Here is a 72,089-nt window from a genome sequence, read left to right on the forward strand (position 1 = left end):
TTGAAAAATACATGTAAAAGGACTTATATATCAAAGGACAGAAGACACACAAAAATACATGTATTGGAACAAAGCTGAAATATGCATTACAGAGAGTTCTTGACTGACAACCGTTCATTTAGCAACTGTTTGCAGTTACAACAGCACTGAAAAAAGTGACTTACAACCAGTTCTCGCACTTACAATTGCAGCATCTCCACAATCATGTAGTCAAAATTTGGGCGCTTGGCAACAGGCATGTATTTATGATGGTAGCAGCATCCTGGGGCCATGTGATTGCCATTTGCAATGTTCCTAGTGAGCTTCCAACAGTATAGTCAATGGGGGGAAGCTGGATCCGCTTAACAATAGTGTGACTTAACTAGGGCAGTGATTTGTTTAAGAACAAAGGCAAAAAAGATGGCAAAACTGGGCATGACTTACTCAACAACCATCTTGCTTGACAATGGAAATTCTGGTCCCAGTTGAGGTCATAAGTTGGGGACTATCTATATTGTAAGAGATTGTGAGAAGGCTGGGAAAGAAATGTAAAGGAGACCAGACATAATCAATCAAGGTAAAGTGGATGAGTACATTAACTGCTTATCTCATACCTAGCAGCTTAACTCAGGTGAGAGGAAATATGGGAAGAAACATATCCAATTTGCCAGATAGGTACCTCCTTGCTATAAATGAGATTTGAAAATACCTATTATGAATTCCAAAGTTCTGTATTATCCCTGACTGAAATCTCTATAATTTTTGCTTCCTTGATGTTGGCAGCCTACATTGGGTTTGACAATTATATTGGGGAAATATACTTATAGGAATATGTATACATTCCTGTACAAATATCTATTATGTGTCATAGGAGAAATAAGCATAAACATGACTGCTGATTTCCATTCAGACTTTTGGGGGTGGTAACCTAGCATCGCAGATGTAGTTAATATAAAGGGATACAAATCTAAACTTTTAAGAGCTTAGTATTTTCCATCTAGATGGAGGAATTCATCTGTTTTTTATACTTCTGGTGCTTATTTGTTTCCAATGTCTATGGAGACTCTCAGTCAACCAGGTCATGGTTGTCTCAAAGGTGCTTTTTTTCTAAATGGCAACTGGACTATGTTTTTTCTTTTGAGGAAGAAATGTTTTTTCCTTGAAGAAGATGACATTTCACTTCTCATCCAAGAAGCTTCATCAGTTCTGGCAGGCTGGTGAGGGGTTTGGACAGGCTGGTGAGGAGTTTGGATAGGATAGGGAGATTTGTTTTCAAAGTTCTTCCTGTTTTGTTTATACTAACATGTTGATAAGTTTCTATAAAAGAACCAAACTATTAAAATGCTTGCCCCTTCCCACTTCTGGACTAAGAATTCCAGCCTTGCTGTATGGCAAGACAGATCATTTCAAAAGAAGATTTACTTGTGTAATGCTGCAGTATAGCCAGCCAGCTGTGCACTTAGCTCAATAAAAAATCTTAAATGGCATCTCTTTGAACCCAGTGATTAGCAATCTCTCTCTCTCTCTCTCTCTCTCTCTCTCTCTCTCTCTCTCTCTCTCTCTCTCTCTCTGTGTGTGTGTTTGTGTGTGTGTGTGTGTGTTTGTATGTATCTGTGTGTGTGAGAGAGAGTGAGTGAGTGTGTATGTCTGTCTCTGTCTCTGCCTTTCTAAATGAGCAACCAAGAAGCAATGCAAATTAGGACTACGGCATGGAACTTTTCTGGTAGCTCCATAGAAATTGAGAAGCTTTGGGTCACAAAATTCTATTGGGGACCAGTAGATGCTGATTTTGATTAGCTGAGCTCCTCAAACTTTTGCTGCAATCTGCAGAAAGAGTTGACTACAACTTGCCTGTAGCTTGATTCTATCCACACCCATTTCTGACAGCTTCTCAATCTACTTAAGTCTCTGTTGAGAAACAGAGCTGACCTGAGTGCTAATACCGTATATGCTTTGACAATTACTTTCTGCTGGAAAAAGGCCAGCTAGGAAGGGAGGAGATTCAAGTGGAGGATTAGCCTTGAGTCATTGTGCAGCCATAAGAGATCCAGGACTGATCCCCCCACCCCCTTAAGCTCCATGGAACCTTATTTATCTGTTCCCAAGGAAAGGCAAGCAATCTGGCTGCTCTGTAATATATTCCAGAATCTTCCAGTAACAATGTTGAACAATGGCAGCTTAATCTGTTAAGAAGACTTAGTTCTCCTGAAGTCAAGTAGCATGCCCTTATTTCTCAGACGATTTAGACCGTCAGCTACAAAAATAGACCTTTCTCAGCAGAACCAAAAATGTTTTTGAAGGGGGCATATTTAAAACATCATACCGCTTCACTCCATTGACACATGATGTCTCTATGGCATCCATGTTCATGCTATCATCTACAAATATTTATTCATGCCCTAAGAACTGTTTAGCCTACTTTTATTTCAGGTATAGAATAAACCCTGAAGGGCATCTTCAAATGCATAAAAGCTTTACTATATAAAGAAGAGAGCGCCCTTATTCAAACCAGAACCAATGACTTGAAACTACTGTACAGAGAAGAAGGTTGGGGAAAGATAGTACAAGGAATTGCCTGATGGTAAGGATAAGCTGCCTCATGAATTGGCACTGTTCCCTTCATTGAAGGTCTTCAAAGAGAGGCTGGATAGGCATCTGTTGAAAATGTTTTTAGGAAATCCTGAACTGGGCAGGAGTTGGTCTAGACCAGGGGGTCTTCAAACTTGGCCCTTTTATGACTTGTGGACTTCAACTCCCAGAATTCCTCAGCCAGGCACACTGGCTGAGGAATTCTGGGAGTTGAAGTCCACAAGTCATAAAAGGGCCAAGTTTGAAGACCCCTGGTCTAGATGACTATGAGGTCCCTTCAAATCCTAGGTCTATGAACAGTTGAATGTGTAGCCCCACCAGAGACATCCCCAGCATCTCAGTGATCAATATCTACATGCAATCTCCTAAGCAAGTATAGTATTTTTCACCAGCTAAAACCCCCAGCAATCCCAAGGAATTGAAGAAATCTAGCAAGGGGGAAAAAAGATCTGGTAAACACAGGTGATGCTAGCCATGTCTGGGCCTCATCTAAAATTCACACACTCTCTCCAAATAATGTGGTCATACCACCACTGGTCATAAACAAGAGCGGAAACCAGACCTTGGTTGTACTAAGAGATGCTGTCTGCCATAAAGTACAAGGAGGAGAATGTTTGTGTGCAATAAGAAGAGAGTGACAGCAAATGGTGCACTGCAGTAACCAGTTTGCCCAGGTTTCAAAAATGCAGGGCTAGAAATCTCCCTCCCCTCTCCTTCCCTTTTCTATTGATTATATTAGGCTTTTGAGACAAAAAGGAACAAGGTAGCCAAGCAATTGTACATGTGTTATCAAAAAAAAAAAAAAGTCAGCTGGAAGATGTTTGCTGTCCCTCGCCTTCTCCTCTGACTGCTTGTTCGGCATAAAGAGGCTTGTTTCTGGCTCATTAGAATGCGTGCAAAGGAGCCAAGAAAGCAGGAGGAGAATTGACAATTTGTTCTGTGTCCTGGAGTGAGAGGGGAGGGAGGGAAAGGAAGAGAGAAATTTGGAGAAATAGGAAAACCTGGATGCGGAAGGCAAAAGCTCTCTCAGGTCTACTAGGCTGAACTGTAGCATTATTCCTTGTTGATAGGGAAAAAGGCAGTTTCTCCAAAATGGGGCAGAGCAACAGAAGAGTCCATGAGCTTTCTTGCAGGTGGCTACACTCTCCATGCATTACAAGGAGTCCTCAACTTACGACCATAACTGACCCCAAAAATTCAGTTGCTAAAATCACATTTGTTAAGTGATTTTGCCCCATTTGACAACCTTTCTGGCTAAAATCACATTTGTTAAGTGATTTTGCCCCATTTGACGACCTTTCTTGCTAAAATCACATTTGTTAAGTGATTTTGCCCCATTTGACGACCTTTCTTGCTACGGTTGTTAAGTGAATCACTGTACTTGTTAAATTAGTAACCCGGTTGTTAAGTGAACCTGGATTCCCCATTGACTTTGCTTGTCAGAAGGTTGCAAAAGGGGATCACATGACCCTGGGACCAGTGATGGGATTCAAATACCTGAACATCCAGTTCTCTGCATGGATACAGGCCTGGGTCTCTGAGGCCTAGAACAGACTTCCGGAAGTGACATCAATGCACTTCCAATGGGCTGTTCTAGGCCTGGGAGACCTCCTCCAGGCCTCCAAGGCCTAGAACAGACTTCCAGAAGCAGCATGGGTTCAGCCGGTTCTCCAAACTCAACAAAATTTAGTTACCTGTTCTACCGAACCAGTGCGAACCGGCTGAATCCCACTACTGCCCGGGACACTGCAACCGTCATAAATATGAGTCAGTGGCCAAGCGTCTGAATTTTGCTCACATGACCATGGGGATACTGTAATGGTTGGAAGTGTGAAGAATGGTCATAAGTCGCTTTTTTTCAGTGATGTTGTGACTTTGAACGGTCATTATACGAACAGTTGTAAGTTGTATTATGCTGCAGAAATTTGCTGTCTCCATGTTGCTTGGATTCCAGCACCTAAAGTTTGCCCTTTGCCATGACATAGAATGCATGAAGGGAGCCTTGGAAGAAGAAAGGGTCTTCCTCTCCCTTCCACTAATGAATTCATGAAAAATAGGATTGCAGAGTGGAACTCTTTGGTAAAGTTTTGGGTCACTAAACAGGGGAATTCATGCATTTTTTAAAATGTACAATGTTGTGTTGTTTTGTTCTGTTTGTTGTTTTCTTTCCCACTGAAAGTTGCTAGGAAAAGAAAAGGACATTTTTGTCACCGGGGTGAACTGATCACTTGCAAAAAAACACTTGCAATTAGGCCAAGGGCCATGGGTGGTTTGAGGCCTGTAGGTTGCCTACTGTCATCTGGGATCTCCAAACACTAAAGCACATTTCACCAAGTTCTTGACCCATCTCTTCACCTGATACTTCCATCCTTTAGACTCTTTTAGTTGAAATGTAATTCAAATACTTTGCTGGAGGGGAAAAGAGAAGCTCTGTTTACAGAGAAGAGTGAGAAATGGAGAGAGAAGAGATGCTTAAAATCGTGGAGTTAAGTCTCCACAAGAGTAAAATTTTAAACTAACCTGGCTTATTTGATGAATTAGTTACCGATAACATTTTTACTGCTCTTTGTTTCAAATCCCCAAAGTCCTTGCATGATATCCAGTAAAATGTATCCGTCTTTATAATTTATTTATAAAATGCATCCTTTGCAGAATACTTGTCCAAATATATGTTAGTAAAAATCTGATGAAATGAAACCAAGCAAGATCACAGAGAAAAAAAATACATGCTGGTACTGACAAACATGAAATTATGAAACATAAGGATAATACTGGTCAATAATGGGATTCAGCAGGGCAACAGATGCTGTTATAAAGAATCTACTTGCCCGGCTGATAATAAATTCTGCCCAACAATTCTGTTAAAATGGCTAGGTAATTCCGGGACTGTTGAAGCCCTACTCTCACCCTTTACATGATTCTCCCCTTTGTTTTATTTTTTTTTCTTAAATTTGTCAAGATCCAGTATCTGTATGCAGGTTGATACAAATGTGGCTATCATGAAACAGAAATAAATTTTCCCATATGATAAAAATTAAATCAATAGTTAAAAACAATAATTAAAATAATTAGGTGCAGAATTAAGCTCATTAATACAAAAACAAACTTCATCCTAATAATCATCATCTAATCAATTTACTTTAATGACAGAACACTGTCGTTAAAAAGATATGTCAGTGTGGCATAATATTAGACTGGGAGTGGGAAAACTCAGGTTTTAATCCTTCCTTGGGAATGGAAACTGGATTAACATTGAGTGAATTATTCTCCCTCATCCCTGGACAGGGAAATCAAAAATCTATCTATCTATCTATCTATCTGTCTGTCTGTCTGTCTGTCTGTCTGTCTGTCTGTCTGTCTATCCATCCATCCATCCATCCATCATCTATTAAATTTATATGCCACCCATACCACTCTGAGCAGCTTACAATGTAATCTATTCATGAGCCTGTATTGCATCATTATGATAGATTATAGTCCATAATGTTCAATGAGAAGGCAGTCACTCAGCAATCTACTGATTAAAACTTTCATATTGTTTGCAAGTTGCATCATAATGCTTTGATTCTTGGGATCATATTCCTGCAGTTCTAAGATTCCTCTTATCATCTCTTCCAAGGCTATAAATGAGACTCTGGACTTGAAGAGATGTGATCTCTGTAGCTGCCTGGGTGTTAATAAAGCAATCCAAAGAGGTGCTGCAAGATGACCATTGTTTGAGCCAAAGGAAGGTTCTGCCACTCCTGTTGCACTGGTTTCCTTTGCATATTTCCACCTATATACCTGTTTGCCAGTAGTAGTAGTGCCTGATGACAAGATAGCTAGCAGGCCAGCTGTTCAAAATGCTTCATTCTGCCTGAAGAGCCACTTGGGACAACACATTCCTACTCCTGTCCAGACAGCTGGTTTAAATGGCTCCTTGACTCTGTGTAATGGTAGGACCAGTCCTCCCTTTGGTGTACTTATTAAGGCCTCAAAAGGACTGTGCCAGAAGCTGAGCAAGGGGAGAAAGGCTTTTAAAGACCCTCATCTCATTCAGCCCATTTCCATCCAGCTGGACTGCATGTGACAGGGTCTTCAAGGCCTTCTGAGATCTCTGCAGCAGAAGCACTTCTGCCTTAATTTAGGGTTTGTCCCTTAGGCTAGAAAAAGAAGACTGAGAAATGGCCTTTACTTATCATGGGAAATAAGGGGAAGTGATCCTTATTTGAAATACTTTGAAAAAAATAAGCGTTATAAATAAATAAAGATCCTTTCTTTTTATTTCCCACGATAAGCAAAGACCATTTCCCTCTTTTCATTTTCTAGCCTTGAACAAAACGTGGCAATTTGATCATCTTCTCATCTCTTCCATGAAGAAAATAGTGTGCTTGTTGACTCCACCGCCAACAGTTTCCCCTTCTATATCTATCCTTCTTGTTTGCTCAGATATTGGGGCTGGGAATGATTTCCCCCCATGGCCCTGTGCAAATGGGAGGGAGAGAATGTTTGATGTTTGACTTGTACATGTAGCCTTTACCAGTCTTGTGTACTCAGATGTGATTGGACTCGCATCACCATCCTTTCAAGCCATCTAGCCACTGTCCTGGATTTAGAGATATTGTACTCCAATTATACTGGAAGAGCCAAAGCTGTGGAAAGCTATTACTCTGGGATTTATTTGTATGAGCATGCCTGCAAATGTCTCTTGCTTTCTCATTTTCTGCATTTCAGTTGAGTCAATTCTTCAGAGGTATGCAACTCTTAAGAAGAACCGCATGACGATTAGATTCAAATCAATACACAATTCTTTGAAACCATTATGCATGGCTTCTTCATTTCACTCAGCACAAGCCAGATTCTATGCTGGTCTTCCTTCTAGAATCCCCCTTGCTCTGCTAATTTAGTAGAAATTGTTTTATAAATTTATTTATGATTATATCTAGGTCATTCTAAAACCTGGCCTGGGTCAAGGACTGAATATCAAAGACTTTAACCCATCCTCTCCTTTATGATTAGAAACGATGGTTTATCTCTGTTGACAGCAGCTATTTTGTAAAGGTGATGAATCTCCCACATTTATGTTTCCATTGTATTCATTTATATTTTCACTGTATTCATTCTTTTCTCCAACAGACCAATGCAGTAACAGTCAAACCAGACACTAGAAGTATTCCTTAACTTCTTTCATCTATCTATCTATCTATCTATCTATCTATCTATCTATCTATCTATCTATCTATCTAGATATCATTCTAGCTATCTAGATATCATTCTAGTTATCTAGCTAGCATCTAGCTATGTCTAATCTCACAAAAAAGTTCTGACCATTGATTTGAGTAGAAAAGGAGAATGGAGCCAAAGAAGCATCCATGGGTTCTCCTGTTCCTGGATCATAAGCAGTCTTTCTCAATAAGGCATCTTTCTGAGATTTTAAAATCCAGCTCTCATCAACCCCAGCAAGCAGACCTAATTATGTGCAAAGCTGGAGGTTGCAGTCCCAGACATCTTCCAGATTGTGAAAGGCCATCCCAGTGAAATTAGGTTTCCAGAAATTTATGTATCCTGAATGACCTTCAAATGAGCAATCAGTGCTTTATCATGCACTAACAATATTAAAACCACATATCTTTATGGCAGTTTGCTTTCAAAGTTAGCTGGAAGAAGTTTACCAGAAAACAGAGAATTGAAATGAAGCACCTTTATTATTAAAGATTTTGCTTAATAAAAGTGATTTAACTTGAATTCTTATTGGGCTGGTTAAAATTTTATTAAGTTTTACCTAAATTAATTATTCTCAACTTTTCTGCTTTAATCTTTTCATTCCCCTTTCACTCACCCTGTCCATATCATTTCTATCACATCCCCAGAGAACATATGTAGCAGTTTGTCACATACACATATGCATAAGTAGTTAGCAAACTACTTTTCTGCCAAAACATGGGTGAAAGGTGTTGTTTTGTCTTTTCCTTGAGGATTATTTTGGCTATGATGACATAGATATTCCGTGGTGCTTTAAAACCATAATTGGAGATGATATGTGTTGCTCAATGGGGCAGAGACCTATGAAAATTTCTATTGATCCATATTGACTGTGAGTCTTCATTCAGATAATGCCAAAAACAAGTAATGTCAATAGGTTGCAAGAAAGCAGACCTTGGAAACTGATCTGGGGCCACGAATGGAAATGGCTGCTCTGATTAATTTTGAGAGCCATGGTGAAGGGTGAAGGCAGGCAGTACTAATGTACAGTATAATATTCTTTTGCCTATGCTTTTCTAGGCAGCAGGAAGATTCTGTTGCTTATTTGTGATAGGGAGGGGAAGAATGGAAGTTTATTGGATCTGCTTAATCTTGTTACATGAGATTCACCAAGGACAGCCAGAAAAAACATGTTCAGCAGGGTGGAAAAGTATTAATAATTCAAGACAGGGTGACCCTGAGCCAGGCTCATTCCCAGCTCTCCTGAAAAATCCACTTCCTCCCACCTCCCCAATTCTTTTGCATCACATTGGAAGCATCTCTGCCTTATATAAAAGATATAGTATTAGAATTTTCTACTCTAGATTAAAGCAGAAGGCATCATAATGCATAGCAAGCTCTGGCCAATGATTTAGACAAATGTTTAAATAGTACATACATCTCCTTAGTAAATACCGTTGATAATAGTTGTCAATATCCAAGATACCTTAAGAGATATTCCCTATTTATAAGAATTTCTAATACTAGAAATTAAAAGAATCGCTAGAAGACAAAGTTATTAAACTGGAAGGCTAGAGGAGTTGATGGAATATGGCAAGAAACAGGAACAAAAATCTGTGAAGTTCTAACAAACTATGTCAGCAAATGGGAAGAATGTCACAATGGCCAATAGATTGGAAATGAAAATTGGACTTTGAAGGACTAGGATAGAAAGAATAACCATGTTTCTGAACTTTGGTGGACTATGAAGACTTGAAGGTAACAGTTTATTCTGGAAAAGTCTATGTATGTGGCCATTTCAAGTTAACGCTGACTTGATGGCACATAATGAATAAATCAAATTTCATTAATAAGTATCGGGCCAGTCTTGAATAATCTCAAAAAAAAAAAAAGCAAGATTGGGTCTCTTAGTATTAGATGGGAACCACTTGTTACTACCAAGGGTGTAGGCTAGACTGGGAATTAATAAAGCATCCAGGAAGGCAGCTATGGGAAATCCTTCCATAGTATTCAAATAGAAATTGTGCCTATGTAGTCCAACGTGACTTAAAGGGATTTTACTTTAAATCTCCTGAAAATTGACAGGAGTTACCTCTGAGTAAACATGCTTTGTTAAATTTGATCCCTGCTTTCCACCACATGGTGCTCAAAGTGGCTAATAATCATATAAACGCAATAAGTATAAACTACACAATGGGGTCTTATGGCATCTTAAATGCTAATGGCTCTATTATGGCATAACATTTTGTGGGCTGCGGCATCTGTTGCAATAGGTTGTTATCCCGGAAAGCACATCTATTTTGCTAGTCTTTAAAGACCTACAAGATTCTTTGTTGTTTCATTGCAACATGCACGACTACCTTAATAGAATGGGGAAATTTAAAACAAAATAAACAGCAGTGCAAAAACCACTTAAACATCATATGCCCAGCTTAATTTGATAAAACCTACCCGATATATGCTAGTGATAAAAACAAAAATACCATAGCAATTCACAATTGGTAAGTACTTTATTTGAGACCACCAAGAGGATGTCCCAGTTAGACTTAGCCTGGGAAGAACATGGTAGTTGTTTTATCACACCTTCTCTTATTTTAATGCTAAGCAGAAAATAAACAATCACTGTGGCTTACACTATTTTTTGTTAATGGAAACTTTTTGCCATTGAATTTCTTGTCTCAATATTTTGAATTATGGATTTGGGATATGCTTAGTCTTTAGGAAATATCATGCAAAGTACCCTCCAAGTACATATAATTCCCATCCTCCACTTTTGATGACTTTTCTGTCTACAAATACCACTATTTGTACTTGGAAAGTATCCAGGTTCTTAAAATATCCATGTCCATGTTCTCTATTTCATAACTACTCTCCAAAATAATATGGGAATCATTTTGGAAACCTCACAAATAATAAATTAAAGATTAGATCAGCACTTCCTTCTTATCCCATCATCAGTACAGACTAGCCATCATTTCCTCAGGGCAGGAATGGAAAACATTATCCCTCAATCATTCTCAGCCCACTGCAAATGCAACTCCTTTGCTTCAAAACTACTATTTTCTAGCCTGGCTCAAGTCATCTTAAGTCTAACTATACTTTATTTTACTTTACAGACATTCCCAAATCCAATTTGCTACAGAACCTGCCATGTCCTCTCCCCTCGTATGGGGGCCAATCCTTTATATCTGGTCACTGTCCTATATGGTCATTTTATTTTGGATTGCTAAGTTGCTATGTACTCAACTGATCAGCAGCTTCCTGATTTGTTTTCTTCCAGTTGTTACTATGATGGGTCATAAAGGCCATGGAATTCAGTAGTCCCCTTGTCACCATGTTTTTCCCATCTCTTCTACCAATGTACTTGATCCCATCCTTACATCTCCCAATAGACACCCTTCTGGGTTTTGCCCAGACTGGCTGAAGCATACTGTACTTTCCTTTTGGCTGTCCAGAGGGGCATTAAACCTGTTGGATGGCTTGGGGGCATTCTATATTGGAGGTGGCTGGATTAATAGGGAAGGTGCCACCTTTGTGCTATGGAACAACCTACCTCCAGAAGCGGTGAATTCTCCAACACTGGAAGTTTTTAAGAAGAGACTGGACAGCCATTTATCTGAAATGGTATAGGGTTTCCTGCCTGAGCAGGGGGTTGGACTAGAGGACCTCCAAAGTCCCTTCCAACTTTATTATTATTATCGATCATCGCACAGTCAGCCAGATGTTCAGACTGGATTTGGCATTTTGTCTACCTATCGAGTCCTTACCCAGGACCTGGGATAGGCAGATGTGGATGTTTGATGGTATTACAGATATCGTCGCAGGATGGAAGCAGTTCCTAATAAGGCCGCCTTTTGCAATTGACTAATAGCGAATTTGTCAATGCCAGTGGTGTTCAAGTGGTGCTCCAGTTGTTTTGGGATTGCACCCAAGGAGCCTATGACTATTGGTACTACCTTTGCTTGCTTTTGCCAAAGTCTTTCTATTTCTATTTGTAGGTCTTTATATTTTGTTATCTTCTCCAGTTCTTTCTCTTCTCTTCTATTCTGCTATTATTATTATTATTATTATTATTATTATTATTATTATTATTATTGTTGTTATTGTTGTTGTTGTTGTTGTCGTCCTTGGCCTTGCTTCAGTTTTTTAGTTTTGTATTAATTGTTGTTAATACTTTAATATTTGTGATTTTAACTAATCTGCCCAGACTTGCTTTGTAAGTGAGATGGGAGGCATATAAATTTAATAAATAAAATAAACTCTCAGTATGACATACAACTTCCTTTGCAATTAGTTTCCAATTCTGCCATGAAATAAAAAGAGTTATGTACATTTTTGCCATTTTAACAGAATTGACACATAACAAAAAATCCCCACAGCTTTCAGAAATATAATAGATCTCATCGTCTCATGGAAAGGTTGCTTATTCCTGCAAACCTCATCCCGTTCTACAAAATGAGCAAACAAGCAAGAAGGTTGAAGTCATTTGTGGATTTTCTGAGACAGTAGGAAGCACGAGTATTTGCGCCTCTCACAAAATCAGTTGGCCTCTGAACTGATCATGGCATCTTAGGTCCTTTTCTGAGTCTGCAAGAACTGAACCAAATCTTGCAGTTGGTTCAAAAGTTAGTCTGACATACAGAATACATTCTGCAGAGCATCATAAAAGCAGAGCGGGCATGAATGGGGAGAATGGGAGCACTGGATTGTTAACCAAATTCTTAAGAGCTAATGAAAAGTAAGGCTGATTAACTTCATTAATTCCACTTGAGCCCCCTCAGTGCTTGACTAGAGTCATTTTGAATTTTGAATATTGGAAATGCTATTTCTAGAGTAATGTCATTCCTTTGGGAAATGAAATATAGTGATCATCTTGGCTGATCTACCAGTCACTTTTCCTTCCTTTTTTCTAAATAGTGAAGCACTTTGCTTTGGGGACTGGCATTTTGCCCTGCATTCTCCAACAGAGCCACTGCAGAGCCATTGACGACTACTGATGCCTTTGGATAATTTACTGTGGCTCATAAGGTGAGATGAACAGAATTACGATTCACTGGGGCATGAAGCCAGATAGCAGATGAGCATGCTGCAAGAACTGCCAAAATACAGTTGTATCTGTCAGACCTCCTCCACTCTTCTTTAATTAGATATATAGGAATTGCTATTGATATCAAGGCATTCCATTCTGGAGTAATTGCATACTCCATTTGTCACAGTTCTGTGTGGGAGCCTTGCATCTAAATAGTAATCAAGAATATGGGGTCCCTGGGGAAAATCATGAAGGGCACAGTGCCACACACTCATTTGCTTGGAAGTGCTCCTCAAATGCTTGCCAGAGCAGAAAGTTGGCTGGGGTAGAACGCAAATTAATAAACAAACAACAATCCCAATAAATTTAGTATCTTACTCCCAAAGTAAGAATGTGCAAAACAACACACAATACCACCCATATATTGAAGAGAATACAAGGATAACAAAAGAATGAACTAAAGTTGGGCTGTCTTCTGCTGAGAAGAGTACATTTGTTCCAGTGAGCACTTGGAAAGAACCAGTAGAAAAATCAGAATTCCACCTGGGATTGATAAGAAAGATGGTAGGGGAAACTGCTTTACCTTGCATAAGTTCAGATTAGATGAAGACCATCATAGAATATTGATGGGCTGGCCAAGTCACTATCTATAACCAAGAGAATGGATTATATGATAGATGGAAGGCAAATATCCTAAAATAAGAAAAAGGTGGACCTAGGAAACTGTAGTCCAATCAGTTTGACATGAATAACCAGTAATACTTTAGAGGAGATTAATCTGTAACCTTGGGAGCAATACAGTAATTGTTCAAAATCAGCATTGATTTCTCAGGAAAAAGTCTTGCTAGACTATTCTTATATTTTATTTTGTAAATTTTTCAGTGGATTGTAAAAATGCTGTGAATAGAATATATCTTGATTTCAGTAAAGCCCCTGAGAAATTAGCCCTATCATGTTCTTATTAATATGCTAATCTGGTTGACACATCTCTTATGTGAAAATCTTACTCAGAGCATCCTCATGTATTTTCATCAAACTAGAGGTGATATCAAATAAAGTCCCATAGGGTTGGGTTATGAGCCCAGATCTCATCAACATTTTCATTAATGACATGGATAAAAAGTGGAGGAAATGCTTATCAAATTTGCAGATTATATAATATAGGACAGAATCGTTAATAGTCTAGAAGATGGGAACAAAATTCAAAATTATTTCAAGCAGAGAAATTGGACAAAATGGGATAAAAATAAAGTAACGAAAAGGCAATAATATTTTAAGAGACAAATTGTATATAGGACTTTCACCTAGAACAGACATGTCAAACTCGCAACTTTACATGACAGTAGCAGGACTGTTTTGCCATTGCCGGCAATGGGGTGGGCGCGGCTTCCATGTGACGCATCCGGCCCACGGGCCGGCAGTTTGACACCCCTGACCTAGAATAAATAGGTTTTTAAAAAATCAAATAAAGGAAGGGGCTCACATAGAAGATAAAACAATACCATCTAAGTGTACAGGACATTGACTTATGCTCTTAAGTTATAGGAAAGCAAATTCGGAAAACCTTCCTAATAGTAAGAGAACTTTGACAGTGGAACCAATTACTGAGGATGTTGGTGAGCTCTCTTTTGCCATAAGTCTTCATCATTTGTCAAGGGTGCTTTTATTGGTCTTTTCTGCAGTAAACGTTAGGATTCAACAATTCTATGAAACATTGCTTAGCACAACAACACTTTCCAAATCTGACACATTTGGTTAGGATAGTTTCCTATCTCAAGGACACAAGCTCTGAAAGATATGCCTGCCAGATCTTTGTCCTGAATCTAATATCAGTTTGTAGTGAATACCGAGGTTTGCAGGATAGAAATCTGGAGGTCGCAAACTTTTTCCTCCAGTAGCAGGCAAGGTCTTCACACCTCTGTTCTACCTCTTGAATTGGGGTTAATTTTCTAATGCCACTTCCAATCTTCTGGATTCTGTTCCCCTAGCTCAGTGGTAGGCAACCTTGGCTCTTTTATAACTTGTGGACTTCAACGCCCAGAATTCCTGAGCCAGCCATGCTGAGGGGAAAGGGAGAGGTTTCCAAGATGAGACATGCTGGCTCAGGAATTCTGGGAGCTGAAGTCCACGAGTTATAAAAGAGCCAAGGTTGCCTATCTCTGCCCTAGCTATAAGAGAGTCCTGGCTTAATGTCTGTGGAGATTCTCAGTTATCCAGAACATAGCTGTCCAAAAGGTGATTTTTTTCTTCAAAAGGCAACTGGACTGTTTTTTTTTTTCCCTAAGGAAGAAGAAGAAAATGTTTCACTTCTCATGAGAAGCAAAATGTTTTCTTCTTCTTCTGCAAGAAAAAAAAAAAACACAAAACAGTCCAGTTGCCTTTTGAAGAAAAAAAAAAAACCCTTTGAGAGTCCTGACTTTCATTCCCTGTAGAGAGAAAGGAAGAAGACCTCAAGAGAGATACAGAGAAGCTGTTGCCTAGGCAAAGGAGATTAAAGCATTTTTTAAGGTAACATTTGGAAGTGGCTCAGATAGAAACCTGTCTAATTTACTAATTTGTAAGGAAAAGGAAGGAGGAGGCACAACATAATCAGACTTGCAAGATTCTGTTATTATAGCCAATTTCAATAAAACTAATTTTAGCCTTCCTTTGGAGTTGATTTCCTAATCTGCTCTACCTAGTGGGGCTGATACACCTTGTGCTGCTTTCTATTGACTCAAAAGTCAAATTGAAAACTAGAAATGCAGACAATGAAAACTCTTCCTCTGTTTTTAGAGAGGAAGGAAATTTTATTGGACCCAACACCTTTCATTTAATAGGTTTTAATGTATGACAGCCTACTACTGTTTGACTTCAAGTTTGTATAAATCAGGGTGGCCAGTTCTTTGATTTTGAAAAGAAAGCAAGCAATCCAAAATATTCAGGAAAAAAAAACAACACATGTTGAACATGAAACCTGTTTTAAGTATTTTAAGACTTGTGGATTTCAACTGCTAGAATTTTACAGGCAAACTGGCTGCCTGGGGCATTCTGGGAGATGAGGTCCACAGATTTTAAAGATGCTAAGGTTGGACACTTCTTTTTTTTCAAAACACTTTTTATTAGTTTTCCATTTTACACCAACACAGCTTAAGAACCCATGTGAATACGTGGTGATCCATTTTTTAAAAAACAAACAATAATATAGTAAATATATACCCATTATTTCTTAAACATTTCCCTCTCTATCTATATAGAATATTATAATCAGATTAGTACATTTTCATTGAGTTCATTCATTACTATGTCTAACCATCATCTACATTAAACAAAAAAAATCTTTAATCTATAAAAACCTATATTTCTTCTCACATTTAACTTAGGCTTAGTGAACTCCATTTATTTAAAGACATTATAATCAAGTCAATATCTAAAATCAATTCATTCACTAATATAACATTTCATCCAAATCATATAATTTAAAATAGACTAACATTTTCTATCTATTTATATTATTATAGACTCATTAACACCTTTCTAAAACAAATTTTCATTGAACATATCACTCTATATAAATTTCATTAATCAATAAAAGTTTACAAATTCATTATCCATCCCAAAGATCCTGTATCATGCTTTCTTAATTTTACAAATATTTAATCTTAAATTAACATATTCATTTACTATTCAGGTGCCCCAAGTGTTTTTTTTTTTATTTAAGCATTATGAACTCCAAAAGTAAATTCTTCTCTTTCTCACCAATCTTCTATTGTTTTTCATTATTTCTCCAAATCTCCAATAATTAATTCCATCATTTCCCATATTTCAGTTCTTTTCTCATTATACCATTTCTAGTATCAAAAACATATAAAGCCCTTTTAACAAAGTCCAAGTCCAAATCAATCCAGATCACTATAAGGCCATTACCACATTACTATAATCAGATTTAATATTTATATCTTATTCTGGGTTTCTTTCTAATCCAAACAGGTTTCCATAACTGGGCCTCTGCCTGCCACACTATACACTCCAAAAAGAAGTTCCCATTGTGCATTTTGTTAAGTTAATATAAAAGTTATAGTTAGTCTGAATGGCTTGTGGCAGAACATCATTTCCCCTTTCTTTTAACATTGAGTGAATTTCACTTAAAGTCCCTTCTTTTATGTCATCCTTTTGATCACATGTTTCTCTTCTTCCCATAATTTTTCCTCTATCTCATTCAAATGGCGTCTGAAGATCAACTTGTCTTTCTGAAGTGAAATCAACTAGTTCCTTATCGTAAGTCCTTTGTCCATTAATGTCAAATCTTTTTTCCAAAATCAATTGATTGTCCAACTGTGAGTCTACTTCTTCCACTTCGGTAAGCAAGGTACAAGCCACTTGTGTATAAACCGATGTTTCACTTAGTCCTTGTCTTTTTCCTTGTTGATACCAAGAAATCTCTTTGAACAAGCAATTATCTCATCCGTATTTTCCAAAATTTTAGCCAGAATATACTTGTAAAAGTCTATACCGGTTTCCTCCATCTTTATTATCTTTCAAGTCTTTATCCTTTTAGAGGAAACTATATTTAAAGAGCGATCACAATATCCATCTCCTCCCAGTTTCCTCACCTTTTTCCTTTGTACAAAATGAAAGCCTTTCCAGCGAAGAAAAGATAGCAAGTACAATGAATACCTTTATCAAAAGGTGTCCCCCAGAAATTAATCAGATGTTCAATCCTTCCAGGCACCATAAAGGTACAAGTAAATAATATTCTCCAAATATTATAAAAAACTTTCTTGAGGCTCCCAATATCCAAAAATAAAATCAGTCATCAAAACAAAAATAAGTTTAATCCTTTGTGCTTCTCTTCCCCCATTTAACAAGCTGCTTCATCAAAAAAGGGAGTAATTCCCAAAAAAAAAAAAATTTTTTTCACAGGCATAAAGAAAGTAGAGGTTAAAGGAAAGTCTCACTGAGTTCTCTATGGTGGGTCCGTTTGCTTAGCTGATCTTGTGGCTTGCGGTTGGCGCAGCTAAATGATCAGGCATTTTACTGGCCGATCTTTACCCTGTTGGCCCAAAGGAGATACTTGGTGCACAGAGGACACCGCTGCTCCTCTGCAACTACTGAGAAGCCTCCTCAACAGTAGACACTCTGGAGGAATGTCTTTTCAACCCTCTAAGGGGTCTACCGGCAGGGGAAACTCTATTGGCAAAGGGATGACCCCCTTTGCTTGACTGCACCACCGCGAACCGGAACTGGAAGCCCTAAGGTTGGACACTTCTGACCTGAGATGCCCTCATCTCTGAAATCAATACAGTTGAAGTATTAAACTTGCTTGTTCTGTGTGAGCTATTACTTTCAGTAGAGTGGACAGCTCCTTACCAAAGAAAATAATTGAAAACCTTATTGATGTCATGAAATCCAAATTTTGAAGAATCAATGAAAAAATCGAATTGCAAGCTTACTTCTATGATTTTAGAACCAATAGGAGCATCAAATAATCCAGAATTGTTAAAATGTGCTCAATTAAGGGAGCCTAACTTAAGCTCGTAAGGGGTGCACCTAAAAGCAGAACAAGAAGCAATGGATGGAAACTAATCAAGGAAAGAACTAAGGAGAAATTTCCTGACAGTGAGAACAATCAGTGGAATGGTTTGCCTCCTGAAGTTGTGTGTGCTCCGTCACTGGAGGTTTTTAAGAAAAGATTGGATAGCCATTTGTCTGAAATAGCAATAGCACTTAGACTTATATAAAGCTTCACAGTGCTTTTCAGCCCTCTCTAAGCCGTTTACAAAGTCAGCATATTGCCTCCAACAATCTGGGTCCTCATTTTACTGACCTCAGAAGGATGGAAGGCTGAGTCAACCTTGAGCCTCTCAGAATCAAGCTCCTGGGAGTGGAATGCAATTGAAATGGTATAGCATTTCTGTTTGAGCAGGGGGTTGAACTAGAAGACCTCCAAGATCACTTCCAATTCTGTTATTCTATTATAGCAATAAGTTGAAATAATTTGGATACTGACATCTCCTGGATATGTAATGAAAACATGTAGATGATTCAACTCCTCTCCTTGGGAAATAATGTTACAAGTGATTCACAAAATCAAAGAATATTTTAGGAAAATAAAATGCTTAAAATATTTCTAATGGTGAAATACATATTTTCAATATGGAAGGAGACAGAGGGCTACATAAATCACAGTAATACAAAAACTTTCAAGTTAGTTAAAAATATCCAAAGTAAAAAGTAAAATATAAAATTCCATTGTGTATATAATTTTTATTAGGAATTGGATTATACTGGTAAAATCTAATGCAAACAACTTAAAAAAAGAAAAGAGAATAGAAAGATGAATTCAAAGGTGCGAGGAAAAAAGAAAAGTAGAAAAAAGAATATAATAAAGAGAAAATAAATATATAAACAAGCAACCTCCAACTTTCATCACAACAAATTTAGTGACTCTTCACCCCTTCTAAAGTTAAAACACGATCTCTTAATTCCATATCTCATTACTTATCTATAAACTAGTCCATAAAACATCATCTTTTCAGTCCCCCTTTCAGCAGAAAATCCATAAAGGGTGGCCAGAGGTAACCACATATCTTGTTTTAACTTTGATCAAATAAATCAACTTTCTATTCCTGCCTTATATGTCTCACAATCATCTCCTATCTTATCTTATCTTATCTTATCTTATCTTATCTTATCTTATCTATCTATCTATCTATCTATATCTATCTATCTATCTATCTACCACCCTGTCTTTATTATTATTATAAGAAACTCAAGGCAGCAAACACATCTATCGTAACTTTCCTCTTCTATTTTCCCATAACAACAGCCCTGTGAGATGGGTTGGGTTGAGACAGAGAGTGACTGGACCAAAGCTGGCTTTCACAGCTGAACTCACAGTGATTTGCTTGGCTCTCTACTTTTAATTCCCTGAAATTTTTGTCATAGGATTTGATTTTTTTAATTTCTTTTTTGTCCTCTTCCACAGAGTTCTTCAAAGCTTTAACAAGTCTTTTTCGTAAATCCAATAGGAAAAAAATATCCAGGTCGCTCTCTTGGTTTGTCATTTGTATTTCTCGTTTTAAATTTTAAAACTTTGACCAGGTTCTTTTATACATCCTGTGATAAAATTTGTTCCCCATCTGTCATTTCTTTAATAATCCTTTTGAATATTCATAGAAGTAGATTTCGTTACTGACATTGTTGATATTGTGGCTACCGATTCTGTTCTTCAAAAGCGTCACATAGTATTTTTATGTGACGCTTTTAAAGTTTTGAACCATTCTATAGGTTGTTTATCTTTTCTCTACCTAAAATCTTTACTCCCCTCTAGTGTCCAGTTTTTGAAATCATAAAATTGCTTATCTTTGTTATGTCTTGTAAAAACCTAAACAAGATGTATTTCCCATGAAATATTGTTTGTTCTTCATAATTAATCCCAAAATTGTAGTGTAAAAGAAATTAAAAAAACCACCCTAAAGCAGATTACCTCTGCTTCATTTGCCAGGATTATTCTAGATACTTAGATATTTTCAGTGTTAATGAGAGGCTGTTTGGGATGATGGATGCCCCATCTTTTCCCAGTCTTGTTCCCTCACTGCATCACTCCTCTCACACAATCAAAAACTTTTCTTTAACCAACAGAAGGAATCGTTTGTACTGAATTGGTTCAATAATTGCCATTTCTCACGTGTGGATATGAATTGTGAATTTCCATCTGCAGTGTGGGATATAAGCTACAATCATCACAGAGCCTTGCTAATGTCACATCTTGATAATGACAGAGGTTATAGCACCAGGTCATAGCTTATGTTGTCTCAAACCATAACATTTTTAAAAAAAAAAAACCACACGCACTTTTTTTTCATTGTTCAAAAGAATGCCAAAATAATCTTTTCATGATTTCTCCATGGGTTCACCTAAATTAATTATGCTACATTTTATCATGACAGCTTAGCTCTTCTGCTTGAAGGCAGTATATTTTATTATTGCTTGATGGCTCTGTGTATGTGATTTTAATGTTAGAAGTGGTCTTGAGTTTATGAACGTAATTTGAAACAGTTTATTTTTAAAGGAAGTCAATTAAAGTAGCTCAGTCTCCTTCTACCATTTGTTACGGAGAAAAAATTCCTTAACTGGATTGCTAGATGTGGTAATGAAAGACTTACACTCAGGACTGCCATCAGTTTATAATTTTTATGGGCATTTAATATTGTAGCAAGTAGTGAACCATCTGCTAAAAACACAGTTTATTGCTACTTCAGCATCACTGAGAAAGGAGGCTTCTCCTTTTCTTGATAGAAAACAAGAGACAGTGGTGGAAGTATGGCATTTTTCTCTGCTGATTGGTTGAACAGGTAGCTAACCAATTAATTAACTAGTTAAGTCAACAAACGCATACATACGTACATACATACCTACATGGCTTTAAAAACTATCATTAGAAAAGGCAGGACCTTCTCTCTTCCTTAACACTACTGCTCTATAATGTTAGCCAGTACTTCTTACTGTAGTATAATTTCACCAGCAAATCACTCAAACTCTGTTGAACATGCCACCACTAGAATAAAAAGGAATGACGATGATTGTGTAGTGTGATGCTACCACTGTATTACAAGACCAAGCAGATACTGTATGCAATAATACCTTTTGTCCTCAGTAGAGTACAGAGAGGCAGGATTTGCCTTCTCTCTGTTTTTTGTTTCATTGGGTATTGGGGGGGGGAGGGTCAGGGTCGGGGTGAGGAGGAGGTAAATTTTTAAGATGAATTAAGCCTGTTCAAGTCTTAGAGAAGCAGAATTTTTCAACAGTTTGCTATCAAATTCTGGTGATGAAATCTTCAGGCCTCTGGCAGCTCCAAAAAGAGATTTGGGGATTTCATATGGCTGACAGCCCATAGATTTCCCAGTCCAGCTCTATAGCAAGATTGCATAATAAAGTTTTTCTCCTTGATTATTTAATAATGGGAATGTTCTGATTAGGCACTTAAGATAATACCATCCATAATGTGCCAAATTAAATGATGGCAAAGCTTTGATCACTTATAAACATATTCCTGGATTAGGCCATTTGAGACTGCAGATGGCTAGGATGAATCACAGGGTTGAACACTTCTTAAAAAAATAAACAAGGCTCAAAATCTTCCTCTCTAACTGCAGATTTAAGTGATCAGTCAAGATACAGTCTTCAAAGCAGATGAAAGGACTAAACAGCATGACAGCTTACAGCACTCCTTGGTCTAACATAGCTCTTGGCTTATTTTGAATCCCCTACTACAGGGGATCAGTTCATCTATAAAAAAATCTCTGTCCCTTCCTTGTGGGTTGTTGTTTGGAAAAGAAAGAAAGAAAGAAAGAAAGAAAGGAAGGAAGGAAGGAAGGAAGGAAGGAAGGAAGGAAGGAAGGAAAAAGGAAAGAAGGAAAGAAAGAAAGAAAGAAAGAAAGAAAGAAAGAAAGAAAGAAAGGAAGGAAGGAAGGAAGGAAGGAAGGAATGAAGGAAGGAAGGACGAAAGAAAGAGTTCTAGAATGAGTACTTCCCATTCGTTTGCCTTTGGCTCCCCTATGGCTTACATCATCCCTGTTCATGCACCATCAGTAGATGTCTTCTGCAGGAATAATGTTTTAATTTAGAAATGTTTTTCAAATTGAATTAAACTCTTTCTCAGATATGAATTTATTTAGGACATTGAAATACACCCAATACCTCATTAGCTACTGTATTCATCCGTGGAGGGGATCAAATATCCTTTCCAATATAAAGCAATGAATATCCTTGGAGCAGTTATTGTATTTAGGTGTAATGGTGTATGGCAGGGGTGTCAAACTCAATTTCATTGAGGGCTGCATCAACATTGTGGTTGCCCTTGGGGGGCTGGGTAGGTGTGGCCAGGGTGGGTGCAGCCTATTGGGTGGGCATGGATGGAGTGGGTGTGGCCTACTGGGTGGGCATGGCCATCTCTACATCGTTCCTGTCAAGGGTGCCTGTGGGGGTCTGGGCAGGAGTGGGACAGATCTAAGGGTCTCTGGCAAAAGGGGGTAGGACCAGGGCAAGTGCCAAGGCATAGTCCACTGGAGGAGCCTCACTGTTCCTCTCAGGCCATGCAGGGGGGGGGGGCTGGATGGTGGTGCGGGTTGCCCAGAGCCCTTTGCAGCAGAGATCAAATGGCAGCCTGGCCCTCGAGCACCTGTGGCACCAAGCACAACCCCACTTATCCAAGGGGGTGCCCAGCTGCACTTACCTCCTCAAAGCTGCTGCTGCTGTGATTGCTCTCCTTAGCCAGTTGCTCATGATAGGTACAAGGGCAAAGTCAGAGGGAGGCCCATTCCCTCTCCATAGGATGAGATCCTGCTTTGTATCCAAAGCTTCCTTAGCAATAGGATGGGAGACCCCCAGGATAGGCCAGGAGGAGGGGGCAAGGGGATGGTGAAAGGGCAGCAGGGCAGGACTAAGGCAGGAGTTCCCTCAGACCCCCCCTCTCCTTCCTTCCTTCCTTCCTTCCTTCCTTCCTTCCTTCCTTCCTTCCTTCCTTCCTTCCTTCCTAAGTATAGAGTGGTGGGAAAATATTTGAGATGAGGGAGGGAGAAAAACAGGCAAGAAACGCAGCTGGGGAGGTGTCACCCTTCGTGAAGAATGAAGAAATGCACCATCGTCTGGAAGTGGCCAGCTCATGACCCTCACCTACTTCACATATCTGGCTTGGTGGGCTCTGGGAGAGGGGATGCCATGAGCAGTGTGAGAGTCAACATTACCTGCTGCAATGCTGCCCAGTTTTGGCAGGCAGCAGGGCACTCTCCTCACAGAGAGAGGTTGAGCCAGGCGGTGTGAAGCTCGTCAGCTTTGTACCTTGCTGCCTGCTGAAACTGGGCAGACTGGGGCCTAGGCAGCATTGCACTTCTCATCAGATTCTTGCCACCCGGCTCAGCTCTTGGTGCTGTGAGGAGAGCGCCCCGCTGCCTGCTGAAACCAGGCAGGCTGGGAGCTGGGTGGCCTCGTGCTTCTTTTTGGATTCACACCGCCCAGCTCAGCTTCTCGGTGCTGTGAGGAAAGTGCCCCACTTCCTGCCAAAACCCCTCCCCCATGCCCATCAAGCCAGATAGCTGAAGTAGGCAAGGGCCATTTGCTGGCCACTTCCAGGTGATGGTGCATTTCTTTATTCCTCACAAAGAGTGACACCTCCCAAGTATGCACCCAGGAGGTGGGGCCAACGCGGCAGGGGCTGGTTCCTCACTGTTTCCAGACAGCCTCGTTGAGCTAAGACTGAATGTGTTTCAGCATAGATGGCACCACGAAATTGTACATTGGCTCCTGGCCGGCCTGGGCCAGGGCCAAGGCAGAGGGGGCCGTTCCCTCACTGTTTCCAGGATGGCTTTGCGGGCCACATGAAACCACTTCGCGGGCCGCATCTGGCCCCCAGGCCTTGTGTTTGACATGTGTGGTGTATGGGAATGTCCTTGGGAGATCCCTGGAGATAGGAGTGAGTGCCATGGGCAAATACTTTGAGTCTTGCAAGATTGATCTTAGCCCTTTGAGGTAGTCCAGACAAGAAGAACAACCATGCATGTTAACTCCATCTTTGTTTAACAGAATCTTGCAAGACTGAAACCATTTCTCGTGTCCTTTCCTTTTATTCCCTGGAAAACTAGGGAGGGTCCCTTCTGATATGCTTTCCACAACTTTTGTGGAGTGAAATATCTTTTACATGCTTGGATGTCCAGTCTGTGGCTCTTCCTCTTGTCTCCTAAGTTCAGTCCCATATACCAATTTTGCTTTCACTTGATCATTATATTTCAATTTTTTAAAAAATGAACTATCCATTTTAGTGGAGTAATATAACAAATATAAAATATCTCATACCAGCTGTTTCTGAGTATTACTTTATTCCTTATCACTCACTAACCTAGTATTATAATGTTGAGCATATATTTTTAAGACAGCCAACTTAGTATAATAGTTAAGGTGTTGTACCAGAGATAGGGAGACTCAGGTTTTAGTCCAGCCTTAGATACAGAATACTTTGCAACAGCATTTTCTCTTGGAATCAGACTGTAAAGTAAAACAAAAAAAGCTTTAACTACAAACCTACATTAGACTAGCAAGATAGATTATGATCCATAACCTTCAATGAAGAGGCCTTCATCCTGCAGTGAACTGATATGGGCTAATATTACACACACAGAGAGAGAGAGAGAGAGAGAGAGAGAGAGAGAGAGAGAGAGAGAGAGAGAGAGAGAGAGAGAGAGAGAGAGAGAGAGAGAGAGAGAGAGAGAGAGAGAGAGAGAGAGAGAGAGAGAGAGAGAGAGAGGCGCTTCTGATCCCTATGGCTGATTTCTCTCTGTTTGGGGATCCTAAATGGAGCTACCCCAGAGAGGTGGCAAGGAAGGAGGGAAGCTCTGACAATCTTGGGGAGATGGTGGTCGATCTGGACATCTGGGGAAAGCTCTCCAAAAAGGCGACATCCTCTATTATGATCAGCAATCCAAATAAGTTTAGGGCAGTTTTCTTTATTCTACACTTTGAACATAACAATTACGTGACATAATTGTTATAGCTCATAGTGGGCTTCTTGAATAAGACTCCAAGCAATGTGATCTTACCTACTATAGTTCTTTTCACCATGATCTCACATTGTTGTGACTTAGCCTGTGCTGACTGTATTGAATCTAACTGTACAATCTAACACTACAATTGTAGTCTGTCTGGCTAGACTTTATTTAGCAAGATTCTCCCGAATAGGATTTTCTCGACATATATTCATGTGTGCACCTTATGAGTCTTGGACTATGTCAAAACAGGAAAAGCAAGCAAGCAGGAAGCTAGGTGGGGTTTTTGGAGGTGTTTTTTTTTTTTTTTTTTTTTGTCTATATCTCACATCTGAATTCCTCACTCAACTCACACAGAGCTAAGTCCAGGATAGCTAGTGACTGAACTACATCACAGGGTATTCAGTGCTTTCTGGTAATAATGAAAATTTTTGCAATGAGCCTTGCAATGAAAAAGGACATACATCCAATTTTGCAGCTATTAAGATTGTTGGCTGAGCAGATACAAAGGTAGCCAGGGAAATGATTGAAGCCTGGGAAATGGGTCTCTTGTCAGTCAACGGGAGTGCTGATTTGCCCCCAGCTTATCAGGTACTTAGAGCAGCACAAGGAAACAACAGCCAATAGCTAGTCATCAACGTGCCAATCAACCAATAGGAAGCCACACCCAACCAGGCATTATATAAATATGATGCATAGAGCAGCCCAACGTACACATTCCGGTAGAGAGAAGTTCCCTGAGGATGGGCTCCAGCATGAGTCCAAAAGCTCAGAAGACTTAAACCACTGGTCCCAGTGACCGACCCAGATTGGATCCAGCAAAATTTTGTCCCTCTGTTTTGCACATGCTGTCACTTCATTGCTGTACTATGGTTTTACAGAGAAGAAGAGAAAGCATGTGTGTAGGCATGAGATGGAGTGTGTGTGTGTGTGTGTGTGTGTGTGTGTGTGTGTGTGAGAGAGAGAGAGAGAGAGAGAGAGTATAGATCTTTAGAACACATGGAATATCCCATCTCAGATTTCTACTGCCTCATTAAGACCTCAGTCTGAAATTTACATCAAGCTTTGAAGTGTTGAGTGGGCCCTAACAAAAAAGTTGTTATTTTGTTGTTAAAACTTATTCTACAATCCAATAAAATTACTCTACAATTCAAGATATAATGACTAGTTCAGCCAAGATATCCCAGGATAACCTAGCCTTGCCCCAGATCAGCAAAAGGACCCTGTTTCCAGCTTACAGACGTATTTAATATTAAAGCTGTAATGTTTCTTGATAAAACTACAGCAGGGAAACTCTGTATGTATTACAGTAGCTTTTGTCATGTAAAATAAAGACAAGGTCAACGTGGAAAAAAAGTAGGATCACCAGATAACTCTGAATAATTAGACATGTATGGGACGTACACAGTATCACAACCTCTGCTTCAAACTGAACATGAAGAAACTAAGAGGATCGACCAGTTCATTGCAAAAACAAGGAATTAGCAAAAGGACCAGTGGTGAATTTGACACAAGAATTGATATAAAAATCTATCATTGCAGAGGCCAACAGTTTCAATAGCTTAGTGGCAGTCTTGCCAAATAATGATTTTCTGTCCAAATGAATCCAGTCACCCAATGCAGAATTGTGTCCATCTAAGAAACAAGCTGTTTTGGGGGTAGAACTGGAGCAACAGTCTTTAGGGGCAAAAAGGCATGCTAAGTTGAAATCTAAACAAAGTCAATGGAAAAACATCTTAATGAAGCACAATTCAGGAGCCATAAGCATAGGGTGTACTCTGTAGAATATTTTGTATTCCCTATACTCCAGAAATTACAAGCTTATGATTTTTATACAGGCTAGATTCAAGTGACATAGCTGAGGTATTCATATAAAGAAAGCCTCTTTCTGTTGGATATGCTTTCAAAAACTAGAGTCCATTTCATGCAAGACTTTGATGAACAGATCAGATTTCTTGCATGAGACTATTTCAATATTCGCTCTGTGGAAAGGGCGTTAGAGTAGGGGTCCCCAAACCTCGGGTGGGAGCCTAGTACTGGGCCACCATCCATTTGGAACCAAGTAGCAGAAGCAATGGGCAAGCTTGCACGCAGCTCCACTTCTGCGAGCAGTGGGTGCGTTTACCCTCTGCTTGCACAAATGGAGCTGCATGTACTCATACGCTCAGCTGCTGCTTGTGCAGAACCATCCTGTCTCCTCCTCCTCATCAGTCTGCAAAACTGGAAAGGTTGGTGAACACTGTGTTAGAGTATTTTATTTTAGGAATGGACTGGGCAAGACTGCTCACTTCTTTGGTAGGATCTATACAACTTGTGCTGAGCATTAAATTCTTGCCTGGAAAGGGCTTAGATGTCTTATTCTGCCCCTTCTGTTGTTCACTTCATTCCTGCCATCCAGTTCAACTGTTGGGGCCAAAGTGAGCTTAAGCAATAGCAATAGCACTGAGTACTTAGACTTCACAGTGTTTTACAGCCCTCTCTAAGCAGTTTACAGAGTCGGCATATTGCCCCCAACAATCTGGGTCCTCATTTTATCGACCTTGGAAGGATGGAAGGCTGAGTCAACCTTGAACTGGTGAGAATCGAACTGCTGAACTGCTGGCAGTCGGCAGCCAACAGAAGTAGCTTGCGGTACTGCATTCTAACCACTGGACCATCACAGCTCATTAAGATACCAGAAATGTAACTGCTTCTTTCTTCATAATCCCATTGCTCCTCTACTTTTCCTTGTGACGTGTTTAAAATGAGAATTATGGGGAATATGTTATTTTAATACAACCTGTCTCTTCAGAAACATGAGAGAAGATGGAAGCAAATAAATCCCTCCCAAAATTTGGAGACCCTCACTGTATTTACTCTGATCTGATGTAGGCATCTTAGCCGGGGTCACATTTATAGTACCTATCATTTTCTATAACAATGGCCCACAGAAGCCCCAAATGCAATAATCTGAAAATTGACAAGCTTTAGCCGCTCAGAAGGAACACACTGCTTGCAGAGTTCTTCCAACTGTGCCAGGAAACAGTTATCAGTCTTTAGAAACAAATGAATATCTAAAGTTGCCTAACACAAGAATCCTGATAACCGTTTATCAGAAATGTGAGCCTCTCATAAGCTGTCACAATTCTTGGAAATTGCTTCCAATTCGGAATAACAGAAAGAAGTTATTGCCATTTCTTCGTCGCTACTGTTCGTCAGTGGGTGACACTTAAGATTCAGAGGCAGCCTGAGATGAACTGCAGGAAAAGGCGTCAGTCCAAGATAAAACGGGCTGCTCAAACCTTATCTCCTGATCTGTGCATGCTTGTGCTTTACAATGTCCTGGGTGATCTTATATATTCAGCTGAAATTACCTTGGAAGAAGTCATCAAGGAGAAAGATAGTGAGCAGCACATAAAATAAATCAAATGACTCGGGGAGGTAATTAAGGATTTAAAGGAAATGGAAAAATGTTTGAGATGTTTCCTTTTTGAAAATTAAAATGGGTAAGTGTTTAGTTCAGCTCCAGCAATAATAACCTATCAGGCAGCCAGTATCATCACAAATAGCCCAAGGGTTCAGCCTGGCAGGCAATTGGTCTCTGAAGCAGATTTGATCTCCTGGGACTTCCTTTTTAAAATTGCACTTTTATCCAATACTGTAAAAAGACCATAATGATTTTACTTTCAAAGCATGGATAAGAATAATTCAAATTCAGAAGCACCTGAGGTTATTGAAGCCTATATCAGGTTTATTAAGGTGTCGTAGCAAGATAAAACACATGGAAACATGAATTAAAAGAACAAAATGCATTTACTGCCAGCCTTGTTAATTTTAAAATCTACAGCAATAGGCTTGCACATTCCAACTCAAAAGTATGATGTCTCTTAGGCAGGGATTGGATTAAGGAACTCTCTGTTTCTGTCTAATGTACTTGTCTATTTTTGCAACTTGACACTATAGGTCAGTGGTGGTGAACCTATGGCACGGGTGCCAGAAGCGGCACTCAGAGCCCTCTCTGTGGGCACGCGCGCTGTCACCCCAGTCCTAGGCCTTCAGCTGGGTTTTATAAAACCTTTTTGCTTTAGGCCTCCGCTGCTGTGTACAAAAAAAAAAAAAAAAAAAGGTTCAATCAATCAGTCAATTTCAACTTGTCGCGGGAAAAAAAAGATTGGAATTGATTGATTGAACTTTTTAATCTCACCCAGTCTGCTGTTACCACTGCAGCCACGCCCACCCACTGGGCCACACCCACCCGGCACCCAATGATGCATAAATGGGTTTTGGGTTTCAGTTTGGGCACTCAGTCTCTAAAAAGTTCGCCATCACTGCTATAGATGGTGCCTCTAACACTATAACGGCTCAGTATTGAATACAGGTGGTCTTTTATTTTGACTATTTAACAACTGTTTGAAATTACGTCGCCACTAAAAAAAGAGACTTACATTTAAAACCATTGCAGCAACCCTGCAGTCACATGTTCAGAATTTGGACGCTTAGCAACTGGCAAGTATCCCATTATCGTGTGATTGCCATTCACAACCTTCCCAGACTTCTGACAAGTAAAGCCAATGGGGGGACCCCGATTTGCTTACCAACCATGTGATTTGTTTAATGACAACGCAAAAAATGTTGTAGAAATTGGGTGCACGTCATTTGACAACTGTATTGCTTAGCAATGGAAGCTCCAGTTCCAAATGTGGTTGTAAGTCAGAAATTACTTGTACAATCAAGCCACAATGTCATTTAATTTTGTTCAGCACTTTGTGTAATAATGATCCCAAACAACTGTGGTTTTTTCCAATAAGCTGTGGTCAAATAAACCTGGTTATGAACCCAGTCACTGATTTGCAGAAACATATGCTAGTCATTCCTGAAGATGTCATTAGCTGAATGTATGCAAAGCATGTGCCTAGCACCAAACTAACATTTTATCCTGAATTGGAGCTTTCTGAGCCAAGAGGAAAATTCAGGTCTGGGTCTGCATAACTATTCCCCATTTTTTCTCCAGAGATGAAAAAAAAGCTATCTCCATTTTGAGAATCCCAGTAAAGAGAAGATAGAAGAATATTTCTCTATGGAAAGCTTGGCAGGGGACTCAAATGGAAGTGAAGAACAAAACTGGAGAGACAATGTCAAACAATAGTTTTAACTAGGTTGGTTAAGTATCTGTCTTCACAAGCAAGCTCATTCCCATAAAGGAGTGAATCCTTCATATCAAGATTAGATTTCCCACAGTTCCATATTGGCTTCTTGGAACATGCTCATCTGAACTCATTTTAGACAGTATTTCTGCCAATGCAGATGATGCATTCTGAGTGTCAGAAAAATATGCTATTATGATCATGGGAACTGCTATTGCTCAACCGTAATGTCATCAATGGGTCCACACTGTGGTTTGATATGGAAGTGTCTGAGACAGTTGGAAGCCTTGTACATGACTCCTTATCATATGCTAACCAACCCACAAATATACATTTGTCTTTGAAGGTTTATAGAACTCCCCAAGAGAAAGCCAAACAAGACCTTAATGTTTCTTCTAGGGGTGGAGAATACAGCGGGAGAACATGCACAGAGTCCTGCAGATCCAAATGTTCCATACCATTTGGTGAACAAATCTAGTGAACAGCATTGAGCACTGAAGCATTGAACCCACATTCATGAACAGCACCAAGTTTTCAGTCTTGTTTATCTCTCCACTCTGTATTTATATAACTGTTGACCTCAATCTGCTAAAGTGATGGAGAGCTCAGATTGAATACCCCCATGGTATTAAGTGTGCATTGTAGCAGCCTACACTACATGGAATTTATTGCAATTTATAACAACATAATTTTACTGTATAATTTATTAGATATTATGTTGTTCTGTTATTTGTATTCTGTGTAGATTTTTTGGGTGACATTTGGGACCAAACATATTCAGGGTGTCATTAATCATGTATGAATGTAAAAAAAAAAAATACTTCATCACACTGGTAAATATCTTATTTACTAGATTTGATTTTATACTTTCTCCCTTTTTCTTCTTTCTTTTTACTTTCTTTATACCACATACACATATATTGTTTTTAAATGTTTGATTAAAAAAAAAAAAACTTCAACTTTCCATCATAGAATGGGCCTTTATTCCTGTACCAAAAGGCAAGCTTTGAATGATTCTACCTCAAATTTCTTCTTGCTGACGAAGTCCCTATAGAAGAGACAGATGAGAGATGAGGAAAGAGAGGGCACCAAAGCCAGCAATTAAAAGCTATTTATAGCAGTGAGAGACAGGAGCTAATGAGAGGTAGAGCAAAAGAGAGAAAATGGAGGAGAGAGAATGTAATAGGATAGAGATTCAATCAATACCTCAAATGAACTAGTATTGTGCTCCTTCGGCTGCCTGCTAAAGTCATGGCCTCATCAACAGCCACATAGATGTTCAACTGTTAGAAAACTGCCCTCTCATAATATAACTGAATGATGCCTGCTTGTTGAAGCTAGCTTGAATTAGATCTGGTCAGTGAGTATTTTGAAGTTACCATGAAGTTTGGTGGCATCTAAATCTAACGAAATAAATAAATATATACTTTCATAAAGCGTGCAACACTGGGTTCAGCATGAAAAGAAAGTGGGATATAAATGAAATCAGGGGTCATCAAGATCTGGTCAAGCATTTTTTTGGCCATGAAATTCTTCCTAGATTTTTTTTTCACATGTAAGGTCAGCACCAGCATATTTTATTTTATTATTTTATTTTATTTGAACACACATAATCCTCCTTCTACTTTCCCCACAATAATAACCCTGTTAGGTGGGTTGGGCTGAGAGCAATTGGCCCAAAATCACCCAGCTGGCTTTTATGACTAAGGCAGGATTAGAACTCCCAGTCTCCTAGCTTCTAGCTTGGCTTCTATGACCAAACAGGCGGGAAAAAATCTAGGAAGACAATATTGCACTCATTCTTAAATTAACATTTGGTCCTAAAACAGGGATTTTAAAAAATATATATAAAGGATTAAGATTAGAAGATTAAAAAGAAAATTACCTTACCTAACAGCAAATTTCTTATCAACCTAGCCTAGTATCATTGACTCCAGGAGCTGACTCTGAATCTCTCAGAAAAACTCCCAGTCTCTTAATGTACCAAACTATGTATACCAGGCCTGAACACCAACTTTCACCCACCCCAACAAACATGGTCAATGGTCATAGATAATGAAGACTGTAATTGAACAACAACTGGGGGCTATAGATTCTCTATATATTATACTAAAGCCCCATTACTGATAACCAGAGACAAAACAGCCTGATCCTATGCATGTTTACTCAGAAATATATCTCAGAAGTACAGATCAGCAAGTTTGCTGGTGCTTACATCCAATTAAGCCTAGTGAAGAATGGAACCTCAGCTTACTTATATCCAATAAACTTCCATTCCTTCTCCTAGCCTTCTTTTGTCTATGTTTCAGAGAACGTGTATCTTTTCAACGGCCCAGTGCCTTTCTTGCTGGTTGTTCAGCTAGTCTTCATGTCCTCTACTCATTCTTTCTTAAATGATCTCCTTTTAAAATTTTATACATCAGTGTCTTTCACTTACTTTTTCTTTGGATTCCTGCTTCTTCCCTTTCTGACTTTCCAGCCTGGTTCAGCTTTTCCCTTGTCTTTCCTAATCTCCTCAGGAGATTCTGTTTGTGATATGTTGCTTAGACAATGGCCCTCTGCTTTCATCTTCATTGTGACATCAGCACTGCTCAGCCAATGGGAATGAGAAGCATCCTGACAGCTAATAACTATACAGGATGTGATGATACATATCTTTGGATACTTTTGTCTGGCTCGTGTGGCAGTTATGTTCCTCCTCTCATAATTCCCAAAGTGAATGTACATACATTACCCCAGTCAGCTTTCACCAACACGATGCCTCTAAGTGTTTTGGACATAAACATCCATGATATCCAACCAGCATGGCCATTTGGGAGGGGAGTTTATTTAATGCAGTCTCCTGAAAGTGACATGGTAACTCTATTCTATTTGGATAGGTAGGCCACATGCCCTATTTTATACTGGACCCCCCCCCAAAAAAAAGTCTGGGATCTGATTTAAGAAAGGTAAACAATTTAAGAAAAGAAAGCAGAGATAGCTGCCAAAGACCAGAGCCTGGACAGTGAATGGAGTAGGTATACAGGTTAGTTGGATACATCTTTGTTTAAATTATAGCAATCCTTCCTGAAGTTTGCTTCTATAATCCCTACATTAAGATACTTCTCTTCAAATCTCAACATTCCTATTAACACATATAAAATCTTATTTTATTTAGACTTATATGTATTTGATTTACATTTCACCTTTGCTCCAGCAGCTAAAGATGGCTTCCATGGAGAACCCTCTCTCTCTCCCTCCCACCCCACCTCTCTCTTTTTCTCTTTCTCTTTTTCTTTCTCTTTCTTTGTCTCTGTTTTGTATCCACATTAATACCCCTGTGAAACAATCTGGGCTAAAGAGTAACTACTGTAGACAATTTTCATGGTTTAGAGTGGCTTCTAACCTAGGTTTCCCTAATTTTACTAAATTCCTTAGTTAATGGACAATTTTGTTATTTTTTATGTTTATTTTCTTTTAAAAATAACCCTTCTCCTTTCATTTTGGGGAGCACGTGACCACAAAGCATTTCCACACAGGGTATTAGTACCAAACTGAAAGCAGCTTTGAATCTCTATTTTCCCACAACATCAACAGTACAGAGTACGAAACTTTGGTGAAGCTAGTTTTTCTTTTGAGATGCTGTAGTGCTCTTCCTCTCATGGAAAACGAAAGGACTCTTACGAATTCCAGAGGGTTTTAGCAGAGAGATTTATTGCGCAGGTTCAGAAGCAATAGCAACAGCAATTCTGAACCCCGAGGGCGAGTTCAGACTTCAGTTTTATACTTTCTTTTTCTCAGGAACAAAGGAATACACATGGTAATACATTAGTTTCATTTCTCACAGGTATACAATGGAGAGTTTGCTACATACATTGTATCCAAGTGCAATGCACATTAGGTTAGTCACATACTACTAACACAGCACTATTCCAGTAATTATGCAGACACATCATTATTCTAGTGATTGTTCATCATTCCACATTACCTCCATTGTAGGGAACTCTACCCTATTCTTTCTCTTGGCATCTGAGTTTCAGTTCCAGTAGAGAAATTCTAGCAGTTCAAGTCATCCACACAAAGCAAACATGGGTGAAATTGATAGGAATTTTTAACAATTTTCCTTTTCTTTTTTAATAGTATAAAAGTTTACAAATATAAAGCTAAAAGCTGCAACATACTATAGAAAATATAAAAAGAAAGAAAAACAAAAAGATAGAAAAAAGAAAATTTAAAAATACTTCTTTTCCCCACCAGTGTAGGAGGCATTGGGATGCCCCTTCACTTTTTCTTCCTCCCCCTCCCTTTATCCTGTGTGAAAGTTAGGATGGGCCAGTATTTCTCAACCTTAGCAATTTTAAGATAAGTGGATACGTGACGGGCTGGGGAATTCTGAGAGTTGGAAGTCCAAAATTTTAAAATTGCCGAAGTTGAGAAACATTGGGATAAGCTCTCAGATCTGAGGCCACAAACATTTGAAAGACGACTAGAGGGCAGCAAATAGTTACCTTCTGGTATCTCTTTCCTGCCATCTAGTGGTTGTCCAGATTTTGCAGCCAGATATGGAAACCGTAGGTAAAGAAATTTTTGTTGCTATGGGTTCTGCAGAAGCTCCAAGGAGTGCAATGTTTTTCGCTCCTTGTCCTCAGCATTTCAAATCAGCAAAAATGAAGAAATCATAGGCTGCCTTCAAACTGCTTTTGAGAGCTTGAGGAATGAAAAACATGAAAGTCCCAAACATGCCTGCATCTAGAACATATACAACGGTGGGGCTTGAATTTAGAGAGGAGGGAGACTCCTGGAAAGTCACCTTGGAACAAATGTGCAGATCCGGAGAAGTTTATTTAACATTTGAAAAGCCTGGAATTAGGCAGTATCTGGTTAGAGAATTATTCTTTCATCCATTCCACGCTTTCCAGGCTTCATGAAAGGCTATTGCAGTTATTTGATCTGCTTATACAGTTCTGCAGTGGTATTACATCGAGGGACAGATTGCTGGTATATTTTAAAAGTGGGGAAGAAAAGCCATTTTCACTTTGTGTTGGAGCTTATAATGGTAGGTGTGGTGGGTTAATAAGTAAGAAAAAAAGATGCCAGCAGCTGAAAAGGGACTTAAGACCAAAAACAAAACAAAACAAAAAACCCAAAGGGAATGTAGCTGTTGCAGCCAGAATAGATTTGCTTTAATGAAGTGGGACACAGGATGCAGGATTTTACAGCAGAATCTGGATTCAAGGAGTTTGCAAGCTGGGTCATGATGTTACTAAAGGGAACCATGCAGGGCCAGATCTTTTGAATGTAGAGCAGGAGTGTCCAATTTTGGCTACTTTAAGACCTGTGGACTTCAACCCCCAGAATTCCCCAGTCAGCATGGCTGGCTGGGGAATTCTGGGAGCTGAAGTCCACAAGTCTTAAAATTGCCAAGGCTGGGCACCCCTGATGTAGAGGATGCTGAAGACAAAAGGATAGTGTAAAATATTACTGGTACCCACATTTTTAAACTATGGATTTCTACTCTAAATGTGTTTCAAGGCAGAAGTAAGCAGATACATTTTTAAAAAATAATGCCATGGTTATACTTATTGGTTTAATGATTCCAAGCACTTTAATATCATTTGAGGGTTAGAGCTTAATTACCCAACTTCCTTGCAAACATCTATTGAAAATAGTTACTCTAAGCCTTACATTTTATCTAGATTTATCATTGCTTTATCATTATTTACAAATGGCATCAGTAACAATCAAGGCCTCAGGTGCTTGCAAATGCATTTTTTTTCCAGCAGTTGTTTATCTTCTTGAAGTGTACAACCAAGCACAACCAAGCATGCCAGTTTAAAAAAAATCTCATTACTTGTGAAGATCACATATTTTGTTTTTCTGGTTACATACCTGTTGGGAAATTGTTTCTAGTTTCAGTGTTATGATCCGTATGCACTTCATTGCCCCCTGAAATATAGTTGTTCTACGTCTCCATATATATGGAGCTGTTTACTTTCCTCCCCTCATGCAAATATTTTGCCATGCATAGAAATAATAATGATTTCAAGGTGCCTAGTTTCAGAGCACCTGATGCTCTAGCAGCCTTGAAATTGAGTAAATGTTGCTCTTAAAGGAAAAGCTCTAGCCAATCCATGACTTGTTTTCCCTTCATTTCTCCTTTGTCAGTTCATGTTTGCTTAGGAGATCCCCTATTAATTTAAGAGTGTTGATCGGTGATTTTAAAGATACTGTAATTGTGGCCATTATCTTGATTTTTTTTTTCCAAATTCTGCAGACACTCTTGGGCTCGGATCTGGAAAATAGAAGCTCCAGGCAAAATGAAGTTCTAATGAAGCCTAAGGCATCAGGAACTTTATTTTCTAACTCCTGTAAGTAGGAGGTTAAAAATGGAATGCCCATGAAGAAATGGGAAGTCTCAGAAGGCTTGGGAATAGTAAGACTTAAAAACATGGGGAAATAAAGCTGGGTGTCTGTTAAGAGAAAAGTTAAAGAAAAAATGAGATGAATTATCCTATAGAAGGGCATGGCTTGTCAATAGGTTCTATGAGGCTGACTATTACTCTTATAGAATACAGAAGACAGAATAACGAAGAGTTGGAAGGGACCTTGGAGGACTTTTAGTCCAACCCCCTGCTCAAGTAGGAGACCCTATATCAGTGATGGCGAACCTTTTAGAGACCGAGTGCCCAAACTGCAACCCAAAACCCACTTATGTATCATTGGGTGCCGGGTGGGCGTGGCCCATTGGGTCGATGTGGCCTTTTGGGTGGGTGTGGTCTTTGAGTGAGCATGGCTTCGGTGGTAATGGCAGACTGGGCGGGACTAAAAAGTTCAATCAATTAATTCCAACTTTACGAGATCTATTTTTTCCCGTGAGAAGTTGAAATTGATTGATTGATTGAACTTTTTTTTTGTACATGGCGGCAGAAGCCTAAAGTGAAAAGGTTTTATAAAACCCAGCTGAAGGCCTAGGACTGGGGTGACAGTGCGCGTGCCCACAGAGAGGGCTCTGCATGCCACCTGTGGCACACGTGCCATAGGTTCACCACCACGGCCCTATATCTTTTCAGACAAATGGCTGTCCAATCTTTTCTTAAAAACCTCCAGTGTTGGAGCATCCACAAGTTCTGGAGGCAAGTCATTCCACTGATTAATTGTTCTAACTGCCAGGAAATTTCTCCTTAATTCTAAGTTGAATCTTTCTTTGTTAAGCTTTCAACCATTACTTCTTGTCTTGCCCACAGATACTTTGGAGAATAGGTGGATCCCCTCCTCTCGGTGACAACTCCTCAATACTCTTCCCATTATACAAATTTTTAAGACCCTATTTTACCCAGAATCTTGTCAATCTCCTTTTAGGATTTCATTTCATAGTCAATTTTACTTTAAGCAAGGAAAAGTGTCTTTCTTTTTCTTTTCTGAGCACGATATTCTGGAATACATCAAACTAAAGTAGAGGTTAACATAGATTCTATGTTACTTTAAAATAAAATACATTGTGGCTTTTTCTTCCTGAAAAATACAGCCATTTCCCACCTTTTCCTATACAGCAGCTAATCAAAACTCAATCTTCTGCACAGATGTGAAAGAAAACAAGCCTTCATATAAAAAAAAGTCCATTTCCAAAGAAGTAGGCAGAATGGATGCAAGAGAATAAGTCAAAAAGAGAAAAGGGCAGTGAAAAGTCATCCATGTTGTCATTGCCACCATTAATTTTATTTATACCTATGCTTTTGACAAAAAAAAGTTTATAAGGTTGGCTTATATAAAATCAATCAGATACAACATACTGTGAAAACCTGGACTAAAAGGAAAACCCCAGCAAGCAAAATCAGCAGTCATTTAAAATAAGCCATGGTTTAAAGTGACAGCAAAGTGCACAGTAAAATATGGTTCTCAAAAGACACATTGAAATAAATTGGTTAAAAATGCCTGTTCTGCATCCTGGGGGATAGAATTGAAAAGTGGGGGTACATTCAAGGCAGGACTTTGGGGTAGAAATTCTTGGTGTCAATTCTATGCAGTTCCTTCCCTATCACTTTGGCTCACTGTGGAAGTTGGGGGAGGAAATTCTCCAATGCTGCAAATAGTGGATTTTCATTAATAAATCCTTAATATTAATGATAATTATCCTGGTGTCTTGTCCTCTGTGTATCTTCTTTGGTTCCCAACCTGTGGATTGTAGATTAGTCAGCAACATCCTTGGTAAACCTCAGGAATGGAATAAAATTACTGGCAGCTTCATGTCTGCAGCTAAACTTTTTGAAGTATTTCTGGACCCAGCTTAGAGCTTAAAATGTCAAAGCTATCATCTGCTTGATTTCACCATTGTCCTGAATTTGGTCAGCATCCATCCATCCTCCTGGGACATATCCAGTGGGTTTCTAAATAGATTACATAAGTGGGAGATTATACCCCCCTTTTTTCTTATTGTTATAGAGGAAGCATAATATCAGACTTCTAAAGCAATGTGTAACCAAAGGGCACAATTCACAAGTCTCATAAATTAAATTTCATAGCAGGAAAAAAGGGTTAGTTTGTAGAATCTTGGAAATTACTTGCATATATTTTGGTCCACAGTCATTACTGAGTTATTAAGACAGAGTGTCTGATCCTCTTTGCCATAAGCTTCCTAATGGAGGGACTGATGCCTTACTTATGGCCAAAATGTCCATCTGTTTCTTCTCTGCCATGTTGCAAAAACTGTTTTCCTCAGATTCTAAGAATGCTGTTACAGTGAGATATGGCCAAGATCAAGGTCTATTTCTAGAGTTATACTGAAAGTATTTACAATTTGTTTATTTCACAGTGGACTAGACTATCCTCTTCTGGAATTGCCATGACCACATGTCCACCATGGTAACCACAAGAAATACCAAAATTTGATTGAGGTAAGTTATAATAACAGAAACTTGAAATTCTGGCACTGTTCCCTTCCTCATTTACCAGAGTCAAAATGGGGCAATATTTCATTTCTTTTTCACACTTCCTGAACATAGCTCATGTTTTAATAATGGTTGTCACCTTTCTTCCCCAAGATCATCTCTGGCTCCTTTACACACCATGCTGGCTAAAGATGATGGGAACTGTAAGCTATAAACTTACGGGTTAGGGTTGACAATGCTAGATTCCCTTTACTTCACTGAATCATTCACTTCATGTTCCTTTGATAGTCTTCCTTTATATACTTACATAATTCCTATTTGGATTCCCAGCTTCATCTGTCTGTTGTAGTGTGATGGATCCCCTTCTCTTCCTTTTAAAATCCATTTTGTTTTCACTTTCAAAATATATCTGTTCTTTGCTCCTCAATCAACAATCTCTGTCCCTTCCTTGCATGGGTTTTCTTTGCTTTTTCCCTTGGAAATGGCCTTTCCACAGCAACTTCTTTCCCCCATCCATAGCCATTGTTAAGAACTGTTTGGATGTTTTCACATTCTACCCTTGAAGCTTTTTTCATAGTTGGCTCAGCTCAGCTGACCCCAAGTCAGCTCACCTCATTCTCTATCTCTCCTTCCCCCCCCCCTTTTTAAAGCTTTTGCACCATTCTTTGGAGCAACCTCCCCAATTTGGCATGAACCTGCCATTAGAATTCAGCTTTCAAATGGAGGCAGCTTTTCAATCCTATTGAAGTGTCTGGTCCAGTCTAGGGGTCAAAACATGATCTATAACAAGATTGGATCTAAGCTTCATCCATAGACACCCTACAAATTTATTCTCTAGACCAGTGGTTCTCAACCTTCCTAATGCCACGACCCTTTAATACAGTTCCTCATATTGTGGTGACCCCCAACCCTAAGGGCTCTCCGAGCGTGCACCGACACTGCCCACTCACCCGCCTTGCCCGGGGCTCAGTGCGCCTTGCCTGTTCTCACCTCACTTCCAAAGGTCGCTAGCCTGCCCGGCTCCAGCTGGCTGGGGAGGGGGGGGTCAGGAAGGCCGCTCCGCTGGCTCGCCCAGCCTGGTTGGAGAAGCACCCAGGCGGGGAGAGGAAGAGAGCAAGCGAGAGACCCAAGAGGGCGACAGCACTGGCAGAGCTTAGTTCAGCCTCCTCCAGGGAAAGGGCCACGAAGCAGCGTAGCCTCCCTTAGGAGATACTCGACGGAACCGAATCCGGCACTGCAACGGCCCCCAGCTCGAAGCCGTGTGGAGACGGATGCGGAGCGGTGTCTTGGTTCCTAAGACCATCAGAAATAAGTGTTTTCCAATGGTCTTAGGCGACCCCTGTGAAAGGGTCGTTCGACCCCCAAAGGGGTCGTGACCTACAGGTTGAGAACCGCTGCTCTAGACCCTATTGTAGACATGACTATCCGATGCCTCACATGTATCTATAATTGTGAACATGACTACCTAATGCCCCACATATAGCTATCAGTCTTTTGGGAATAGGTAATTTTGATAAACATATTATTTTAAAAGTGATTTAATTTGCAAACAATTTAAGCGAGCTGTATAAAGAATGTCGGGGGGATTTTAATCACATTGCCAACATTTTAACTGACTTTGATGGAAGCAGAAAAACTTGCCAGAGTCATTAAGACTTTTATTACCACCATCCCCAGCTAAAAAAAATTAGTCAAGGAGAAGATTAAGAGGCTGTGTCAAGAAAGAATCACTCAAGGGTTGCAATCTATCAGGCTTGGGCATATAAGCCAAAGCAGTTCCATCCCAAACAGTAAAAGTAAGGGTAGGTTCCTAATAACATAGAAGGCTACTGATTCATCTCCACTGCACATGAGCTGAGAAGATCGTATGGTCAAAGTAGAGCCATCCATTCAGCTTAGGTGGATTTTGAGCTGGTGCTCAATAATAATAGCACTTTACAACTGGCTTTAGTTGTTCTTGGATAGCTAGACGTGCATAGTAAAGTTAGTGGCATATACAAAAAAAAATCCCTGGGATAGTGCTAATATTTTCCTCCAAGAATAAGGGGGGAGGGGGGGAGAGAGAGAGAGAGGGAGAGAGTTTATTATTTTCTTGCTAGATTTTAATGTTGTGATCTCACAGGACTCTTCTAGGAGGACAAAATTTGGGTTTTAGGTAGTACCAGGCTCTGGCTACTCATCACTATTTTAAACAGTACTATTGCAGATCCTATTGTTACCTTGAGACATTTCCATGAGTAGATGAGGATGAGGAAAGCTGGGGAAGCTTGTGGCAGAATGGGAGATCTCACTGCAACGAAGTAGCTGTTGCCAATTGGCCACAGCCAATGCACCACGGCCAACTCAATTTGTGTTTGTATAAGACAGCTTGGTTTTGGTAAGAGCTTGGAAATCTCATCTCAAACAGTCCTGTTGGGTCCCCAAACACTCATTCACTCCTGAATAGGGACTCAAAGGTCACACTCACCTGTCTCTGTCACTGCAAACCACCTATTTTGGCTCCAGATCTTTCCACTTCTGCTGCTAGCTGTGCTTCTTTTGTATGCACCCATTGGAGAAAAATGCTTTCCTGCTCTAGAAATAACTGAATATCTCATCCATAAATGTAAAGGTGGGGGAGAAATTCATTCATTCATTCATTCATTCATTCATTCATTCATTCATTCATTCATAGGACTATCAGGTCCCATGCTTGGCATGAGGTCCTCCAGAGAGGAAAGTCGAGGCACATGTGTAACTTTCACTATATTCTTGCATCCAGAAGGTAGATTGTATTGGATTTTAATACAAGTGGCATCAGTGAGGGAAAGAAGAAGAACGGAACTGGTAATACATAGGACCAGAGCTGGATGGAGAAGAAATGAAGGCCTTTTCTCCCCTGTTTGATTTCCTTGCTGGGATAATGATGTCCCATTGCATAATTCCTTTACCAAATGTCAGAAATGCATAGAATGGGAATGAGGGGAAGACATTTGCTGTCAATCACCCAAGCATTTTCTGAAATGTGTTTTAAGATGCTGTGATTTGGAAAATATACTGTGACATGACAGTGACATATGCCCTAACTTATTCCCCCTCCTTTTTTTGCTATTAGTTTACACAAGAACATCCAAGCACTTCATTCATGTTGGTTCAAACTAGTCAAAGCTGAATGACTGAAAATAAATACCTGAGGGAATGTATAGTTTTTTAGATGTTCAAAGATAGGCAGTTAATAGTGATATGGTGAAACTATATTCATGAGTTGGGTCAAGCTCCTGATATTTGTTTAATGGTTTCAGTGCTGATATTGACCTAAAGCAGGGGTAGGCAACCTTGGCTCTTTTATGACTCGTGGACTTCAACTCCCAGAATTCCTGAGCCAGGAATTCTGGGAGTTGAAGTCCACGAGTCATAAAAGAGCCAAGGTTGCCTACCCTTGACCTGAAGCAAACTTTTCAAAGAAGGCAACATTCATTCATTCATTTGATTTATATAGCTAACCATCTCACATTTATGACTCTGGGCAGCTTACAAAACATCTCATTACTTAGCTTTGGAATTTCAGGCCAGTTTGGAAATTAGAAATGCCTACCTCTACTATTTGTGAATTTTCCAAGAAAAAAAGAAGGTGCAAAAGATGCAACTACACATTTTTTTTAATATTGTAGGGAGTCAGCACCCACCTAGAGAATGAAAAAAAATTGGGAATATTAAAAAGGCAGGATAGAATATTTCTCCTGAAGGAGAAATATGGAAAAACCTTAAGGGAGCCCCAATTTCCCCAGGCAGAAATCTGAGGAGGCCACTCTTTAGAGATGCAGGTTTTCTATCCATTCAGGAAGTCTGGGGATAGGAAGGCTGGAGCTGAGGGGATTAGAAAAACAAAGACTCCTAAAATCTACATCCCCCACCCAACTTCAAAGGACAGGACATGACCTCCAAGCCACAATGGGAGTCAGGCAACAATTATTACAATACCAAAGGGGCACTAGTCAAAGTACATTGCACAGGAACAGGCACCTCAAATACAAAGCCCCACAGAAGGTATAAAAACCCACCCACTCTCAACTCTATTTGGTCAGCTGTCCCAGAACTACATGCTGTTGTTGGTTCCGCTCATCATTAAACCTTATTTCCAACAGCCAGTCTCTATTTTATTTTTATTTCCAATGTCTGAGCCTCCATTTTATTTACTCCCAGCTTGGACCTGATGATTTTTTTTTTCAACAATATCTTTTGGGGAGAGGCAGAGGTGTAGCGCTGATGACAAACAGGTAGTTCTGAAAATTCCTGGTGCCACTTTCACTTGTTTGCTACGAAAGACACCCAGCCATAAGGGCAAGCATTTAATTGCATGTCTAATTAAGCACTAATAACACCATCTTGATTTATGCAGTTAAATTCTCATAGCAAGGCCCTTCCCTTTTTTCCACTCAGTCCCACGATTCATCTGCTTTCTTTGCTATCAGAAAGGCAACATGCTTTGTTGTATTTAGGAATGGAAAGGGAAAGGGAAGGGAAGGGAAGGGAAGGAAAGGAAAGGAAAGGAAAAAGTTCAGAGCTGTCCTGCAGTTGGAGAGGGGAGGAGCATGCCCCACCAGTAGCAGATAACAAGAGATGAGACTGATTAGGGAGAATTTCAATTACAGCTGTATTGATTGATGAGAAAGGAAACAAATGCTGCAGCGGGCAAGAGGTGGCTGTTGTACCTCCTGATACCCTGTGATTGAGCTGTCGATATCTGGCCATGGGGAAACCTATACAAAGAGTTATGTGGCTGGCTGGGGAGGATTGTTTTCCCTTACACGATTAGTATTCTCTAGTCATCATCTGGAGCTCTGCATCATGAAGCACACAAGGCACAGTTTCACTACCAAAGCCAGTAGATCATTTGTGCATTTGTGAGGTCATAAAAAAAGAAGCATTCCTATGGTGGTTGTTCTCTCCACAGTCTGCGGTGGGTTTTCTCTGAGGCTATTCTTTTTAGACAGGTCAGAAGCTCAGGGCAGAATGCAGCTGCCAAATAGTTCCACAGGGTGGCTGTGTCATTAAAGAGCTGCAGTGTCTCTTGCTGAACCTCCACGTTGAAATAAAACTGTTGACTCTAATTTAGAAAACTGGAAGGAATTATGATGCGGCGGCTTTAACATTGATTAGTGATTGGCTCAACTTAACAAACAAAAAAATTCTTTCTCTTGAAGGATGGGATTTACTATATGGATGGCACGCATATCTAATTTATAATAAAAAAGTAGATCAAGCTTTTAAATCTCACATTTTAAGAAATGCTTTATTACGTGTCTAGAAGAAGTATTATTATAGGTTAAATTATAAAATTCCAATTTGGGGGATTCCCGGATACGTGATAGAGGGAGTATCTAGGGGAGTGAATTTGGATAGGATTTCTTATAAGGAATTACTTGATTTGGTAGGGAAGGACTGGCAATTAAGATCTTTAGCTGAGTTGAAGCAAGAAAATATTGTACACTCTTGGTTTCAGTATAATCAATTGTTAGTTAGGTGGAGTTTAGATCAAAAGGTAGGTATTACTTTAGAGAATGCAAATTTGATAAAACAGATTAAAGATCAAACTCTAGCTCATATAAAGAGAATTTATAATGTCTTAATAGAATTGGATTCTGAAACGGAATTAGTTAAAGATTGTATGGTAAAATGGGCACAAAATATTCAAGAACCGATTCTATTGGATACATGGGAGACAATTTGGGTTAGAAATGTAAAATTTACTCAAGCTCAAAATTTGAGAGAAAATTTTTATAAAATGTTTTATAGGTGGCATTTGGATCCCCAAAAGTTGTCTTGTATGTATCATAACTTGCAGCCCAAATGTTGGAGATGTGGTAGTTTGGATGCAACTTATTTTCATATTTGGTGGACTTGTAGAAATGTAAAAGCTTTTTGGATTAAAATTTGTTGGATCATTCAGAATATTTTTAAAAGAAAGATAAAGTTTATGCCTCAGCTATTTTTGTTGGGTATTATTGTAGATTTTGATGTTAAGGAAACTAGTTTGATGTTGAATTTAATAACTGCAGCAAGGCTGTTGGTAGGGCAATATTGGAAGAAGGATTGTTTGCCTATTATAGAAGAATGGACGCTTAAAGTGTTAAATTTAGCAGAAATGGCTAAGATTTCTGCTTATTTGAAGGATTATTCATAAGAAAGATATGGCTTTGTGGGCCACATGAAACCACTTTGCGGGTCGCATCCAGCCCCCAGGACTTGTGTTTGACATGTCAGCTCTAAAGGGTTCTTCTTACTTTTTGGCCACTGATAAGCAACTTAATGTCCTGTGGGTGTCACTGCATTGCCTTAGTTAGCATGGCCAATCATCATATATTTAGAAAATTATAGTCCAAGCAATCCAGGAGCTCCCTTGGTAAGCATGATTATTAGAAGGCAACCTTTACCTTTGTTGCTCAATTAATCACATAAAGTGTTAGTTGATTAATGAATGATGCCACATTGTAATTGATGAGGAAGGAACATGTGTACTGATGAAAATGATCATTAACATTGCCCTTGCTTACTTTTCAAGCCGTTTTGAAACCAAGTGGTCCTGTAACACACCATAGAGTAAAATAACATTTAACAGATTTAATTTTATTTTCTGCTAGTCAAACAGGTGCCCTTTTAGAGATTAAAAAAGATGCAGAACTTTGCAAAGATTTCAGCTAGGAAAGGACACAGCGTAGAATTTATTCTGAGTGAATATATGTTGGTTCTTAACGTTTACACTTTTTTCATAGTAGACTTTGGTATGATGCATGTTTTAAGGATAATATATCTGGGATGCAAAGATCTAGATGTCAGCAGGATCACAGCAAAAATATATAAAAATCTATAACGCTAACTCTAGACATCTAGAGATCATCTACATTTTTGCAATCCAAAAATTTCAGTTCTAGCATAGGTTGTATAACTGAGTAAGCCAATAATATGTGAAAGGGGAAATAATTTATTAGGTAGACATTATTTAATCAACTGATAGCTCTTGTCATGATAAGGATTCCATGCACACTAAACACACACAGGGACACAGCATCCACCTCTTCAAGGCCATTATACAGATCAGTGTTCTTTTCAACTTAGTTTGAAGAAATAATTTCTCTCTTTCTCTCTCTCTTTCTCTTGTTGAAAGACTCGAATGGGTAATGTTCTAATTTCATAACTTTCCAAATTCCTGGATTGATTTTGGCTGAAATATAGTGCCATTGATCCAGATAGTAAAATCTTGCATGAAATTAGTCTACATCTTCACTATAACCTTCAAAAGGACAAGGTTCTGGTATAACAGAATTGGCTGGATGCCTACATTAGCATTTTAGATCTCTCTCTGGGCTGTTGTGAATCTTCATCCTGAAGATGTAATAGAAATGATCCACTGAATCAAAGGAACTGAAGAAATAAACCCCAAAGGCTCACCAGTCTGCAAGAATATTGCGGTCCCAGGCAGCATACTAAAAAGCAGAGACATCACCCTGCCAACAAAAGTACGTATAGTCAGGGCCATGGTTTTCCCAGTTGCAATGTATGGCTGTGAAAGTTGGACCATAAGAAAGGCTGAGTGCCAAAGAATTGAGGCCTTTGAACTATGGTGCTGGAGAAGACTCCTGTGAGTCCCCTGGACTGCAAGGCGATCCAACCGGTCAGTCCTAGAGGAGATCAACCCTGACTGCTCTTTAGAAGGCCAGATCCTGAAGTTGAAACTCAAGTACTTTGGCCACCTAATGAAAAGCAAGGACTCACTGGAGAAGAGCCTAATGCTGGGAAAGATTGAGGGCAATAGAAAAAGGGGACGACAGAGAATGAGGTGGCTGGATGGAGTCACTGAAGCAGTAGGAGTGGGCTTGGATGGACTCCAGAAGAGGGTAGAAGACAGGAAGGCCTGGAGGAACATTGTCCATGGAATAGCGATGGGTCGGACACGACTTTGGAACTAACAACAACAACAAGGCAGTGGTGGGATTCAAATATGTGAACAACCAGTTCTTTGTGTGGATGCCAATTCCAGAAGTCCATTCTGGGCCTGGGTAACAAAAAATTAGCTCCCGGTTCTGCCAAAGTGGTGCAAACCGGCTGAATCCCACCACTGGTCCTAGGGTCTTCAAAGAATTATGAGCTTTATTTTATTTGCGGAGGGGAAGAGAATTTGGATGGCATTTTAAGGATAACAGAGATTGTTGATGCATTTAAAAAGCAATCAAATTTGTTATTTAATAATTTTTTAAAAATTTAATATTTATTTTGCCCCATTACTGATGATTGTTTTTTTTTTTTTTTTTTTTTACAGCAGAAGCTACTGGGTTCTATTTCAGGTAAAACTTATTTTAAATTATGGTGTCTGCTAGAAGTGCCTCTCTTCATTCCAGATTCATTCCATTATTCCAAAACCTTAGGATTATTAGAAGTTTAATTTCTAGGTAGAGCATAGCTATTGTCTTAATTTGAGTACACAGGCAGAATTACTAAATTAACAACTACTATTTCTCCTCAACTCCTCTTGTGATTCACGTGGAATATGAAGATGTTTTCTAGTCTATCTGTGGTCATAGGAACACATGAATGCACTATATGGATGTATATTAACAAAATACTCAAGCTTAGAGGGTGACTGATTTTATCTTTCACAAATACAAAATGTCAGGTTCAGGGCTTCCTTGTCAACTTCCATCCTTTGCCATCATTGCCTTTCTAGATACTCAGCCTGTTTTTTTCACTTACACTTTACAACAGACATGTCAAACACAAGGCCCGGGAGCTGGATGCGGCCCACTAAGTGGTTTCATGTGGCCCGTGAAGCCATCCTGGAAACAGTGAGGGAACGGCCCCCTCTGCCTTGGCCCTGGCCCAGGCCAGCTGGGAGCCAATGTACAATTTTGTGGTGGCCATCTATGCTGAAACGCATTCAGTCTTAACTCCACAAGGCCATCTGGAAACAGCGAGGAACCAGCCCCTGCTGCATCGGCCCCACCCCCTGGGTGCATGCGGGGGAGGTGTCACCCTTTGTGAGGAATGAAGAAATGGACCATGCCTTGGTGCTTGCCCCAGTCCCACCCCCTTCTGCCAGAGACCCTCAGATCTGTCCCACTCCTGCCCAGGCCTCCACAGGCACCCTTGATGTGAACGATGTAGAGCTGGCCATGCCCACCCAGAAGGCCACACCCACTCCATCCATGCCCACCCAGTAGGCTGCACTGACTCTGGCCACACCCACCCAGCCCCCGAGGGCAACCGCAATGCTGATGCGGCCCTCCGTGAAATTGAGTTTGACACCCCTGCCTTACAATGACACAAAATGTCCTGGTAACATCTTTTTTTTCCCCTGCTAGGTCCCCCAGTGTTATTTTCATCTCTTCTTAGCTCTCAGTTGAGACAGGCTTAAGACATCCTTACTGTTTTGCCATTATAGTCCCCTCACCCCATGATTCTGACTCTGCCATGCCCAAGGTGTGTAAAATCCTTTAGGTCGCCTGTTTCCTTGGAGGGGAACTCAGGTTAGTGACAATGATTGGGAACAGACAGCATAAAGGCAATATAGAGATCAGCAATGGAGGATAGCAAGTTTTTCTGCCAATTCAAGGACTGAAGAAGAGTGTTATGATTTTTCAATCAATCAGAACAGAGCTGGAAAGGACCTTGGATGTCTTCTAGTCCAACCCACTTAGGATGGCAGATGCTTTCAGAATTGGGGATTTACTACATTTTTTAATTTTTTAAAAAGGATCACTGCAACCTTTGATCCATCTCTTCCTTCATTAGTACATTGACTTAACCTGACCCATTGTATTATATTTTAGTTTCCCCATACCTTTCCAGATGTTACATATTTAAATTATATTTAAAAACACTGCCCCATCCTTATCTCTCACCTCCATCCAGCTTTAGAAAGTTGATCTCAATTTGGGCCATTCATTTTTAGTTCTGCTTTACCCATAGATTGCTACTATACATTTTCATGTCCTTGGGTATAAGCAAGGTATAAGAAGGGCAATGCAAGGTTGAAGCAAAGATGCATTTGGACCAGCCTCCTGCCATTCAAATTTCAATTAGGAAGTTTGCAAGTGAGACAAGAAGAATACCCCAAGAATACCTTGTTCAGGAGCATCTTTGCTACTGCTTCTTTTTCCATCATTTTCTACCAAGCACATATAAATAAAATTTGGCTGAAATTTTCAGTCAATGATATTTTAAACATAGAGACTAAAATCCATCTTCACTAACAGAATCTCAATCAATTAATCTCATTTATAGCCATATGGCCTGCACATTAGATTCCCATTTATTTTTATTTTTAATTAATGTTATGCCCCACCTTTTTTCATCCCATTATTCTAGTCTCCTTATTTCTAGACTAACATTTTAAGCATTATACTATATGGACTGTCCCATCTGCAGTCCTTGAGGGCATTTATGGGTGACCTGCCTAGTTTGAAAGAGATTGTCCCTTCTTCCACTTATTAGGTCGGGAGGGAGGGAGGGAGGGAGGGAGGGAGGGAGGGAAGGAAGGAAGGAAGGAAGGAAGGAAGGAAGGAAGGAAGGAAGGAAGGAAGGAAGGAAGTTGAAATGTAGGTTGTAGGACAGAAGACAGAAATGTTCACGCCATCACCAATAGCCACAGTGCATGCATCCTGATAATAAATGAATTGCAGTCCTGGTGGTGCAGTCGTTAGAATGCAGTATTGCAGGCTAACTGCCCATTCCCAGGAGTTCGATCCTAACCAACTCAAGGTTAACTTAGCCCTCCAACCTTTTTTTAAAAAGATTTTATTGATTTTTTTTCTTACATACGTATAATAATTTTTCAACCAATGTGCTGTCTGGGTTTAAAAATGCTAATACATATTTAATTCCTAATCCTTAGCCCTCCACCCTTTTGAGGTCAGTAAAATGAGGACCCAGATCATTGGAGGCAATATGCTGACTCTGTAAACCATTTAGAGAGGGCTACAAAGCACTATGAAGCGGTATATAAGTCTAAGTGCTGTTGCTGCTGCTGCTGCTTCTAGGTTTGTTATCACTCTACATGGGAGAAAAAAAAAATAATAGTGTTTTCTCCACTAGTTCTGTGGTTAATAATATGATTGTCCAAGAAAGCAATGCATAATTCCTGTAACATCTCCCTAGGCTAAGTGTGCAAGGAAAGCCTCCTTCAAATTGAGCCCCGATTATGGAGACTTTGAGGATATATTCCTGATGTTTTCTTGCAATAGTGCAAATGTGTTTTGCCACTGCCATCTTTTAAAATTCAGTTTTAGTATTGCAGTCTTGTTTGCAGCCCTGGGATTTCTTGGTAGGCTCCCATCCAATTACTGAGGTGGCCTTATCCTGCTTAGCTTTTTTTGAAATAGCTAAGGTTGGCTAGCTGCCACCATTTCACTAGGCTAAGGTTCTTACTTATAGAAATATAAAAAGGCAGGATTCAAATCTAAAATTGTGGGAAGTTTTGAATGAACTATGTATGTCACTGCAGATTGTAATTATGGGCTTAATTTGCATGTATGTGTTGTTTGGTGCTGAAGAAATTTGCGATCTTGTACTTAGATTACATTGATTTACTGCAGCTTCAGATCCTCACGTCCAACCTCTTGGATTTTGAACATTCACGGAGAGACAAAGAATGCATTATGCATATTATACCACTTATGTAAATGATACGGGATTATTGGCACTAAGAATTGAATCAAATTTGATTTATTAGTCATACACTCCTTTGCAGCATCAGCAGAAGTGATACTTCATCTGAAATCTCAATATCCCTCTTTGCTGGAGATATTCCATCCCCCCATTGCAACATTAAAGAGGAAGAGTAAAAGAAAATATCTGGGAGACTAACAAGCAGTGACTAAGGAGAAAGGTGGGCTTGAGGGTATACAAAATGGCCCAAAGGAAAAAAATCTATGTTTCCATACTCTATGCTACCTCTCTTTTTGAAATACCTGCTCTCTATCATAATGAAGATAAGGCTTGTAATTCTTTTTCAAAAAGTGAATTTTTGGAATGAACATTTTTGGATTAACACTGAGAAGAGACAGGGCACAAGCTCAGGGGACCTGATGTAGACTCCAATAGATGAGAATTCTTCACATAGTTTCATCCCTTTTCACAGGATAGACCTCAATATTTGAAAGTTGTGCCTGAAGCTCTCTCTTTTACAGTCCCATATTCAGGGTTACTCTTGACCAAGTGGCTTAGTTCGAAGGAAGTGAAAAGTTGGAAGAAGTTCTAAGCAGAAGGGGAGTGAGGACAAGAGGCTTTCTTGGAGAACAAGAGAATTTCCAGGGAATCATGATAGTAGCATCTGAGTAACAATATTTGGGGAAAATGGATGGTTGGATGTGGATTAAACGAGATTGTGGCTAGTTTTCAACAGATGCGGCAAGAGCATAGGAAGCCATGGTAACACTCTAAGGATATCACCAATGTTTTTCTTCATGCCACTGAACCTGAATTTCTTACAATAAATTATGATTTCCTGGACAGTTGACATTGTACAAATTGAGGGCACAAGATAGACCTCATTTTGATGCCCCCAAAAGTAAGCACCACCATGTGATGAATTAGAAGATCTGACCCATCTTATTCTCTGCTTGAAGAACTGGTGCATTTATGAGAGTCCTCTAGTGATCTTGCTTGGCTTTGTTCCACTACTAGGACAATTGAAAGTGGAAATTTGCTCCATGACTTAGAAAGGAAAGAAAGACTCTGTGAACATGGTGCACTCCTAACATGACATTTTCAGCACCTGCTGATCTTGTGACAGAAAGCTTGTGGACACATTGCCATGGGGTACAATGAGCAGGCATAAATCTTACCTTGGGCAGGCTTGGCAATGCATTTGACTGGATGAGCAATTCTGAGCAATTCAGTGGAGAGCAGCAATTGAACATCATTAGGGATTGGGATCCTGAGTGCAACCCCTAGATTTCCAGTTGAAAGGAGACTGACTTGTAGTCTTGAATACAGGGCTGAAGTAGATCGCGACTTGCTGTCTAACTTGCTGTGTACGGGGAAGTGATCCTCAAAATGAATTTATACATGGATGATAGCACAGAAACTTTTTGAGTTAATAAAGTCACCTGCGGGTTTTTATTTTTCTTTTGATTAATATGTTAAAGAAGTTTTGTCAACAGCCTTGAATAGCTAGTAGGTGCTGATAAGAGAATCCACATGAACTTCTAAAGAATAGAATTTGAGTGTGGTTTCACAGGTGGCAGGCAAGAAGGCATCAGCTGGGGGTGTACAGAGAAGTAGATCTCTTGCTAAAGGGGGAAGCTTCAAAAGATGATTCCTGCCACGGTTAGCAGAATTCATCCAACTTCCTTCTGCCCCTTTACAAATAGGCACCACTTTTCTGGATGCTAAATACTCCAGGGCAGACTGTCACCCCAAAATTCAAAACTAAGCATGTTACCTCTTCATAGGAGTTTTCAGTTATAGTCATTTTATACAGTGAAATTGCATTCCTGTCTACCACTTGCATGGAAGAGTGAGCGCCATTCAAGTGGAATCCAGTGGTGTTTCTGTCTGAGAAAACAGACACAGGATTACATTGTCGGTGAACTTTAAGATGCTTTAATATTTTGGTAGCAATGATTCCTGAAATTTCTGCACGTGCTGGAGGTTGAAATGTTCTCTGTGTGTATGAGTCCCTCAAATTGAAACTATGACACGAACAAGGATTAAAGAAGCCATTGCAGAAGAGAGATTTCTCTGTAGGAAATATAGTTATAGGCAAAGCTTGTTGTTTAACTAGCTACCTCTTACAAAAAGGACAGCTCAAGAACATGTGCTTTGTGTTTAGGTGCCTGGGAAGAAAGGCAGAAGTAACACTGGATTATCGATATCTCAAACAAAGAAAAGGCAGAGGGATAGAGAAAGGGAGGACACAATCTTAATTTTATTTTCCCCTTACTGCACCCTTGCTAGCAATAGGGCAAATTAGTTGAAAGTTAGTGCCATTGGATATGGCCCCCTAACAATGGAATAGTAGATTGATGATAGATACTTTGGTTCTCCTTCTGGCCATCTTCTTCCATGGACAGAGCATCTTGCATACTTTATAAACATGATCTGAGAAAGGAATTGATTTTTATTACTCATGTGCAATAAAAAATATTCCTTGGGGCAAATGCCAAAGTCTTGATAATATTGATGGCACTGAACAAGCCACAGAAAATGTCTTCTTTGTTCGTGAAATTGGCGCAGCAGCTGATATACTACTAACTTAGCCTGCTCCAAGCTTGCTTTCAAACAGTAATAAATAGCTTTTGATTTCAGTTTTCAGATCCAGGAAGGCCTGTTTTTAAGCGCTTCTAGAATCACAACTTATCTACCAATTTTCTCCCTCTATCAAGAGCCAAGGGTGAATAGGTAGCAGAGAGAAAGGATTAAGTCTCCTGCAAGAAAGCATCAGTCTCCAAAGAAGCCTCTTGCTTACTGCATCTCTCTAAGCTTCATTTACAGCTCTTGTGTACCATTTCTAGCAGACAATTATTCTGCCCCATTTTCAGATCAATGCACTTAGTGATTCCTAATTCAAATATATAGGAGAAAAACCTGCTTTCAGAAGAGACTACTTCTGCTGTCTCTGAACATTGTTTTGGATGTTGTAATCAAAAGGTATACCTTACTCATGCAAAAAGGGAGACATAACCTCTAAAAGTGAAGCCTTTTTAGGATGTGCTTTGGTCTGTATTGTGCCTGCAGTGTTAATTCAGAAGATAAATGCATGTCAAAATCCTACTTTAATTAGAGATGTATGTTCTGTAGACTTCCAAGTAGGTTTGGAGTACAGCTGCCATTCCCCCTGATGGTAACTATGATAATTAATAAAAGAGGTTGATGGAAGATTTCCCACTTCTGGCTTAAGCAAGTCACAGAAAAAGATGGTGTTGATGTCATAACCTGGGTTCCCCTACAGCTGGAATAAGAATGCACTGGTATCACAATACCCATTAATAGGTAAACGATTCCCATATTCTCTTCTCTTCTCTTCTCTTCTCTTCTCTTCTCTTCTCTTCTCTTCTCTTCTCTTCTCTTCTCTCCCTCCTCTCTCTGAAAAACATTTCAGAACTTGATAATGGATGCAACTTCCTTCTCTGCCCCTTTAAACAATTAATTTTCCCATTTTTTTTCTTGCAAAGCAAGATAAAATATGCTAATAAGGTATCATTTGCCAGGTGGCAGAATTCTGATTGTGTAGAACTTTAATGCAGTGCTTACTTAATGTCCTCAAAGATCCACAGAGAAAAGAAAATCATAGTGTAGCATCAAAGTTGAAAGGAATTTTAGACACAACTAGTCTAACTCACTGTGCAGTGCAAGATCCATTGAAACATATATCAGGCAATGCTCTCTTATTTGGGACATTCTTACAAAATGTATGTATCTATCCTGAAATGAAGAAGCAGCTTTATCTTCGTGAAGTCATGAACTCTGGCAAAATGAGACATCTCTATGCCATGGTTGAAGCTACCTGGAACAAGCAGGTCCCCATTGAATCAGATTACCCATTAAAATGTCAGTTTTATCTCTTCCTTTTGTTGTTTCTATGGTAACCTTCTTTCAAACTCTTCTTTCAGAATGCTATTACACTGATCTCATTAGAGGTCCCAAACTTTCATCCCATATTTGCCAATAAGGAAGTATGGAAAAAGGAGAGACCAGGAAGGAGAATTTACACATATTATATAGCATTTGAGATTTACCTCCAGTCTTGGTTTTCTGTAAGGAGAAGTGTGAACCATCTCAAACTTCAAAGTCAAATGTATGAAGTGTCTACCACAGATGTTTGGTGTTCTTGAAGTCTCCCTATTGGGATATTATCTGGCTCCATGCTGCCAATTAAAAGACAAAGATATACATCAGAGGGATATGGTTGGACTGTGAGCAAGACTTGGTTGCAACTCTCATATACAGTTAGCTAGCTTTGATGGTCTATTTCAGGTAGTGGAGATGAGGCTGTCTGAAAAATACAAAAAAGATTGGTTAATTAGTCTCGTGTTGTGAATTTTGGATTTTTTGAAAGTAGTGGTGGATGACTGTCCTAAAGGAATATATCTTTTGAATGCTTGCTTTTGGATGATAACATCTTCAACCAGTCGCCCTTCTCCCCATATCTTCCAACTTTCATCAATTTCAGAACCAGTGACCACACAATGAGAGTTGTAGTCCTTGTGGTCCAACAACATCTGTAAGGATTGGCAATCTAATGTAACACAGCTGGCAATGGTGATTCAACTGAGACCCAAAGAGTTTACTGATTGAATTAGACTGGAATCCAATTAGTTTGCTATTCCCTTCCACATTCAATAATTTGACATAGAAACTTGTAAGATAATAGAAGGTAGTGGGCAATCCTCTTAGCTCAAGCCTATTTATTGCCTCCAACATCTGGCTGTCAGATTTTGTTGCACGTATTCTGCCTTCATGTATCCATAATGCCGTAGAACATTTATGCTTCAATGGTTAGATATAATGAATCATTATAACCATATTTCATTGTAATTTAAAGTAAATTCCTTCAACAATAGTGATTCCATATGATTTACTTACTTATGGTTTTGTTTTTAAGGCAAGAAGTAAGAACTGAAGCTGGAATGAAAATATAAGTTTGTGTGAACAAAAAGAGATTGCAAAAGTCAGTTCAGATTCTTGATCCTACAGTTTGGAAATTGGAAAGTGCTTTGAAAGGAAGAATTTAAACTATTGACTATGTGGGTTATTAATCTGGATATCAAATTCTTCCAGGCTCAATATGACAATGCATACACAAGACTCCTAGTCATCCAGATGGCACAGTCAACTGACTTGTAGCACATGTTTACAAACCATGATCATAAAATGTTGGTTAGGGTGCTAAATCAGCACATCCTGTACACCTCGGGAAATTTTTGGTCACTGACCTCAGTGTCACTGAGATTGGCAATGACTCTCTAGAGTTTGGATAGGAGGTTTTCTTTCCAATCTTCCCTGGAAATACCTGAATTGAACCTGAGATCTTTTGCATGCAAACCATGTTTTGTACCATGAGCTGCCGCTCCTTCTGTAGTAGGAATGTGCAAAGCTTGAAATACTGCCTTTGCTTCACTTTGCTTTGGTCTAAGCTCATTGTCCAGCAGTTCTAGTTATCAGAAAAGTGTTATGAACATGTATCAACTAACTATTGGATACACTGCAAGAGAATTCTGGGCAGGTGCAACTCGTACCAGAGGGTTTTTTTCCCCTCCCACATTTGAATAAAGCTTTGAGGTGATATAAAATGCCTTAAGGAATAGGAGGTGAATTTATTTAGCTGCATATTGCAAAGTGGCCTACTGCTGTGCAAAGGACTATTTTCCAGAAGGTTTCACTAGGAAGCTTCACTTGTATTCATGAAGCACCCATCCAATATTTTATGAAATCAATGTATTCAACATCAATATGTGTGAAAATGTCCGTGGCACATAATCTGAGATTCTTATCTCAACAGAGAACTGTGCAAATTGCTATTGCATGACTGCACATTCAGACTTAAAACAAATTCAAGTTTCGATGCAAATCTGCTTGCTCAAGAATGAGAGAATGCATGCCTGGAATGAAAGGGTGATAGGGATGAAATTGCCATACATAACTTTAACCACAGCAGAACAGAGTTTACAAAGTATCATCACTATAATGTACGTGGGTAAAATAGAAAAATTCAATAGACGTTTTTCTAACGGCATTTCAACCAGCTGGCCTTTCCCGGTATTACTAAATTATATTAGAATAAGTAAAAATGAATCTAGGGACCAGGAATTCTTCAGACAAAAGGGAATCTATCTTGTGAGGTTGAGTCAAATATTTAGTATATGAAATTAGTATATGACTGCAAAATTTGATTTGTAGTTCCAATAACAAATTCCAGTTAGTCCAAGGTTCAACAAGAGTCTCTATTTCCTAAAGACAATGAGGGAGAAAGGTGTCTATGGAGATTCTCAGTCATTCAGGGCATGGTTGTCCCAAGGGTGCATTTTCAGGAGGCAACTGGACTTTCTTGTTTTTCTTTGAAGATGTTTCCATTCCCCACCATCCAGTCAGAGCTGACAAAGCTTCTTGGATGAGAAGCGAAACATCTTCAAAGAAAAAGAAGAAAGTCCAGTTGCCTCCTGAAAAAAGCACCTTTGAGGGAGAAAGGTGCTCTCAGATTTGCAACATTCTGTTAATATAACCTTAAAGTAGAGTTAATAATAATATTAATGATAAAGTTGGAAAGGACCTTGGAGGTCATCTAGTCCAACCCCCTGCTCAGGCAGGAAACCCTATAACATTTCAGACAAATGGCTGTCCAGTTTCTTCTTAAAAACTTCCAGTGTTACAGCATTCACTGCTTCTGGAGGCAGGTTGTTCCACTGGGTAATTGTTCTAACTGTCAGGAAGTTTCTCGTTAGTTCTAGGTTGCTTCTCTCTTTGATTAGTTTTTATCTGTTGCTTCTTGTGTTGCCTTCAGGTGCTTTGGAGAATAGATTGACTCCCTCTTCTTTGTGGCAGCCCCTGAGATATTGGAACACTGCTATCATGTCCCCCCTCGTCCTTCTCTTCATTAAACTAGACCAGGGGTAGGCAACCTTGGCTCTTTTATGACCCGCGGACTTCAACTCCCAGAATTCCTGAGTCAGCCATGCTGAGGGGAAAGAGAGGTTTCCAAGCTGAGCCATGCTGGCTCAGGAATTCTGGGAGTTGAAGTCCACAAGTCATAAAAGAGCCAAGTTGCCTACCCCTGAACTAGACGTACCCAATTCCAGTAACCATTCCTTATATGTTTTAGCCTCCAGTCCCCTAATCATCTTTGTTGCTCTTCTCTGTACTCTTTCTAGAGTCTCAACATCTTTTTTACATTGTGACTACTTCACAAGGCTGTCATATTCCTATGTTAGGAGTTCCATTGCAGTTCTCTTTGGGTTTCCCGTATCCAATGGAGGTTGGGGGGGAAGACATCTTGCAACTCTGAGCAGAGGGAAATGTAAGAGTTGCAAAAAGACTAACCCTATCAACTATCATAAATGCCCTCCCATTAGACTGCCAGCTAGCCCCACTTAAACCATGTCCATGAATTATTCATTGGTTTGCTATATTTCTAATTTTCCTTTTTTCCCCTGGAAACTCAAAATATCATGCCTAGTCCTTGTTCTCATTTTACCCTTACAGCAGCCCACTAAGGCAAGGTTAGAAACGGTAACTGATGCAACAGATTATCAGTAAGTGAACTACGGTGAAGTCTTCCTTTCCCACGTTGAAACTCAAATCACTGTATCAAGTGGTAAATATTTAAGAAAAAGCATATTCTGCACACATTTGTGGGCATAACAAAATCCAGGCGGTGTAGAAGGGGGATTCATAAATATTAGCAACATAAATTCCAAATTTCTCAGGTGTATCAGTTTGGCCAGTGGGTAACCAGAATGCTGGAAAGAGGGGTTCTTGATCTGAACCATTAGGATTTTTACAAGTTTCAATTAGTACACAGTGCTCCCATAGTGCTCCCCATTTTGTAAGGGAAACCTATTTGTTCAGAAGGATATTCTTGCAAGATTGAATTGGTGCTGATTGGGAATGCTATTCTTTCACATGTTTGAAGGCTTTCAGGCTCTTTCTGCCAAACGGCATCCCAGAATTGTATGCCAAATCCTGTGTTAATGCTACAGCTTGTGAGTGGGTGTATATGAGTTATGCAAGGCTCAGGTACCCTACCCATTTCTCAGACTGTTTTCCACAGGCTTGCTTAGATCATCAACACTTCTGCTTTCAGCCACTTAATCTTCCAGGTCATTAGGAAACTGTCTGGTAAGACTGGTGGTAAAGACTGATCGAAATTTCCTGTCAAGTTTCCTAAGGTACCCGCCATTGCCATGTTGTGGAGGGTATTGCTGCCATGAGGTCCATGCCTTACTTTGGCATATAGCAAGGAAATAGCTCCTGATAGAAACAAGACATTTGTATTTATATGATGAATATTAAGAATGCGAGAAAGAGAAAGAAAGAGAGCCATGAGCAATAGGTACTATTTGACCTCATTTTAGTCCTGGTATTTCAAATCTTCGCTACCAAGATGCAAACGTTATCCTTCCCTTCCTTAGGTGGACCAGCATTTCAAACAGGTCAAACATTGCTGCTTCTTGAAGGCAAAAAGCAGAGGTTACTGGGTTGAACTTTTCTTTTTCACAACTGCCTTTAGTAGCATAATTATTAAGCTAGGAAGCTGAGTTATTCAACTATCTGGAGATATCTGGTTTTCCTGGGAACAAACATGGATGTATTTTTTTTAAAAAAAAGACAATATCAATAACACAAATTATTTTATAATGTTTTGTGTACCTTCTTTTCAGAGGAACTATGCCTGAATCTAGGATGACCAGAGAATCTTAACACTGTTAGCATTGTTAGCACTTAACACCAGCACGGATGATGTTATCTAGTTTGAATAATGAAACATCTGCAAGAAAACAATCAAGCTCAGAGAGCACCAAGGACCACTCATTTCAATCCTGAGCTACCTTTCTTATTCCAGGGCCATTTCCTCAGTCATTCAAAATAATGATGAACTTGATCTCCCACTAAAGTTCTAAGAAGGAAATCCAAAATGGAACTTCTGAATTTCAAAAGTATGATGTGATCTGAACCATTGAATGAGGAAAAAGCACTTTCCATGAAACTAGGCCAGAAATGTGAAGAAATCATAGATGGTCACAAAGGTTTTGGTAAAATAATTAGAATAGAGTAGTGTAGTGTAGTGTAGAGTAGAGTAGAGTAGAGTAGAGTAGAGTAGAGTAGAGTAGAGTAGAGTAGAGTAGAGTAGAGTAGAGTAGAGTAGAGTAGAGCTGGAAGGGACCTTAGTCCAGCCCCCTGCCCAAGCAGGAGAACCTATATACCATCTCAGACAAGTGACTGTCTGTTGTTGTTGTTGTTAATTGCGAAGTTGTGTCCAACCCATCGTGACCCCACGGACAACGTTCCTCCAGGTCTTCCTGTCCTCTACCATCTTCTGGATTCCATTTAAGTTCACACCTACTGCTTCAGTGACTCCATCCAGCCATCTCATTCTCTGTCGTCCCCTTCTTCGATTGCCCTCAATCTTTCCCAGCATTAGGCTCTTCTCCAGTGAGTCCTTCCTTCTCATTAGGTGGCCAAAGTACTTGAGTTTCAACTTCAGGATCTGGCCTTCTAAAGAGCAGTCGGGGTTGATCTCTTCTAGGACTGACCGGTTGGAATGCCTTGCAGTCCAAGGGACTCGCAGGAGTCTTCTCCAGCACCATAGTTCAAAGGCCTCAATTCTTTGGCGCTCAGCCTTTCTTATGGTCCAACTAAGTGACTGTCTAGTCTCTTCTTAAAAATCTCCAGGGATGGAGCACCCACGAGGTCTGAAGGCAAGCTGTTCCACTGGCTAATTGTCCTCACTGTTAGGAAGTTTCTCCTTAATTCCAGGTTGCTTCTCTCTTTGATCAGTTTCCAACCACTATCTTATCCTGCCCTCTGGTGCTTTGGAGAATAGTTTGACCTCCTCTTCTTTGTGGCAGCCTCTCAAATTCCTCTCAAATAGGAAACATATATTCTTCAGGGGCATATCAACTTTTTCAGCACAAAATGTATCTTAAATTATTTTGCCCCTAATGGATATGCATTTGACTATTCCTGACAACATCTTCCCCATTTGTGCCCAGCATTCTCAAACAGAGCAAAAAATGCAGAGGTTCTGAATGTATGGGTTAGCCTTCTGCTAGATATTTGAAAGTTCAACTCCCATCATTCTCCAGTTGATTGCACAAGTTCCCATGTTTATTTTATTGCTCTTGTTTATTTTGATATTAAATATAAATAAATTTGAAAACTGAACTTATATCAAATATCAGGATGTTTTACAACAGAGGTCTTAAAAGAGTACTTGGCAATGCATTGCTTTTCCTCACTGGAACAAATAGCAAAAAGATATCTATGGAAGAGCATAAAGCAGTGCCTTTCAGTCCACCATTGGGATAGAAACCATGGAATTACTGGGTATCAGGCTGTAAATATTTACTTTATATTCAGAAACTCTCCCCGGGGTTGTATTTCTTGCTCATATATGATGCAACTTTTTGAACTGGGTTTTTGTTGTATTTATTATAGAGTTTATATTCCTCTTTCAAACAGATTTCCTTGGCAAATTATTCATTTAATGATGTATCCATTTGATTTCCAATACAGTTGGAGGAAAACCATAATATGAATTAGAGTAGGATAAGAGACAAAAGACTTGAAATAATCTCAGATTGATTGAATTGATACTTATGTCCTATATGAGTGAAATAATAGCAAAGTGCTTCCTTCACCAAGCTAAACTAGGCTTCCCCAAACTAGTGCTTTACAGACATGTGAGATTAAATTCCCATTATTTGTTATCATGGGCTATGTTTTTTAGAATTACGGAAGTGGGGTTCAACATAACTGATACGGACACTAGATTGGGGAAGATTAATATAAAGTGGCCATCCCCATCTTTGGGGCAACAATTCTCTTCATCCTAATTCAGTATAGTGAATGGGCAAGGATGATGAGAATTGAGTCCAAGGAATCATACTTGAACTGTATATACGCTGAGCTGTTCTTGGTGCTGAAATTCTTCTTGTTGTTGTTCTGATCAGCAAAATAGGCATGTTTTCTGGATAAAGAGAAAACCCATAACCCACCCACCCCCTGCAATTTAAGAAAAGTGGAGAAGTGGCTCCTATGGGCATTATCTGTGTCTTCCTCTAGAGCAGTGTTTCCCAAACTTGACAATTTTAAGGCATGTGGACTTCAACTCCCAGAATTCCACAGCCAGCATTGCTGGCTGTGGAATTCTGGGAGTTGAAGTCCTCATGCCTTAAAATTGTCAAGTTTGGGAAACATTGCTCTAGAGTCCATTCAGAAGGGAATGGAGAGATGTGGGTTTCATTCATTTTGCACAGATGGGGACAGAAATGATACAGGCAGAAGTCATTTCCCCAGTCAGCCTCCTGCCTGCCTGCCTGTCTGCTTCTTGCATAGAAAATGCAGAATGACTGTAGTGGGGGCAGAGAAAGCCTCCCCCCTTCAAATGAACAGCCAGATGATGGTCCTCCATTTCTGCCAGCTCCAGCCCACGCAGCTTCCCTGCCAGAAAATTAAACTTCCTCTATGCAGAGGCCACCTGCAGGGGAGGAAAACAGGTGGCTCCAAAGAGCAATTTTCACCTACTTATATCAGGAGGAGATATGCACTGAGCAAGCTCCTCAGTTCCTCTCCTTCACCCCATTGCTCAAACCACAGGCTTGGTTGTGATAACTGGCTTGGCCTGCTCTTATAACAGAAGACTGAAGCCAGAAGTGGGAGGTGGGGATAGAATGACGACTTGTTAAGGCCTGTATATCAACTGCCATTAGTGAGAAGACAGGGAGATACACAAAGGGTAGGGAATCCCACCACCACCATTATGAAATTTCTTCTAAGGTATTTTACCCAACCTGACAGCCATTCCATGCGTTGGGTTCCATGTTTCATGTTCCATTTTGTAAATTGTAAGTCCTTATGTAAATGGTATTCAGCTCAGCACCTGACTCTTCTCTTTCCCTCACTTATTAAGACTTTGGTGTTTCTGAAACAGGTTGATACTGCATCCCCACATGCTTCCATGGAGGCTTTCATTGGGGAACCTCCTTGCCTCGTTCATTAATCCTGGCAACAGTGTTTTCGCCTGGGATCTATCTTGTATGCTTCTCTCTGCCTCTTTCTTCTCTTGCCTCTTAGAGGAAAAAGAAAAAAGAAAATAAGTGGCTAAAGATGAGATAGACAAGCCCTGTTTTTTAAATCAAGAGTGCTATGAGACAGTCTCCTTATCAGCATAGACCAGTGGTTCTCAACCTGTGGGTCGGGACCCCATTTGGGATCCAACAACCATTTCATGGGGGTCACCAAACAACGCAGTCCACCATTTTTTCCCCTTTTCCTTAGCTGTACTACTCCCTTTTATTTTATTGGCTTTTGAAAGCCAATAGAATAGACTCTCTTGAATAGAATAGGAATTGTCCAGGCTGTCTCTGCCCTGCTGAGCCCACCAAAAGCCCCAGTCTGCAAACGGTGCTGCACCAGTTGAGTAGTCCTCGACTTACGACTGGTTGGGGGTCACGGCATTAAAAAGGTTGAGAACCACTGGCATAGACCAACGGTAGACTGACACCACCTGTTGAATTTCTATCTCTGTCAAAATTATTAACAGACCGAAGCTTGCATCGCTTCATCTAGTAGTTTGAGCTCGCTCCCTAGCAAATTCTCGATCCAACTGAAAAATGAAAACTGTGTGAAAGATAAACAAGAAATATTGCAAGACCAATTTAGCTTTAAGAGGAGGAGGAGGAAGGGTTATGAACATCCCAGTGCTTAATGCTTGCACCTTGTTCAAATCATTGTATATGGTTCTTATAAAAATATTACAGTACCCTGTTATCAATTTGGCTTGCTACAGTATTGCAGCTGATGCTAAGATATATTTCAATCAAAATTTGCCCTTTCCATCTTGTCCTCAATTTTCATCTTTTCATCTTAGAACTCTTCCATCTTTCCAACATTATAATTTCCCCTCTCAACCAATTCTCAACCTTTCCCAGTTGGCTATTTCACAATATTTTTATTGTAGCTTTCAGCTATTTCCTTTCCTCCTGATAAGACAGGTTTTTCTTTATTTTCCTTTTTTATGCTCATCAGTTTATGAGGATTCTTTATTATTTTGCATTCCTCTCCACTTAAACCCCGTTCTACCTTCGTCTTTCCCTGACTCTCTGCTGAACTGTTTTTACAGTTTTAAATTAAATTTTATTTCATTTCATCAGCACTCAGTTTTTTAATCCATCTAGTCTGCTCCCAGGGTTGACCAATTCTAATTCTTTTCTTTTCTCTTTTTTCTTTTCTTCTTGTTATTTCAGTTACATGTATATCTCAACTTTCTTTCTGATCTTACTTGCAAATATTCATCAAACTTGTAACTTTTTTACTTTTTTCTTACTTTACCATTTGCCAAGCAAGCCTTGTCTTTTAACTTTTGGAATGATCTTCTCTAGTGTAGTGCCCTTTCATCAGGTTTCACCTTGTTTACTGTCATCTCTTGATGACTTTGCTGTATGTGATTTGACTCTAACAAGCTTGATCATATTCCATCATTCATTCTAAAGGTATTGTCCCTTTTTTTAGTCATTATTGCATATTCCAATTTCTCTCTTCTTGCTATAAATCTTTTGTTACATTCTCAGGATTTTGTTGGATGTATGGCCTCACTGCTTCCCTGACACAGTTTTCTCTCTGGTATTATTTTATATTAATGTTTTTATTTTTTCTCTCCCACTTCCTCCAGCACAACGTCTGTCTTGAACCTTATCCCCCACACAATATATCTCATTTCTTGATCTAGTTATTCACTGCTAACATTTTTTGCATTACTTCTGAACCCTATTTTATTTTCTTCAATCTGCCTTCACCAATTCTCTTCCGTATCTGTTTGCAACTTTTTTCTAACTGGGTAGTTCAAAACTTTGAACTGAATTCATCTGCAGTTGAGCTGTTGATTAGTCCTCCCTCATCCTGCATTGATTGCTTTCTCCTTTTCTTTTTCTCCAGAAAGTAATTCTATTTGTTCTTCTCTGCAGAAGTAGGAAAGGTTTACAATTCTCTTTGTTGGCTTATTTAAACATGTATTTAACTCATCCGATTTTAAGTCATGTTCTATCTTTGCAATATTGTTATAGTAATTAACCTTCTTGTTGTTGTTCTTGTTGTTCTTGTCCTCCTCCTCCTCCTTTTCCTTCTCCTCTTCCTTCTTCACCTCCTCCTCCTCTTTCTCTTCCTCCTCCTCCTCGCCTCCTCCTCCTCCTCCTTCTCCTTCTCTTTCTCCTCCTCATTCTTCATCATCTTCTTCTCCTCCTCCTCCTCCTCCTCTTCTTCTTCTTCCTCTTCCACCCCCTCCCCCCTCCTCCTCCTCCCTTCCAGTGGAGACTTTTATCATGCAGCTGTCCCTGTTCATTTATGACATATGATAGAAAGGACAGATGTAATCATTTTCCTTTTATACATTTCCTGAATTTCCCCATTACATCTTCCACTTTTTTGCACCAGACAAAATCTGTCAAGGAAGAAAAGATGGAAAACCTCTCCAAAGCCTTTAGAATGGAACTGCAAGAAGCTGCTTGTCTAGAAGGATTCACTCTGATTTCTGCTCCACTTCTCTTCCCACCTCCCACCTCACTCACTTGTCTTCTTTGCTACATTTTCTCTATTGGATTCTGATCCCCTTATCGGATTGAGTTTTAAGTGCTTCATTATATTTTTATATAATTTCGTCGGTGTTGCATAGTCAAGTGTGAAGATTGGAAATAAAACTGAAGAGCTATTCATTTCCTGACTTATTTACAGACTATTTTTCGGTTCAGGTTATGAGTCCATTGGTTTCATGACCATGAAAATACCTATTAGCATTGCCGTAACACCTAGAATTTCAGAAAGGTGTTGCATTTATTCATTTTGTAAGGCTAATGCATTGTAGGAGGGGGAAGGGCTATTAACCTAGCTAAATTCCTATGGTGAAGGTCATGAACTATGGTTAAATACGTCGGTCTTTGCCATTTTTGTTGGCCCAGCAGGGCTCCATTTTCAAGCTCCAGGAAGGACGGCTGTAAACATGGATAAGGAGAACCCTTCCCAACAAATACTCTTGTTTTGATCTCATAGCCATTCACTCTCTTGCTAGGAATAGATTGCGTCACTACTTTGTGAATGATGCTGGGGACATTTCATTTAAAAGGTGCTACTGACTCACTTTTGCTGATTTGCACAGCAAAGCTATATCACTCTTCATACTGGCTGGTGGCAAATATTTTTTCACTGAATCCTATTTTTATATCTGTTAAGTCCTTCCAACAATGGCAAACGATGAAGACACATCTTGCATGGAACAAATCTTTATTTCATTTTCAGCCAAAACACCAACAACGAGCAAAGGCATGCAGGCCTCTTTTTATACGACCAGATCCCCGGACAAAAATGGCAACAACCTGGCGCCACTCAGTCTGATCCTGGGCAGCTTCTGGAATGCCCAGGACCATTGCAACATCCCGAGCCTGCTTGTGCAGGCTCAGGACACAACAATATCACCACCCCCCATATGGGAAAGAATTATGCCTTCTTTCCTGGAAACCTTACTCTCCCCAATCTCACTTTTTCAAAAGTTTGGCTAGCACTACTGTTGAAGTAATCTTTAATAAAATTCTTATTAAAATGTTTGGCAAGCACTAACTTTAATATAGCCCTATCATTTCCATTCATGTTTGAAGATCTTGGCAGACTGGTGTCTTTGAAAAGTCAAGCCTCCCTCCCCATTTTTTGGAATGCTTCATCCTCTGAAATCCTAGGAGGCACATCAAAAGGATGACAGCCTCGTAAGATTGTTGTTAGATTGCCATCTACTTTCTTTTTTTACTATGAGCTATTTACGCTATTTTAAAAATAGAGCAGAAGGTCTAATCCAGCACACCGAGTCTCCCAATAAAAGTCTTTCAACAAACTACTCCATCCCATAAATCCATTTCCTAGGCCAGCTTCTCAATACAATTATATAGCAAATTCACCTGCTTCAGTTTCCCTACTCACTGCCCTCATGGCTACTTAGCACTTGTGTCAGCTGCCAGTTCACCTTCTCCTACCATGCTTGGTTAAAAGCTTTCTAGCAGGTCTTCATTAGCTCTTGCACCACATCTGCTATTGTTAAGCTGCAGTGAAGCAGTATCCTTTGTTATAGATCACCCAGTAATGTACCAGTAGATCTTAACCGACTCATTTGGATGGCATAAAATGGAGTGTTTTGCTGCAGTAACCCATCACGTCAGCAGCAGCAGCTAGAATCTTGGAATGAAATGCTTTCCTTTCCCCATCCTCTTAAATAAAGCTTTTTCAATGGGCATATTAGGGGTGTGTAACAAAATAGGAGAGATCAGAGGCAATAGAAGACCAAAGGCAGAAAGTGGGATACTGCCAAACTGGAGTTTGCAAATGTTGGAACAGGGAATTAGAATATCTGGAAATGTGTTTATCCCTGTCTCTGCCCCCTCCCTGCCCCCTTTGCTGTGAGTCTGGGCACAACAGGCTGCCATGAATCTAATACACCTCCATTGACTTTGTATCTAAATGACTCAGCAAGTGCTCCATGCATTTCAATGTAAATGAACAATGATTTACAATCTGTGCTCTCACTCAGTTTAAATTCCCCTCTTGGCACTTAAGGGAGGTAGGACTCTGAGATGCTCATTAAGTGAAAAATGATTAATGAGACCCCATGACGCCACAAAATCTAGGTCTTGCAGGTTTTGTCTACAACATGCCCCTTCCTCCTTCAGTTTTGGCATCCCACCAAATACAGCTTTATGCAGATCTATCCCAAATGCTCTGATTTTCAGATCACACAGATGCTGCCACCCAGTACTAGTTAGGCGGTCCACTGTCCTTACAAGAAATTGCAATTAAGCACAAGGTTGCTCTTTCAGTTTGGCCCTTTCATAGTGATAATTATTTATGCACCATCAGCATGAACCAATTGGTAGAATGGGAATTGGACTTAGATTTGGAGTCTTTGGACTCATTATCTTTGACCTGTCAAAAAAGAGAGTGTTGAATAGCCGGCAATCATGGCTCCTGCCCTTTGGAATATCTTATTGCCTGAGATGAGATTGGCTCCCATCCTTCTGACTTTCTGTAAGATTCTTAAGACTTGGCTCTGCCAGTCTTGGGCAGAGCCAAGTCTTAAGGATCTTGGGGTCCCATTGGAAAAGCTTTAAACTGGAGCTGATTGATTAAATAACAGCGACCCACCCACTCACCCCCGTGGATCTGGCTGCCTCCTTTTCTATCTTATGTCAATAATTTTATTCTGTTTGCATTGTGATTTTATTGGGTATATTTAGATTTGATGATGTTAATATTTTTATGTTGTAACCTGCCCAGAGTCGCTTTGAAATGTGATGGTGACAAATAAATTTCATAGTAAATAAATAAATAAATTTCGTAATAAATAAATAAATAAATAATAAAACTTTATAGTTTTTTCACAAGAACAGTTCTGAGGAGGCATGTAAAACACTTTGCAAAGACAAATGAACATCCTCCAGCTCGCACCCTCTGTGCCAGCAGATTTCTGTATGGTACCATGGTTGTAATTTCCACTGATCTCATTACAGTGTGAAAAAGTGAAAGATATACATTATCCCTAAGAGCATCCTGGAAGAGGCTGTATGTCACTGAAAACTGATAAGATAAGATAAAATCACTCCCAGATGTTCTTCCCAGACAATCAGGTGTTGCAGAAAAACGTGTTTGAGATCTCTCTCTCTCTCTCTCTCTCTCTCTCTCAGTATGTAATCTTCTGTTCAAGAAAAATACATTCTCCTTTGCTTAGATTGCAGGTTGTTGTGCCTACTGCAGGGTAAGATATCACAGGAGAGGACATCCTCTCTCACCTGGCACACTCCAGATGTGCTGGACTATTACACTCAAAATGTAAGTGAAAACATAAGAAAATCCTGCTGGATCAGTCCATTATGTGGAACAAAACACAGCTGGCCATAATTGCAGAGCTCACAAAAGTATGCAATGTGCAAAAATTTAAGTATGCAATGTAAGAAAGTATTTCCTTCTGCCATTTCTGAGTCTCCCTTCATTTAGTTTCAGTGACTGTGGCTGAGTTCTCTGTGTGTGTGAGACAGAAACCTTGTGCTTTGCAAGCTTTTATGTACCCCTATCATGCCTTCTCTTACCTTACTTTCTTCCTAAATAAAAAACACCCAAATTTTTAGTCTTTCTTCATAGAGAAACTGCTCTAACCCCATTATAGTTTCAGTCACCTATAATTTCCTTGCACCATTTCCAACACTATAAATTTCTTCCTAGGGTACAGTGACTACATCTATGCAGAATCCTCCATGTAGTTTTCATCTTAGATTTGTACAAAGGCATTATTATATGGGTAGGTCTATTTTCAATTTACTTCCTAATGATTCTAAGCATGGAATTTGTCTTTCTTATGGTAGCTGCCTACTGGGCTGACATTTGAATTAAACAGTCCCTTTCCTGGTCAATAACTGCCACTTCGCATTAATGAAATGTGGATTGTGAGGGCCAACACACATCAGTTTGTGCTTGTTTGTGTTACACTATATTCACAATTGTGAAGCTGGTTCACCCAGATTGGAATGGTTCTTTGGGAGCTTTTTACAATCTTTTATTGATGTTATCAGCTTGGACTTTTTGGGCATTTATTCTAACTTCGGGTATGATATGTATTATATTATTTATATTAAATATGTTTTTTTTTCAAATAAAAACTATACAACTTTGGAAAGAAAAGTAAAGTAAAGTAATAGTTTGTTCTAGTGGTTAAGGCACCAAGCTAGAAAGCAGGAGGCCATGAGTTCAAGTTCTGCCTTAGCTACAAACCCTCCTTGTGGAGTTGTTGTTGTGAGGAAAATAGGAGGAAAAAGATGTGTTGGATATATTTGCCGCCTTGAGTTAGTTGTAATAAAGGTGTTATACAGATTAAATAAATAAGTGAAAAAAGTGCAAAGAGAAGAATGGAATGGAAAGGAAAGGAAAGGAAAGGAAAGGAAAGGAAAGGAAAGAAGTCAAGGCAAGGCAAGGTATAAAGAATGAGCTTCTGATGTTTTTATCAGTAGCTACAACTACATTTATATTTTATCCTCTCTCTCTAAGGTTACAACATAATTTCTTTCTCTCTATAGACTACCCCTTCTAATCATCAAACCTATAAATCACAGGTCCCTATGGATTCTACACATCCTTTTTAAAAGCATTAGTCCCAACACCAATCCTTGGATGCATACTCTGCAAATCTCACTGATGCACAAAGACATGTTGGACTAGAACGATCACAGCTGATCCTGCTCTCTGTGTTAACCCTACCATTCCTCATTTTCAGACAGTTGCCATTCCATGAGAATATTTGTCACCTTATCCCATTGTAGATTAATCAGTTCAGGAGCATTTCACAAGGGACATTGACAAGGACATTTTGGCAATCAAAAGGACACATCCAGACTTTCTGCATAGCTCATGGATAGTATGGGACACTCACCACTTTCTAACTGCAGCAACAGATGACACCCTTCTCCACCCATTCGCAGCCTATTATAAATGCATCCCCCACTTGGGTTTTCCAGCTTCGATTCAGAACTGTATTTTTTTTTATCCGAGCATCTTAAGCCCTTCAGAGAAAATGGTCTTTAGTGCTTTGCTCCATTCTAGTAGCAGACCCAGTTCTGATTTAGCTGCAGTACCAGGCAGGCCCCTCCCCTCCAAGAACTGGCTACCATTATATCCTGGATTGCCAGACTACAGTTTACCATTGGTCAGCTCTATTCAACCCGCACATCTTCTGGAGGCACCCTTTCTGCTTCTGCTCAGACCAGGTGAAGCATGTTCCCATGTTTTTCCACCCTATACTCCCAGTACTGCAAAGGATTCCTTTCCTTTTTTAAAAAAGCATCTTTAAGGTGCAAAGTAGGAACTTCTTTGTTTCTACGAAGCTGAAATATGAGCTCTTCCTTGCTATAAGTTGGCTATGGACCTATTAAGGAATGTTGGGATGAAAGATGGGATGTAGCTTTGATTATTGTAGCAGAGGAACAATAGTACCATAAGGGGGAAAAAGAAAGTGTCTGTATTAGTGTCAAAGTAAAGAAGTTGAGAAGAACTTTTGTGCTCAAACATCTGGAAAAGGAAAGAAAAGGCACCAGGATCAGTGAGAAGGGAACAATTACTAAAAGAAAAAGGTAGACCGGCTCACATAGGAAGCCACTATTGATATTTGTCTTCCTAACCAAATACACAGAGGAGCAACAATCTGGTCACATGATGGCCATAGTCTAGACTGAGCTCCAGCCCAGCTCTCTTCCCAATCCACTGCAATCCAGAATGGAATTTGGCTTAAGAAATAATTAGAAGCAGTATGGGAGACAAATAGTTTGGTTTACAGTACAGAATTAACCAGAATAACACAATTGAAAGGTACCTTGGAGATCTTCTATCCAACCCCCTACTCAAGCAGGAGAACTTATGCCATTTGAAACAAATGGTTGTCCAATCTCTTCTTAAAAACCTCCAGTATTGGAGCACCCACAAGTTCTGGAAGCAAGCCATTTCACTGATTGATTATTCTAACTTTCAGGAAATTTCTCCTTACTTCTAGGTTGGTTCTTTCCTTGATTAGTTTCCATCCATTGCTTCTTGTTCTGCCTTCAGGGACTGATCTTTGACATCAAATGCCAATGTTAGAGAAGTATATTGTTTGTGTTGAAATCCAAATGACATCTGGAGAATGAAGTTGAAGGAGACTAAGAATTCAGGTGATGAGCCTATGTGGCTTTGTCTGGTTGCAAAAGGTTAAGAGAATTAGATCAGGTTATTATTTAAAAGGATATTTCCAGGGATGAAGACTAGACTGGAAGGGAAAACATTCAGAAAAAAAATGTCATAGAAAACATTTCCCTGTAATTGTCAACAAAGGGACATAAAGTTTATGAAGTCACTGAGACATGACTTGTCTCAAAGAAGATTTTCTTTCATTACTTTTGCCTGACCTGATGGAAGTGACTGATGTCATAGTTAAAGACTCCAGACAAGATGATCTTGATGGGGTTTTGACATTTAATCTAAGGCTGATTTGCGGTGGCTGAATTGAGATTCCATAGCTTCTTTGAAAACTATGAATCTCTTTCAGTTTACATAATTTGCTTGGGCA

General features: G+C 39.6%; 1 long non-coding RNA gene across 1 annotated transcript; it reads left to right on the top strand.

Annotated features, from left to right (window-relative positions):
- Window positions 1-12,515: 12,515 nt before the first annotated feature.
- On the top strand, window positions 12,516-47,856 carry LOC120312190. Its single transcript, XR_005557812.1, has 3 exons — window positions 12,516-12,777; window positions 39,208-39,289; window positions 47,580-47,856. It is a non-coding gene; the product is annotated as an uncharacterized LOC120312190 (long non-coding RNA).
- The last annotated feature ends 24,233 nt before the right edge of the window (window positions 47,857-72,089 follow it).

The sequence above is a fragment of the Crotalus tigris genome, unplaced genomic scaffold (assembly GCF_016545835.1).
Source record: "Crotalus tigris isolate CLP2741 ecotype Arizona unplaced genomic scaffold, ASM1654583v1 scf7180000018445.1570621, whole genome shotgun sequence".
NCBI classification, from domain to species: Eukaryota; Metazoa; Chordata; class Lepidosauria; order Squamata; family Viperidae; genus Crotalus; species Crotalus tigris.